We start from the raw sequence: 71,122 nt of genomic DNA, 5'->3' as shown, positions 1-71,122 counted from the left end.
ATAGAAGAGGAACAGTATAGCCCACAGCAGGACCGCAGTCCTGAAGATACCACCCTGCCCGGCACCAGTGTCCAGCCTAGCGCCCCAGCCCCTGCTACCCGTCTCAGCTCCCTCGGTGGGGGTGTGCAGGATGGCAGCCCCCCATTCCCAGATGAGGTGCAGTCAGAGCACGAGCTGTCCTTGGACTACCTCAATGTGGACATCGTGCGCAGCAAGAGTGACTCGGTGCTGCACATGCCTGATGCCACTCTGGACATGGAGCCTGAACTGCTCTTCCTGCATGACATAGAGCCCTCCATCTTCCATGATGCTTCCTATCCCAGCACCCCCCGGAGCACCAGCCAGGAGCTCCTGAGGGCCAAGCTGCCCCGCCTGTCTACGTTCCTCAGGGAGTCCACCAAGGAGGACGACACCTTGCTTGATAATCACTTGAATGAAGCTAAAGTCCCAAATGGGAGAGGTTCCCCACCAATGGATTCACTCAGTAACCGCTCTAAAGTGGACTTGAAGCCTTCAGCCACGTCTGGTTCCATGAGGCGGCGTAGGCACACGTTCCACAGACAGGCTTCTAGCACCTTCTCCTACTATGGTAAGATTGGGTCCCACTGCTACCGCTACCGCCGGGCCAATGCAGTGGTCCTGATCAAGCCATCTCGAAGCATGAGTGACCTATATGACCTGCAGCAGCGGCAGCGATCCAGGCACCGCAACCAGAGCGGGGCCACTGCCTCCAGTGGGGACACAGAGAGCGAGGAGGGCGAGGCAGAGACTACTGTGCGCCTGCTGTGGCTGTCCATGCTGAAGATGCCCAAGGAACTGATGCGGCTCTGCCTCTGCCACCTACTCACTTGGTTCTCCGTCATCACAGAGGCTGTCTTCTATACTGACTTCATGGGTCGGGTTATCTTCGAAGGGGACCCCCAGGTGAGCACTCTATGGCTAGCAGCTCTACTATACAGGAGAACTAGGCAGTCTCCATGTCTGGGGCTACTTGTGAGCCTACATGCACTACTACCCTTGAACCCACATGCCCATGTGGGCCAGGGGTAATGCCCAGCAGGCAGCTGGCCAGAACATACCTCAATATATGGTCAATTGTGTAAGCTTAGACAAAGTTGTGATGGTGGGGTCTGTGGTGACCATTTGTGAATACCAGGTGCTTCCACACACAAATCGTGAATGGAGTGTTGATTCAGCAATCAAAGTAACAGCCTATTTTTATTCTTGCCAGACCCTGCTAGTGGTTCTGGGCTTACCTCGTGGTGTGTAGGTGGTCACAGGGATCTGTTACATACACCTTTTTCTGCCAGTCCAGACCAGCCCTGTTTCAGGACCATGGGCAGGATTTCACTTCTCATTGTGGGAAACGGAGTCCTGTGGGGACTGGAGGGACTAGAGTAGTTTACCAGATACTGACCTGAACTTGGGTTGATTCTTCTCCTCCTCACTATAGTATCTGTCATCTCTCAATCTGCCTGCATGGGAGTGCAGAGTAATCTCCTCTGCTCTGGGGGTGGCAAATGCACTCAACCTCCTCTCTCTGCAACAGGCCTCCTCCAACTCTACCAAATGGCACGACTACAATGCCGGCGTGAAGATGGGCTGCAGGGGCCTGGTCATCTACGCTGCTACTGGTGCTATCTGCTCAGGTGAGTATTGGGACCCTGATTTCTGCCTCAGTAGAGGAAAAGCCATTAAAGTCAGTTGCTGTGGCCTGGGATCAGGTGTTTCTGAGGCTTGGAGGACATCCTGTGTACTGTTTCATGACACTGTCCAGCATAGGTGGTACCTGTATATTAGCATGTTGTTGCTGCCATGCCAACCCCACCTGGGGCCCAGAAGTCTGAGGGGCAGTGGAACAGGTCCAGGACAGGAGCCCTGATGAGGGGGGTGATGTGTTCTTATCCTAAGGCAGAATGCCTCACTCACTCCCTAAACTTGAAAGAGTTAGAATTGGAGTCTCCTCCCTTAGTTGCCTACACTCAGTCTGAACCCGGAATGGAAGTTGGCTTTGCCTGATCTGTAGATGAAGAGGATAGGGTGAGGCATGTCAGCCAAGTGTCAGGGTGACAGAGATTGCTGCTGGAGGAGATGGGTCCTGGGAGGACCCAATCAGAAAGCAGGATCCTGGGGCCAACCAGAATGAAAAGGGAACCCAAAATCACAAGGAAAGGGCCAGACAAGGGCAATCAGCAGCCCAGGGAGGCCACAGAGAGCTGGCTTCTTTCAGAAGAGCTGGAGCCTCCAGGAATCCAGGTGGGCATGGGGCTGCATGGTTCAGGGGGGCAGGTCTTTATATGCCTGAAGGCCTAGGTTCAACCAGAGGGGGGAGTGATGGGGGTATGGGGTGTGTGGGGGGGCAACAGCTAAGTCATGATCCTTGTGGTCCTCTCTGCAGCCTTGCTACAGAAGTACCTGGACAACTACGACCTGAGCATCAGGATCATCTATGTGTTGGGGACACTGGGCTTCTCCGTGGGCACCGCTGTGATGGCCATGTTTCCCAACGTCTATGTGGCCATGGTCACCATCAGCACCATGGGCATCATCTCCATGAGCATCTCCTACTGCCCCTATGCCCTCCTAGGGCACTACCATGACATCAAGGAGGTACAGCCAGTCTGTGCTGAGTGGAGGTGGTGATGGGGTCACCACAGAGCCCTACTTGGCCTTAAGTCTGGTTTAGTTGTCAGGCCATGGGACCCACAGCCTATGCTCAGTGCCCTGCCATTTTCTCTATCTTCCCTTCTGATGAAGGCAACAGCTTCCACTCTCCTAGTAATTCCTTGGCCACCGAATCTTCTCTGGCCATCCACGTCCTAGAACCTATCACAACTAGGAACAAGAGACTGCCCTGCCCACATGCCCTTCACCATCATGTCCTCCACGAGTGGACAATTCCCTTCCCAGCTCACTGGTTGGGCCCAGCTCTAGCAGCTAGCCTCAGCGTCCTTCTCTCTTGCAGCATTTGAAGAGTTACTCCATTAGCCACTGCCTCTGAGTTATCACTGCTGGTGCCTCTGTGTAGAGGGATTGGAACTAGATGTAATGGAACACAGCCACATATCCAGCACTAGGGAGGGGAAGGCCAGAGGATCAGGACTTCAGGATCCTCTCCCCAGCAAGTTCAAGGCTAGCCTGGGCTACTTAAGACCCTGATTTAAAAGTAAAAACAAACAAAAAACTAGAAGCTGGGTATAGTGGTACATACCTTTAATCCCATTAATCATTAAAGCAAAATCAGTTTGCTCTGTAGGTACACACCACACCCACTCCTAATAAAACCTAATAGTAATGGTGTTTTGTAGATAAACTCTGCAGGCTTCATAGCTGATGAGGCTGAGCTACTTTGCTGGCATTTTAGAAGTGTGTCATACAGAATCGCCCAGACCAGGAAAGATGGTGACCAGAGTCTAGAAGCTCCTTCTCCTTCTGCTGCCCTGTTCTCACTTGCACCTGCATCTGACCTTCCTATAACCAGACTGGCATTTTCTGTTCCACCCATTCTGTGTGACTTGGGTAGCATGGCAGGGCTTACCACTGGTCCCAGGTATCTGTGCCACCTTCTGCTGTCGGCCCAGCAGGTTCTAGTGTGACTTGAGGTAGTGGATTAGACTCTGACATTCTCCCCCAACGTGGGTGTTCTTGGGACCCAGGGCCTCCCATCCCATCTTCATTGTTGCCGAATGGCGACATGTGTGCATGTGCTGTGCTTCTGGCCAGTTCCTCTCTGTCCTTGGACAGATGTTATGCGTTCTTTAAAGCAGGTCGGTAGTTAGTCTTGATGTCAAGCAGCATGAGCTCCTCTGCTGTTACTCAAGGTCACTCCAGCTGTCCCATTGTAGCCTAGGCTGGTCCAGAATTTACTATGGAGCCCAACCTGACCCCCAACTCACAGAAATCCTATTGTCTCCCCTAGTGAGTGATAGGATTACAGACACGAGTTGCCACATACATCTGCAGAAACAAGTTACTACTTGTTTTTGAGACAGGGTCTTAATGGTATCCCTGACTGGCCTGGAATTCAAAACGATCCACCAGCCTCCAAACCCTGCATGCTGGGATCAAAGATGTGTGCAGCCACACCTAGCTAATGCCCCCAACCCCCAAAAGATCTTTATAAGGTCTCAGGGAGATAACTTAGTGGATAAAGTTGGTGTCCCAAGTATGAATCTGAATCTGAATTCAGATTCCTAGGATATGATGGTCATGGTGGATTGGTTTCTAATAATTAAAGTCAGAGAACATACATGTGCATGATCTTAGTCCTTATATTAATTGATCACTCAGGCTGTGGCCCAGCATGTCCTATATCTGGTGAAATTTTTTGTTCTGCCCTTGTGGCCTCACTGTGTCCATTGGGTAAGGTGGAGTATGTTCGTTGTCTTTCTGGTTCCTGGAAGGCGTGTTTACAATCTCCCTCTGACTGTGGTGTACTCAATCCTAAAATCCGAGTGTGCTTTCCATCTTCTGGGTAGATTGGCCTCCATATCTCAAGAACTACATCTCCTTTGGAGAATTGGAGTGAGCATAGCCATGCAGTGCACAGACATGCTTTTATATCATGTTCAAGAAACATGAACAAACAAAACTGCTCAGTGTTCCTGTTCTGTCACGTGAGCCACATGCTCACATGGGAGTGACTAGAGCTCCTTGCTCTCCAAGGAGTTCATCAGCATGAGGTAGACATTCCTATGTCTGTCTGCCCTGCTTCTCTTCCTTGGGGCTGGAGGAAGTGTTCTGGGGAATCAAATTCTGATTAGGATACAAAACTACTTCTCTGTACCCCCCCTGTGAGCCAGAATTTTCTCTCTCTCCTGCCTGCCCATGCCAGGTAGTACCCGGGGCTCTGGAGAACCCAGCTGGGTGGCTACCTAGAAGCTCAGGGAGGTGGGTCTCATCTCTTGATTGCAGGCAGTGTCCACAGCCCTGGTGTATAGGCGAAGCCTGCCTTCTCTGCACCCCTCATATCTGTGTCCCTTCTCTTGCAGTACGTCCACCACAGTCCAGGGAACTCCAAGCGTGGATTTGGCATTGACTGCGCCATCCTCTCCTGCCAGGTCTACATCTCCCAGATCCTGGTTGCATCTGCCCTTGGGGGCGTGGTCGACGCTGTAGGGACTGTCCATGTCATCCCTGTGGTGGCCTCAGTGGGCTCTTTCCTGGGCTTCCTGACAGCCACATTCCTGGTGATCTACCCTGAGGTGTCAGAGGAGGCCAAGGAGGAGCAGAAAGGCCTGTCTGCAGGGCCCGCTGGTGAAGGAGAGGGTGGAACAGGCAGTGAGAAGCCCACTGTGCTGAAGCTTTCTCGGAAGGGGGGCCCTCGGGGGCCGGTGGAGACAGAGTCCATGGTGTGAGCCCCAGCTGGCACATTCCACACCGGAGGGCAGGGTGGACTGGGGACTGTGCTTGCCGACACTGTGCGAGCTGGAGTTCCTTCCCAGGGCGCAGTTCAAGTTCAGTAGGTGTTAGGTGTAGGGTAGGTTTGAGCTATTAGGCAAAAATATCACACTAATTACCTTTCCCACAATTGAAAAAAATCATTTGAAATCTTTTTTTTTATTGAAAAAACTTAATTTCAGCTGTCTTTTATTCTGCAGGTATTCCATTCTGCATGTTTTAAATTGTGAAACATTCACAGCATAGTCAATAAGCAATTTAGAAAATGTAAAGGGTCTGCATTCCTAAAATAGTAATTGAAAGTGCAGAAACTCCGACTCCCTTGGCAGGTGTCATCTGAAGGCAGCAGACAGCAGTGTAGTGTTCAGATTGCCCAGCAGGTGTCCTCGAGGGCTCCTCAGCATCATGCTGGCACTGCAGTGCCTTGGAGCATTTTTCTCTGTTTATTTTAGAAACGGTATTTTCTTTTTCACAACTGTGGTATTTTCTTTTTCACAACTGTGGTTTTCTTAGAACAGCATCTCTAGTGAATTGGGTCCACAGTCCTGTGCACAGCTGTCAGTGCCTGAGACCACACACCAAAGCTGGGGAAGGGTCCCGGAGCAGTTTGAGCAGAAGGCAGCCATGCCCCAGGGTAGCCTCCAGACATCCCGCCCAGGGACAGCACAGATCAGGAGTGCTGAATATGAACTCACAGCATGCCTCCTGTGTGCTTGTGTGTGAGTTTGTCTGTGTCCGGTCCTCCCCACAAGGTCCTCCCCAGAGGCGACCACAGGGCAGCTGTTGGCTCTTTGTGACACTTCACTTTGTCTCTGCACCTTTGATCGGGAATCCAGGCACAGAGCTCCAGGTGAGCACTAGCTCCTGAGTCCTGCTGCAAGGCTACCTCGAGAGTGTGGGGAACAGGGCACATGAGGGTGCCGAGGCCTACCTCCCTGCCATATTGGTGACACTGGTCCTCGCTGGAACCTAACTGAAAATCTTGTGACCTCATCACCTGCTCCTGCTGATGGCCACGGGAATGGGAACGAAGGCAAAGAGAAGCAAGTGTCTGTCTGGGCAGGAGGGCTGGTGACCCAAGAGCCCGGCACAGTTTCCAATTTCTGCACATGAGCAAAACTCGGGCCTCAGGGAAGCAGGCTCCTCAGATGCTGCAGCTGTGGGAAAATACTTTTCAAACCACCATCTCTGTTAAAAACTCCACAGTCGTGTCTCTTCGCTTATGAAACAGTCAGTCTGCGCTCAGGAGAGGGGAGGGCCTCCCTGGATGGTAACCAGATGAAGTCAAACCCGTGCCCTTGCTGCCTGATTGGTGTTTTTACACAAAGTACTTTACAGTGCATGAGAATCATGCTGCAATATGAGCATTCTAACGAAAATATATATCCATATATATTTCAAGATGAAAGTAAGCCGTTTTTAAATAAATTACTTGAATTTTCTGTGTATTCAAAGAAATACTGTGTTTAACATTCTTGGCAGGCCTCTGTCTTGCCACATTCCCACACTGGTGGCACTTTGTAATTTGTAGTGTGTTTTGTGTCTGGGGAGCAAAGGTGTGTGCTCAGGGTACATTTCACCTGCCTGGGTCCTCCCTCAAGCCTAGGCCTGCAGAGGATGGGCTCCACCTTCCAGTGCTTTCTGTGTTGCCAGTTGAGAATAGAATTGCAAATCTCCTTTTTGTATGGGAGCAGTTGGACTACCAAGCACAGTCCCCACACTGAGCCCTCCAGCCAGCCAAGCCCCATCAGTTGGGTGCTCTGTCCCTCTGGGAACACAAGCACCGCTGGACTCCTCTCTTCAGTGTCCTTGGCAAGTCGCTTCTGTGCAACTGTTTCCACTGGTTGTTTTAAGAGGGTATCTCTCCCTCCTGAAAGTCCTGGTCCATAATAAGAACCATAGCCTCTGTTTTCATGTATCCACCTGTCCACCTTGCCATAGGAGAACAGAGGGAGGCAGGAGTGCTGAGTACACTAAGTGGGCAAAACCTGGAATCCTCATACCGAGTGTGGTTCTTAGGAGACTGTGTGCTGCCCAGAGCACCCACCCACCCAGAGGCTCAGGCCACACTTACTGACACTGGATGTGGGAGCAGAGACCAGACCCACAGGAGGGAGAGACAGAGGACCGCCCCATGCAGTCTGCTAGCCTCCACTCACCATGATCTGAAGATAACACAAGGACACCTTGTGGTCATGATACAGGCCTTGGCAGAGCCACTGGTAAAATATTGACACCCTGGAAGAATAGTCAGCTAGAAGTGGGACTGTTGCTGTCAGATCAGGCTACATATTGGTTGTTTTAAAGACCTGAAGCTATTAGATGCTTGCATCAAAAGCCTGCTGTCTGTGAGTCTGGCCAGGGTGCAGGGCCTTAGGCTGAGACCCAAGGGTAGCAGCAGGGTTGTTGTCTGGGCTTCCTTGCAGATAAAGTGAGCTATGGGCCTCAAGGTGGATGTGTCTAATCAGGGGTAGAACAATAGCCAGACCCTTTTGCCTAGTCCTTCCCTCTCTGGGAGGTTATTCTAGATGACACCAATGGGTAACTGTCAGGGACACTGCATGTGTGTTAAAGAAGCCAAGGGAGGAGGGCTGACATTACAGTGTGACACCAAAGTCTGTATTGCTCAGACAAACCCAGGCATTTCTGTTTTCAGACCTGGCTGTCAACCCAGCACCCAGAGGTAGTGAGATCCCAGAGAGTGCCTGAGTAGCTCTTCTGTGAGAGGAAAGGTGCTTTGATCATCTGAACCTAGGGGACTGGCAAGGTCAAGCTGATGTCCACTTGTGGCCAATGCTGAGGATGCAACATGGAGTTAGCTTTGTAGCGCCTTGGGGCCTGGGCTACATGCAAATGCCATATAGTAATTCACTGGTCCAAGGCTATAGAATGCATACAGGTTACTAATAGAAGGGAGTGATGATGGTCTGAATCCTGCTTTGTTGCCTGCGAAAGTCAACTACAACAGTTATTTTAGGAGATGCCTCTTAAGATGTATGGTCCAAGTTTGCCCGTGCAAGAGTATGAGCTGGTAGGAAGGGGTCCACAGCCTACTTTTGGCTGGGAGCAGAATAGCATGGTGGCACTCCCCAGTATCTGAAAAGCTGTCTATGGGACATTGTTCCTAGCCTAAGGTCTTAGCTGGATATCCAGTCCCACTGACTGGTCTGCAGCCCTCAGACTGCCATATTCTTGAGATCCTCGGGGCCCTGTGAGGGCAGGTTTGGGAAAAGTTAGGAGGGAGAGCACAAGACCTTGTTGGTAGCCTCCTGAAATGGTTAGGATTTCATAGAAAGTGCTGTGACTCCTCCAGCAGTAGCAGCAGCAGCCAGGGTGCCCATTGTCTTATCTCCCTGGTGCCACTGGCTTGTGCAACCCTGGAGTGGATGGCTCCCTTTGTTTGTGGTTGGTGGTCGGTTGCAGCAGCCATGGCCACATTTGCCACAGGTCAGTGTTGTGAAACACCATGTACTGAGACTGGACATTCATCAACTTCACATGCACCAGATGCCATGACTCCCCAGCTGTCTGCCTTCTACCTGAGCCTCTCTTCAGCAACCAAACAACACCCGGAGTGCGCAGGTGAAGCCACAGGTGGGTGGTCCTCCAACGGCTATCACCAGAAATGGGCTTACCCCTGTGCATGTAAGCTAGAAGGCAGTGCTTCCGAGAGTGCCTGGGGACTGCCCAGCATAGCAGCCTTGCCATCAGTTTTATTCCAGATTGAACTGACTCTTAAATGTGGCAAGCAGGAGATAATGCACTCAGCAGCTCTTGTCACCACCTTGTGAAAAGCCAACATCACCCTCATGGCTAAAGCCTGAGGTGGCAACCCTTGAGCCGCCAGGAGAGCTAAGCATCCTCTGGGAGCCCCACCTGTGCCCCCTACCCAAAGGTCCTTTGCTGTTATATGTAGCAGGAAGCACAGTTGTTGGAAAGGCCTCGGCACAGGGGCACTCCCCAGGCACCTCGGAACAAAACTATTTAGTTCCTTTGTGAACTGGAAACAGGACAACTGTTATCAACTTATTAAGTTGGAGCACTGTAATAGCTCTTGCTGATTTTAGCAATGGTGAAATGTGTGTTAAACACATGATGTTATATTTTATGAGGAAACATAAGAGTTCTATCACACATGGTTTTGTTTTTCATTAGGGTGGATGTTTAGTCTGCTGTCCAGAGTCCAGGGGCTTTGTCTGTTCTTTGTCACATGCTGGGCCAGTGGTCCCTGTACACAGTTCAGTGTATATGGCCTGACTTCTTCCTGCCAGGCTAGTGCCTCGCCTGCCTCTATTGCTCTGTTATGCTGTGGTTGACTCAATAAACATTATCATTGCAGGTGATAGTGTGGACCTGTCATTTTCAAATGGCTGCTCTCTTGGAGCCTTTTATGTCCATGGGGAGGCAGAATGCTCCTCCTGGCTGTGGCCAATGCCTGCAAGCATGCCCTAGTGCCTCAGAGCTCCCCCAGGGCTCACAAAATGGGCTCCTGCAGCTTAGGTGTCCCACAGCCCAGAGTCACTCCTGCCTAGAGGTGAAGAGGATGGGCCTGTTCCTGGTGGTGGGATAGGAACCTCCCTGCTGCAGAGAAAGTGGTAGGTCTCCTAATGAGCAGCAGGAGGTGAGAGCTGGCCCACCTAGGCAGGGAATAGCTTTTGACCCTTGTGTGTGTACACAGCCTTGGGTGCTGGAGGTGGGTGTCTCTTAGGCCTTCCTGGAACAGAACATGTTACCTGAGTGTCCTGGCAACCTGCTAAGTTCTGTGACAGTCACAACCTATTGATAGGGTTCTCAACCTGAGTCATTCCTTGAGCACATACCCATGAACAGCTGTCAGCTGTGGAGCCCTAAAGGACCCTGGAGGCAGTTACATACTACAGCTGGGATGGAGAACAGTGTTTTCAGACACATGGGAAGTGTTAGTAGTGCCTACTTCCATACACATTCTAGATGGACTCCCTCCCCTCCCCCAGAGCCGTGTGTGGCACCCCTACTATACACTAACCCTGTATGCCTGATAATCTTGGGGTGTCTCAAGGGTGGCAACCGGGAAAGAATTTCTGCAAAGGGACACCCTATTGCCTGCTGCAGGAGCCAAAATCCAGACCCCTTCAGTAGCTGTGGCCCAATGAAAGGCATGTGGCTCACACTACATAAGTAACCTGGGCTGGAACCAACTTCTCTCCCACCCAGCAGTTTTCGAATAACCACCCAGAAGCTTAATATTAATTACAAACTGTTTGGCCTATTAGCTCAGGCTTATTATTAACTAGATCTTACAACTAAATTAACCCATTTCTATTAGTTTATATTTTACCATGAAGCTCGCAGTTTAACACTTTACATCTTGCTTCCCCAGTTGTTACTGAATGTTTTCTTGTCCCGCCAGGTCCCACCACTTCAGCCCCAAGTGACCACACAGACACTATATTAATTATTAAGATGTTGGCTGATGACTAGGGCTTCTCACTGGCTATCTGCCTTAATTATTAACCCATTTCTATTAATCTATGTATTTCCATGTGGTCTTGGCCTACCAGAGAATGTCTGGGCCTTCTACTCCTTTGTTGACTACATGGTGTGTTTGGTGGGCTCTCTGCCTACCTTTCCCAGAATTCTCCTCATCCTAGTCCCATCTATCTTCCTGCCTCATTGGCCAGACAGTGTTTTATTCATCAACCAATAAGAGACATATATATATACAGAAGGACATCCCCCATCACCCAGGAGTCTCCTCCTGACTTTTTTCTCCCTGCCTCTGCTTGGATTTCCTGCCTGGCTCTACACTACCTGGTTACTGGCCAAATCAACTTTACTTATCAACCAATAATAGCAACACATATTCTCAGTGTATAGAAGGACATGCCACATCAGGAACCCTCTCCTTGCTCCCTAAAGAACAATCTCTAAAGTCATATGTGTGCAGTGACTCATGAGGGGTAAGAGCCCCAAGTCTATCACTTCTATAGGCCTCACATCTGTGTTTCAGCACACTGGAGTGGCAGGTGTACACAAGTGCTCCTGGCTGAGGAACAAGTTGGCTTTTTTTTTTTTCCCCTGTGTGAATGATGGGACTCAGGACCCATGCTAAGCCACATACTCAGCCATCACATGACATTTCAGTGTGGTTTAAGTTGTATTTTGCTGAAGGCTAACCATGTTAAGCATCTTTCTATTTACGAATGTTTTGCCTGCATGTTTATACATTTACCATGTGTGTGCAGGTGCCTGCAAAGGCCAGAAGAGGGTATTAGATCCCCTGGAGCTGGAGTTGTAGACCAAGAGCCACCATATGGATGTTGGGAACCAAACCCAGGACCTTTGCAACAGGAGCAGGTACTCTTAAGCCCAGAGCCACCTCTCCAGCCCTATTAAACATCTTTTTAAAGTAGTCATCTAAGTAGCTTCATTGGTAAGGTACCTTTCACTTGGTTTTCAGTTGAGCTCTTTGTCTTGTTAATTTGTAGATGTCCTTTACATATCGGAGATTTAAAATTATTTAAAAATATTGTCAGATCTAGTGTTTTCCCCAGTTATGGTTTCAATTTTTTTATTAATTTATATTATAGATTTTGAAACAGGGCCTTACTCTGTGGCTCAGGCTATATCCAGACTCACCATGATCCTCCTGCCTCAGTTTCAGAAAAGCTGGGATCACAGACATGAGCCACTGTGCCTGGCTTTTTTTGGTTTTTTGTTTGTTTGTTTGTTTTCATTTTTATACTGTAGCTTCATGGAGTCTAATCAATCCATTTTCTTTCTTGTGTAGCATTTCTCATGTTCTTGAAAGCAGTCTTGCAGCAAGGCTGCCCAGTCCTTTCCTGTCCTTGTCTTTAGAGCTTCCAGCTCCACATTAGGTCAGGGGAGTGCCCTGACACCCACCCTGTGCAGTCAGCAAGGGCTGCCTGCCTCCCACACCTCTATGTTTCCGTCTATGCACTCTCCCCATCCAGTGGCTTTCCTGTTTCTGTACAGTCACCCAGAATCCTTCTGGCTGGCTCACCTGTCAACAACAGGTGGCATCATTGTTTTCTCAATCATTGCCATTCGTGGGAATGCTTAAAAATCACATCCTTCGAACTTGTATCTCTGATCTTTTTTTCTCTTTTTTAAAAAATTTAAATTAGAAACAAGATTGTTTTACATGTCAATCCCAGTTCCTTCTCCCTCCCCTCCTCCCCTGCCCCCCACCAACCCCCTATCATCCCCTTTCTGCTCCCCAGGGAGGGTGAGGCCTTCCATGGGCATCTTCAAAGTCTGTCATATCATTTGGAGCAGGGCCTAGGTTCTCTCCCATGTGTCTAGGCTGAGAGAGTATCCCTCTATGGGGATGTCCATTCGTTCACTATGGATAAATACTGATCCACTGCCAGACGCCCCATAGATTGCCCAGGCCTCCTAACTGAAACCCACATTCAGGGCGTCTGGGTCGGTCCTATGGTTGGTCCTATGCTGGTTTCCAGCTATTAGGCTGGGGTCCATATCTCTGATCTTTTTCTTTTTCTTTTTCTTTCTTTCTTTCTTTTTTTTTTTTTTTTTTTTTTTTTGGTTTTTTAAGACAGGGTTTCTCTGTGTTGTTTTGAAGACTGTCCTGGAACTAACTGACTCTATAGACCAGGCTGGCCTCAAACTCACAGAGATCCACCTGCCTCTGCCTCCGGAGTGCTGGGATTAAAGGCGTGCGCTATATCTCTGATCTTTAAAAATGTTTTTCTTAGCATTTCTTCATGTGGTATAATCCCCAGCTGGATGGGAATTTATGAGTCACAGTCACTTAGGAGAGAACATCTTTCCAATGTTAAACTTTGCAGTTCATGGACGCAGTGTGTCTTTTGAGACTTTTAAATGTTCTGCCCAAGGTGTCTTGAGTTCTCAGGTACTGGTCTTCTGGCCTCCCGTCTCTTCTATTGGTTGTCCGTCCACCCCATACTGCTCCACACTGTGGCAGTACAACCTAAATGCTCCCAGTTTTCTGCTGCAGTGTTGGGTCCTGAGCTCACATCCATTTCCTGTTTCATAATCCTCAGGTTTACATAGACAGTGATGTCTGCAATGTCCAATGACAGACAGACAGCCCACGCTCCTTACAAGACTAACCTTTGTTAGACGTTGTTTTATCATCTTTATTATTTTATGTGGATGGGTGTTTGCCTGCTTGAATCTCTGTGTACCACATGCATGCATGGTGCCCAAAGAGCCCAGAAGAGGGCACCAAATCCCTGGAACTGGAGTTAGAGCCAGTTGTGAGCTACCATGTGGATGTTGGGAACTAAAACTGGATCCTCTAGAAGAGCAGCCAGTGCCTTCCCTCCCTCCCTCCCTCCCTCCCTCCCTCCCTCCCTCCCTCCCTCCCTCCCTGTCTGTCTGTCTGGCTGGCTGGCTTGCTTGCTTTCTTTCATTTTTGAGGCAGGAGCAGAATCTCACATTACAGCTTCCGGTTGGTCTCAAGCACCTGGCAGTCCTCCTGCCTCAGCCTCCCTAGGATTATAAGCATGAACCACCACACCTAATCAGTCCAGTCTTTGCATGCTTTCTGTTCTTGCCCAGTGCAATAGCTGAGCCTTCATGCGGTGTTGCCTAGGAGAGAGCAGATTAGCTGCCTGTTGCCCATCTTGAGGAAAGCAGTGAATCTTCATATCATTTGTCATGTGTACATCCAGTAGTTGTAATTGTGCAAACACTTTAAAACACCATGCCTAGGGCTGAGGATGTAGCTCAGTTGCTTATAGGGCTTTACTGCTATGAACAAAGCTCTGGGCTCCAAATCAGCACCACATAAACCAAGTGTAGTAGCTGCTAATTTAATTCTGTGGTCAGAGTGTGTCCTATAGATTCAAGCCTTTCTTAACTCTGTGTGGTCAGAGGCCATGTTCTCCGGTATTCGGACATCTGTGTGGTCAGCCGGATGTTCTATGGGTTTCGGACCTTTCCTAACTGTATTGCCTAACATCTGCTTTAGCTCCTTGAGCTTTCCCTCTACACTGCTGCTGTTGGATCTTGTACACCCTCAGGGGTTCCACCAATCATTGAAAGAAAGATGTCATATAGTCTCAATCTGCAGTCTGGGGTTGTCCCTTTGCTACTCATTTTCCATGTCTCTATTAACATATATAATCTTACTAAATACAAGACTTATGTCCTTTTTTTTTTTCCCCAAGGCTGTGGATAAACTTGAGCTCCTGACCCCTGATTGAGTCCTGGGGTCAGATTCTCTTTCTGAGTTGGCAGTTGGCCACTGTTTCCTGAAGTTGGTCATGTCTGATAAGCATTGCCACATGTGTGTGTTATTTTATGCCATTCTCTGCCCTTTTATCTCAGCCATGTTTTTACAAACCACATCCCTGGTAGACAATGTATGATGACATTCAGGAGGTAGGAGTCATCATCTCCTTCCTCCATGTGGGTCCCAGAAGTGAACTAAGGTTACTAGGCTTGGTGGGAAGTACCTTTACCCACTGAACCATCTCACCAGCCCAGATGGATCATTTTTATGCAGTCAGGAAGTCTCTCTTTTCTAACATCCCTCAAACTCACAGAGATACTCCTGCCTCTGCCTCCTGAGTGCTGGGATTAGAGGTATGCACCACCACCACCCAGCCAGAACACATCTTCTTACCTTCAAGAAAAGATCTAGAGCTAGGGAGACATGCTTGTCACCGTCAGGGTGAGTTCACTTCTCCCAGCTTGTAGCCCAGGAGATAGCTGCTGAGCAGTTCCTGGGTGCCCAGCCATGTGCTGCATCTTCAACATGACCACACATGTCTCCATGCCAGCCCTACACAAAGGAGCCAGTACTACTGCACAAGCTTCTGGTCTCTTGGCCTGGTCCATCAGCCTTCCCCTGGTCCAGGCTGCCCTCTTTTTTGTTTTGTTTGTTCATCAAGATAGTTTCTCTGTAGCTTTGGAGCCTGTTTTGGAACTCACTTTGTAGACCAGGCTGGCCTCAAACCCAGAGATCTGCTGTCTCTACCTCCCAAGGGCTGGGATTATGGGCGTGTGCCACCACTGCCGGGCCAGGCTGCCCCTCTTAGTAACATGCAAACCCAGGGCTTCCTCAGCCTGATGCATGCCTGGGTCACAACACAACATGGAGGAGCCACATGACCAGATGAACCAGATGTGTCCCAGGTACAGAAGAAACCACAGGCATCAAAGTGCACTTTTTCATCTCAGTCCCTCACAAGGCACTCAGACAAAATACAGAGCCATGTGCTCCAGTACCCACCACTGTTCACTGCTTCTCCTCTTGATATAAATGACTGTCCCCTAAGCCTCTAGCTCTTTGTACCAGTGGGTCATTTCATAAGACTTTAGAAATTATTATCGCAAATGGGAGAGATGAAGTCTGAGTTGGAACAACTTGATTGCTGCTTAGAATGAACAGAGAAACGAAAAACTGTCTCCCAAGTCTGCCAGGTATGGTTGGCACACCTGGCACCCCAGCACTTGGGTGACAGACTGGAGCTGGAGGTTGGGACCATCCTGGGCTACAGAGTTAGACTTTGTCTCAAAAGTGAAAATGATCACCTTCAAGACATCTCCCAATCTGAGAGGGTGTGGCTCAGTGCTAGAATCCTTGTTTAGCAGGAAGAGATCCTGATTCCATCTCAAGCCTTGCACAGAAAAAAGAAAGAAAACAGTCTTCCAGTTTCAAGACTTCTCTACCAGCTCACAAGCAGCCAAATAAAGCAAGCAGCATTTATTAACAAAAAGGATTTATTACATTAATCCACATGCTGTAAACACCTGGTTTAAATAACTTAGACTCCTTTTATGATTGATTTTTTACACCAGGCTTCCTGTATTGACAGAGACAGGTTGAGCCTGTGCCCTTGACGGCTGGTGACATTATCTTTCTAAACATCTGGAGCACCCCTTAGAGCACACTCTAGGGAGGGGTGTAGCTCTGAGGGGTCCTCTTCATTATGTTCAAGGGAGCCACACCCCAAGGGAACCAGCACACACCCTCCAAGTCTGGATCCACATCTTCACTGCATCAACTCAAGTACCCCTGGACCCTGGCCTGTCAGAGGCAGACAGACCACTGGCAATCCCTACCCCTACCTCTACCATGGTGCACATGGAATCCTGAAAACCCAAGGCAGGGGATCCAGAGGGCTCCATGCAGCACTTGAAGTACGATACACAAGGGGACAGGCCATATCCTGTCTGCCCAGCATCCACACTGAAACCCACCACACAGAACACTTGCAGAATGAAATTGGAGCAGTGTAGTAAGCACATGCAGAGGTCTCTGTGCAGACAGCTATCCAGGGTTCAGTAGAGATGCTATGTGCAGGAGACACACAAAGTGCAGGTATGTCGTGAGCCAGTGAGGCAGTTACGCATGCATGTGCCTGCGATCATTTGGTTTCTTCTTCATTAAAATGTTAATGCAAACAGCACCACTTAGCTGCCCAGTTTCTGCACAGACAAATCTGAACAGTACTGTCCTCTCCCTAGGACAGGGCTCGGTCACCTGCTCTGGAGGATGATAGTCTGGCCAGTGCAAGCTGGTTCTGTCAGTGTTTACCCTCAAATACTCAGAAGACTTTCTGGAAGCAGGAAGTCAAGGGAACCCTGCAAGGCTCTTTGGCTGACTGCCACATACCGCTGAAGCCCAAGTGTTTGCACAATAAACAAATGGAGAGTGCATGAAGAGGAGAGGCCAGATGTGAGGACTACAAGTCACATGTGACACAGCTAAGTTGGCAGCCTTGGTGCTACCTCCCAGCTGTGGATTCTGGAAGTTTCTAGGTAATACGAGGTAACTTCACAGTGGAGGTTATCAGCAATAAGATGTAGCTGTTTACCCAAGGAAGCAGTTGGAGGTGAAGGCTCTTTGGAGCAGATGACAGGCTCTAGCCGATGACACAGCTGTGTGGTGAGAGGCGTCCTCTCACTGGTGGTTGGTTATGTAGCTTTCACTCGACTTTCCAGATGGCAATTTTGCCCTCCTCGTGGCCCGCTCCACTCAGCACATATCGGTCCTCAGCAGAGCACAGTGTCTTCACAGTGTCGGAGTGTGCTACCAGTTCCTTTTCCACTGTCATCTTCTCCACGTCCATCACAAAGATTTTCCCTCTGGGTTTTCCCTGCGACAGCCCCCGGCCACCCACCCAGATCTGTAGGAAAAAACATGGATACTCCTTGAAGCTGAGTGCTCTGTGACAAATGCACCCCCAAATGCATGTCCTTTGTGCTGGCCCAGGGACCAGGCTACCTGTGGGCTTAGGACAGACCTCCCGGCCATGGAGGTCTTATCTCGGGTCTGAAAGCCCAGGGGACAGTGCGGTCATAGCTAACACTGTCTCCCAGACTTGAGATCTGCTAAAGTCAACCTCAATTGTAATTGTGAGGGGTGAGCATGTGAGGTCACACCGAGGTCACACACTGGAGAACGGTGACTCACCAGTTAAGCTTCCATAAAACGGGGCCACACCCCTGTGTAATTTCCTTGTCATATGTTAGGCAGGGCTGGGACCTGTCACCTCTTTTTTTCATTCCAATTTCTCCCTTTGTGGGCAGGACTGTCTTCTCTTGGTCTGTTCCACTACTGTATTTTACAGAGGCGGGGGCCGGAGGATGGCCACATTCACAGCCTTAATGCTACAATTGGGAATGAGTGTTCTCCAGTTTCCCAGCTTGGTTCTCCTGGAGCATGTTAAACCCTGCAGGAAGTGGGGCTTTGTTGGAGGTTTGAGATCAGTGAAGGTGCCCTTAGGGGACTTTTAGGATTCCCGACCCTTCTTGCTGTTTGCTTCCTGGCCAGGACCTGAGCAGCCTTCTCCCACACCCAATGTCCCTCACCATAAGCCCCCAAACCGTGTGTCTGCTGGCCATGATCTAGAAACTCCAAGACAGCCGCAGAAACCTTCTCAAGCTCTTTGCTTCAAGCCTTTGCTGCAGTGGTGGAAGACTGACTAGGACCTGAGTCCATCAGCTCTACTCAGGTGAGGACAGAGTGAGCTGGAACTCTGGGGGTTGGGGATGGTGTGGCTGTACTTTTTATGTAAGACTACCGAGTGGAGTAGTGTCTCCCAGAAACTCACAGCCTTTCAGAATTGGAAGTGGTTTGGAAATCGAGACCTAGGTGAGATGTGGCCAAGCTTCAGTGGACCAGGCCCTTAGGAGACACACAGGTGCCATGTGAAGACTAAGCTAGATGGGAGAGGCATAGCCACAAGCCAGGATGACCAAGCTCCAGAGGCTGGGTAGAAGGCAGGTGTCCACACACTGAGAAGCAGCACCTGGGCTTGGCATGACTCAGCCTCTAGCTCTGGCAGGAAGTAAGGCTGTCAGTCCCCAGACTGAGCACTGTGAAGCCTGAGGCACATGGCAGTCTGCATCATAGCCTGCCTCATATTCCACTTGTTGCCACTAAGGAGGGGAGGAACCTTGGAAGAGGAGGCAGAGCTATAGGGACAAGGCCAGAGGAACCTGAGGAGATGTTCTCAGGTGGCTAGACACCTTCACCTCACCTGTCTCTTCACACGGATCATGCAGCTAACCTCAGTGCAGTCCTGCAAGTGGGTCTTCCGAGGAGGCTGGCCCAGGTCCTTCAGGCTCCAGATATACAGATCACTGCACCCCGCACAGGCCACCCACAGCTGCTCCTTCTGGGATAGAAATCACCGTGGGACAATGGCCCTGTGACCAGACAGGGCCCAACCCTGGACTTCAGCACACAAGCCTGGAGTACCTCAGGCAGAAGCTGGAAGGCCAACAAGGAGGTGGACGCCTTGTAGGGGCTGTTGATCTTCAGCTCATGACGATGAAAACCCTGCATTGTCACCACCACGAGGCTGTGGCCTGTACCTGTGGGAGGAAGAAGCAGGAGGACAGATGGGCAAAGACAAGGAAGAAAAAGGAACACACAAGACATGCAGGGGTACTTCCACCTAGGACTCCCAGCCAGGGTCACTCCCTGTGAAGCTCCATTCACAGTTCCCATGAGATGCTCAAACATAGACAGGGGACTCCCCATTCCCTCACTGTCACTTCATGGTGATCAGGAACCCAAGCCCAGTCCTGGGAGATGCTCTCAAGCACAGCAAGCAGGGAGAAACCTGGGTGGCAGGACTCACCAGGAATGATACGAATCGTGGCAAAATAAGTTTTCTTTCTTAATTTTGAAGGACTGCTGACTGCCCAGTGATGTGAGGCCACACAGTCCCACCCTTAAGAGCACCCACGCAAAAGGGAAGTGGAAAGGGAAGCTGAAAAGAGAGCAGAGAAGATGGAGCTGAATTAAAATACTCAGTAAGGACAGCAGCAGGCAGGTAAGAGAGCAGGCCAACAGTCTGGGTGTGATCCCAGCACTGAAGGTGGAGGCAGGGAGATCACAAGTTTAAGATGAGAAACAGTTATGCTACCCAGTGTGGCCTACATGGGACCCTGGGGAAACAGACAGAGACAGGAACGGAGGAGGAAGAGAGGGCGAGGAAGAGCACGCAGAAATGTGCACTTAGGCCCAAGCGCATTGCTGACAGCATCCAAGAGCCCTCATACCCGCTTTCGGGGAAGCCTCACACTACACACAACTCCTGTACCCAGGATGTTCTGAAACATCTTAGAACACAAGCCACCAGCCAGAATCTGCCCCTCCCATTACCCCTTGGCAAACCGACTCAGCTCTAGACACTGGGGTCCCAGAGATGGGCTAGGAATGATACAGATGGCAGTAGTACAGCCTGGCCAGACTTGCCCTCAGAGGCAGGTGTGGCATACACTCAGAACACTCAAAAGAGGTTGCAGAGGGCAACCCAGGGTCACTGGGCCAGGCTTACCCCCCACCCCCACCCCCACCCCAAGAGCAAGTTACCAAAATGAAGCTGGGGAGTGGCAGGCATATAACCAGCCTGTCAGGGAACCAAGAGGAAGCCTGGAGAGTGGCAAGCCAAGCTACTGGGGCAGCATGGTTGCCAGGACAAAGCTGGAAATACACACAGTGAAGGGAAAGGATCAGGGCACCATGCTCACTGGCTGACGACTTGAACACTTACAACACCACAGGCAGTCATTGTGCAGGCTGATGGACATGAGATCACCATATGGCAGCTGGAACCGGCTGGTCACTCGCAGTGTGCTGACGTTCCATGCCAAGACCGTCCCATCCAGGCTACAAGAGTAGACCTCACTGAGGGATACAGATAATGGTAAGTAAAAGTGACACACCAGGAACAGAACAGGGTCTTAGATGCCCGGCTGCCCATTCCAGCCACTGAGCTCCATGGGGTATCAGAGAGCAGAGCCCCGATGTCACCATTCACTGGACCAAGTCCTAAGCAGAACTGTCCAGCTCAGAGAGACCAGGGAGGACAGGCTCGACAGCAACCAGGAGCGGTCTTCCACAGTAGCAAGTCAGGGTGGGCAATGGCCAGTTCTACCCATGAGTCCTGCACTTTCCCAGCTCCTGACATTCTCAGGTAAGCACTAATGTCCAGCTTGACCTGGGCCTGGGAGAAGAGAAGCACCTCTACCACTGTTTTAGGGAACGGGCATGGAAGACAGGATAGGCAGACATTGCCAGAACTGGGGCTCCCCCACAGAACAAGAAGACCCTGCCTTGCTCTTGAGCCTTCCCTGGGGATTGCTCTGTCAGGCCTGACCTCACTGCAGGGCATGGTGGATAAAACAGCTCACTTGGAAGTTGGCATTCTTAAAGTAAATAAAGACAGTGTGACATAAGGTGCTATCATGGGTTGCACTGTGTCCCTGAGAAATGACACAGTGGCATCCTTGCACCCAGCACCTCAGAATATGGCCTGACTTAGAAATAGGGTCTCTGCAGATGGAGCCAAGCTGACACATCGTCATTATAGCAGCCCCTGGCCTAGTAGCATTGATGTCTTTACAAATGGGAAGCGTGAGCCCAGAGATGGCCACACACTGTGGAAGGCTGTGATAAGATGAGGTTTGAATAATGTATCTACAAGCCAGGAGACACCAAGGCAACCATCATATCTGGGGAGGCCAGAGAGAGCTTCCTACCCTACTGCTGTGGCTTTCCATCAACGTGGCTTTGGGAGACCCATATACAGGGAGGCTGTCCATCAGGATGTGACATGGACAAGTAAGCCAGGAAGTTGGTGGCCTTGAAGTGGGTGACCTCATGACCTCCCCGAACTTGCCTTTTGATGCTGGCTCCACTGCAGAGTGAGCATTTGAGGGAGGTAAGCCTCAGCCTGAAGGCCACACCCCAGTTCCCTCCCATCTGTGTCCCGGGTAGCACCCTCTACCCTCCCTGTACACTCACACTGGCCAGGATCATTTGAGTTTTATGGGTAAAATCTCTCCCATGATGGCTTGGCCATAGAACTGGGGCATCATAGAGGCAGGAACACATGGGTGAAATGAGGTGCACATTGGCAGGATGACTCTTGCCTATCCACCCTCCAGTGGAGCCAGCATCCAGAGCTGCCTGCCACGCACGCCTCTGGCAGGCAGGGAGAAGCACCCTGAAGCAAGCTGGATGGATTTGAAAATGGAGGCAACCAGGGCTCCAGATCCACTGCAGGACACTCACAGCACTAGCTTACAGACTCAGCAGGAAAAAGTATCACCATCAGCCTGCGGACAGATGGCTTGCTAGTGACTCTTGGGGGCTTGAGGAAGGGATGCCCCACAATGGCATTTTAGAGCTAGTCAACACCAAGAACTTAGGTGCTTTCTCATACAAAGCCGAATTTCTGATGTCTAGAAAAATGAGAAAACGAGCTATAAGCAGCACTTCTGGAGGGTGAGCCCCTTCCAGTTTCTGCCAAAAGCATGGGCTGGTCTAAGTAATCTTGGCTGTAAGGCTGAAAGCCAGTGATCACCATGAGGCTTTTGTGGTCTCCTTCTCTTTACCCATGTGTCTTCTGCCTACTCTCCTTCCAGATACTTCTTGCCTGGCCAGGCCCAGGAGGCCCAGGAGCCAAGCTTTTCCCTTTCCTACCCCACTGGGACCTGGTACCTGGGCTTCTTTCCATTCTGCACCACCAAGCCAGTGACCGCAGCACGGTGATCCGTGAGCTGTTTGTTGCAGGACATGCTGTGGACATTGATGATGTAGATGACAGAGTCCTCGGAGCCCACCCATACCTGGCTGTGCTCTGCCATCACCATACAGTTCTAAAGGAAGCCAAGATGGAAGGGTGAGCCATGCAGACCAGGTCCACAATCTGTTCAACTACTAACAGCCCCAAATCAGCAAGTATGAAGCACTGACCCTGCAGGGTCTTGCAAGGCCCAGTCAGAACCATGTTTAAGTCATGTGGGTCCCCATTTAAAGACGCCTTATTGGGAGCACAGAGGTATAAACCATGGCAGGAAATACAGTAGGGAAGGATGGTGGTCCACGGTGTCAGCTGTGAGAAGTAGCATTGACTGCCTGTCCCAGCAGGGACACACACCCTGGCACTGACATTCCCACTGGGTCTGGATCACCATGGAGGCACCGTGAGCATTGATTTGGGGATAAAGACAAGTTTTAGCCGATGGCTAGATTTGCAGTAATGAAGATGGATGGTAGGAATGGCCAATCAAGCCATCAGGGCCTCTGCAGGTGGCATGTTCTTAGGGACTCTGGCTTCTCAAAGTCAATACTCAGTGATTCTAGGGGACAGGCTGTCTGTTGAATCACTTTGAAGATCACACTGGGTTAAAGGCGCTGCACTTACCACTTTAGAGGCACCCACTTTGAAGCAGTGCTGGTGGATGGTCCAGGAAGAAGCATCAAACACGACCACTTTGCCTTCATTCAGGGCGCACCACAACTTGGGGTGTGCATCCTCAACTTTCTCTGCAGGGTCAAGGCGCCCTGAAGAGCAAAGGGGCCCCAAAGCTTTAAGTCTGTCAGATCAATGATAGTGGTGGGGGCTGCCTCCTACCAATTAGCTGTCTTCCCGATACCCACAGACACACCAGTGCAGTGCAAAGTGCAGGGGTGTGAAGATGACAGACTGCATCCTCCCTGGGGAGTCTAGGGAGAGACAGAACTTAGAAGGGAGAGACAGAACTGTGTGGAGTTGCGATGTACCATTGCACCAGGTGCCACCGGTAAGCAGGCAGTATGAGGATGGCTGGTGAGCAGCAGGCATGAGAAGAGGAGGGTCAACAGGAGAAACCAAGATATGGTGTGCCCACCAGTTTCCACACCTACCCAAAGCTTATGGAGCAGAGCCACTTTGCTTCAGGTTGTCACTTATATTCAGTGGTTGGTATCAATTTATTTATTTAGGGTATTTTAAGATGGGGTCTCATGTAGCTCACATTGGCTTTGGACTTGTGATCATCCTCCTGCCTCAGCCTCCTGAATGCACCAGCACATCCAGCCTGGCATAAATTTTAACTAGTTTGAGCTCTCTGAAGGGTATTTTTCTTTGTTTGTAGAGATGAGGTCTTGGTGTGTTCCCCAGGCTAGTGTCATCCTGTCTCAGCTTCTTGAGCAGCTAGGACCACAGGCCAATGTTACCATGTCCAGCCTGACTCCAGTTTTGAGTGTGGCTCTACTGGAATTGCCCTAACTGATCATGAGGCCGATGGTGTCAGCTCTGCAGTGGCCTCTTTCATGAGATATGTATCTCTTGGCAGTGCTGGAATGTCTGGCTCTCTCTCAGGGAGTTGTGCTCCTAAGGCTGGATGGGAGCCCCTCGTGATGTCATCATGCTAGGAGCATACTTGCCAGCCCACTCCCTGAATTCCTCCTCTGATTGTAACTTCTTGAAAAAAAAAAAACTATTATTTTTTTTAACATTTATTTTTGTGTGTGTGGGTGGTGGTGGTGTGGGTGTGTGTGCACTTGCAGAAGTGGGTATCAGAGGACAACTTTGGGGAGTCAGTCTCTCCTTCCACTATGTGGGTTCCTGGGTTCAAACTCAGATTGTCAGGGTTGTTGGCAAGCAAGGACCTTTACCCACTGAGCCACCTCAGCAGCCCAGAAACCCTTAATGCAGTCAAATCCAGGAATCCTTCAGTACTTAGGAATCTGGGGTGGCCTGGTCATGCCAGTGCTGTTGGCTGTGCTGGTCTGGGAGTCACTCATTCCACTCACCTGTAAGTACTTTTATCATCTAGACTTCAGTGCCCTTGGAACTGGTGTGGTGAGCGGCTGAAGTGGGAGGGGTTCCAGCTAGGCTGTCCCACTACCTCCTGGTTATACAACCATTTGCCAATAGCAACCTCCTCAACCAAAGACAAGAGCTGACACACAACACCTGAAATGTCACATACTGCAAAGGGCAGGGAATGAGTATTCTGGGTCCCCAACAAAGTTGTTGCTCAAGTATAGGATGCCACGAGATCAAGTGATCAGAGTGGCCATGTCACCTTTGCCCTTGTGGCTCAGGATTCTGTCCTATAGACAGAAAAATACCCTCCCTGTTTCTATGGGAGGAGGGCTTTTCCTTCACTGCTACCAGGTTGACCTCCAACCCAAATCTAAGTTCACCACAACCAAAAGCAGTGAGAGGTTGCCTTACCTGGTGTATACAGCAAGACATCAACAGCTTGGGGAGCAGTCTCTCCTGCTGAAGGGTTAATCTTGTGTTTTAGAGTCTCTGAGGTTGTCTTTGGGACTGCCATGGGCACTGAAACATGAGCACATGAGTTAGGTTACCAGACTCAAGGACGACAGTAGGACAGCAGTGGCATCCAACTCATAGAGCTCTCCTATCAGGAATTTATGGTTAAAACACAAACACACACCAGCTGAGCGGTGGTGGCACATGCCTTTAATCCCAGCACTCAGAAGGCAGAGGCAGGCAGATCTCTGTGAGTTCGAGGCCAGCCTGGTCTACAGAGTGAGTTCCAGGACAGGCTCCAAAGCAATACAGAGAAACCCTGTCTCAAAAAAACAAACAAACAGCAAAAGAAAAATAAACACACCCACACACCCACATGTGGCACAAAAGGGTTGCTTTTAGAAACCTGCATTAGGTATGGTACTGTCCAAGGTGCCCTCTGGCCTCATCTCTGATGGGGAGCAGGGCCAAGAAGACAGCCGCTACATCTGTTTTCCTGGTTGAACAGTATATCATTGTGTACATGTCACATTCTTTTATTTTTTAAATTTTTTTATTGTTTTGGTTTTTTTTTCGAGACAGGGTTTCTCTGTGTAGCTTTGCAGCCTATCCTGGCACTTGCTCTGCAGACCAGGCTGGCCTCGAACTCACAGAGATCCGCCTGCCTCTGCCTCCCGAGTGCTGGGATTAAAGGCATGTGCCACCAATGCTTGGCTCATTCTTTTAATATTTTTAAACACTTTATGTGTGGTGCATGTACCATAGAACACATGTGGTGATCAGAGTCACTTCTCTCCATGTGGATCCCAGGTGACTTAGGTCACCAGGCTTGGCCACACATCCCTTTACATAGTGAGCCATCTTTCCAGCCTTAGGCCACATTTTCTGTACCATTCATCTGTCTAGTTCCACGACTAAGACCCTGCAAATGGTGTCAGGGTCAACATGGGTGACCCTTGCATCTCTTTCTGCACAGCCCAACTCGTGTTTCTACGCAATGCAAAAACAGCCTTCCCTGGGGGTTTCTGGGACCAGGTTGAGGGACTCTCCCACTAACCCCCTGAGTTACCCCCATGGGTCACCTGCACTGCAGCAGAGACTGTGCCTTGGGGACTTCCTAGTGGGCTTCTCCCACCTCCCTTTTTCATCAAACCTCACATCTGATGAGACTGCTATTGTCCTCATTTTTCAAAAGAAACAAATAACAAGAGTTCTGAGCTCCAACAGCTCAGGGAGTGACGATGGGACCCCCTGCCACTGCCTCTCCACTTGCTGCCTGGGTGTCTCCTTTTAGTTTGTGTATTTTGAGACCTTCCATCACAAGTAGACTCAGTGCTTCTGAGTCAAGCTTGGGGTCTCATGTCTTGAGTCTTGACTTTATTAAGCCACACACTAGAAGTTATTTCTGGATTTCTTAAACCAGGGTTAGGAGCTCAGCATGCTGTGACCTGAGCTCAGATGGAGCCTCCTGTGCCATAGGGAACAAAGTGATGATGATAGAGCATACGCTGGGTGTTACCATGGCAACTCTGTAAACTGTTTACAGAGGAGCTAGAACGTTGTTCCATAAACTGCTGGCAACGAGAAGGCCTGCGTTTAGAGTCATGTAAATAGCTGAAGTGCAGTGTTTATTTGATTTTGTTCCCAGCTGAGGAAAAGAGCAGTTCTGTTGAGACCCAGGACTGTCAGATAGAGCTCCTAGAGGTCTCAATGGGTCTCCAGGCAACTGTCCCTGGAGCTCAGGCAGGAGTGGGTTCTATGACCAGAAAGTGTCAGGGCCACACAGGGCCACACAGAGCCACACAGTCAGTGACAGATGTTACAAAGGGCAAGATGAAGATATGGTAAGATGAGTAAGCACACTTGGACAGCTGTTTTAAAACCTGACTACACACCCAGGAGAGAGGACAGGAGCCTGCACAACATTCACAGCAGCCTTCGTCAGACAAAGGGAGATCTGACTTCAATGTCCACTATAGAAGAAGGGGTATAGAAAATGTAGTTCTGCCAACACAGTGTTCTAGCCATTAAAGAATTGAAGGACAGGGAGATAGCTCAGTGGCTTATGTGCTTGCTATACAAGAATGAGAATCCATGGAAAGCTGGGTGCAAGGGTGTACCTTTGCAATCCCAGTATCCCTATGGCCAGACAGAGGGCAAAGACAGGAGACCACCCCCCTCCCCAGAAGCTTGTTGGACAGCTAGCCCAACGTACACAGCCACAAACAACAAAAATGGATCATCCCATCTGAAGCAAGGTGGAAGGTAAGATTGATACCTGAGGTTGTCCTCCAACCTGCATACACACACCATGGCATGCACACGCACACACTCACAAATAGACATGTGCACCGCACACATCATACAAAGTAAAACTCTCTTAAAGGAGTAAAGTGCCAGCACAAGCCAGATCATAAAGGAACTGAGGAAACACCATACGGAGAGAGAGGATAGAGCCCTAGAGCCCGAGTGCGTGAAACACCCAGGACAGACGAGATCACGGAGATAGTGAACAAGGGGCCACCAAGAACACAGGGGTGACACTAAGCAGGTGTGGGAATTCCTCTTGCAGAGTGAGTGTCTCAAAGCCATCACAGGGAGGATGGCACAGCTCTGCAAATAAGTCACATCTTAAAGGGGTCTAGCATGAGAGGGACATCTCAATATCAATGGGGCCTGCATGGCGTTTGCAGAGTCCTACTGTTTTAACTCTACACATTCTCTGTGGCCTCAATAGGTTTCCTATTTCTAGTGTGCAGGTCTCAAAGCAGGAAGTGCAGGAAGACATTTAAAATGGCAACAAAACAGAAGCTGAGCAGGCATGAAATATCTCCTTACCCCACTGGTCCTAGACTTGAAATACTAACCTCTGTATGGCTTCAGAATGTGAGAGCCAAGCAGAAATGGGCAGGAAAGATGCTAGAAATTTACGTCCCAGGAAACTGGCCAAATTAAAGATAAAGAGATGCAAGGCACCGAGGCACGCTCCTGCTATGCTGACACTTGGGAGGTGGAGGCAGAAGGATCAGAGTTTAAAGTCATCTTCAAGTAGAGACAGTTCAAGACTATCCTGAGCTATACAAGACAGTCTGAAAGGAAGGGAGGAAGGAAAAGGAAGAAAAAGAAATATGTGATTTGGGGCTGCTTTTGCCTTATGTGATGCCTAGTCCATCAGTCAACAGGCCAGCCAGGTGCAGACAGGCCATGGATATCCAGTAGGTGTGGTTCTGACACATCCTCAACATTGACCAGAACAACCGTTAGTTACTCAGACAGAAAATTGTGTAGTTAGTCAGGACATGCAGTTTACACTGTAAAATGGACACCACCTAGAACAGTAAAGAGGAGCCAGTGTGTTGTGACAATGAGGAGCCACAAGGTCCAAGGATCAGTGAAGATGAAAGCCATCATGTAATATTTAAAAAAAAATGCTAAAAAAAATCCTAAAAGCACTTATAATTCTAACACTCACTGTGGCCGGAGAGATTGTGAGTTTAAGGCCAGCCTGGACTATATGCTGAGTTCCAGGGTAGCATATCCTAAAACACTCCCTGTCTCAAACAAACAGGAAAAAAAGCAAACAAGAGAATAACAGTGATACTCAAAACAAATTAGGGCCAGTGAGATTGCTCAGTGTTTAGGCATTTTGCCCCCAAACTTGATAATCTAAATTCAATCCCAGAGACCAACATTGTATAAGGAGAGAACTGACCCCAGGAAGTTGTCCTCTGATCTCCACACAGACATGGCATATATGCCTCCCTCCCTCCCTCCCTCCCTCCCTCCCTCCCTCCCTCCCTCCCTCCCTCCCTTCTTTTTCCCTCCCTCTCTTACACCACACACACACACACACACACACACACACACACAAGAACACCAAATCAAACAACAAATTATAGCTGGGTGTGACTGAAGCAAGAGGCCTATGAATTTGAGTTGAGTTCAGGTGGGCTACACAGCAAGACCCTCCCCCAACAAAAACCATAAACATAGGAGAGCAAGAAAGTTGGGGGGGTTCTAACTGGTGAAGGCCAGCCAGAAGAAAAGCTCGAGAAAGATGCTTATGAGAGATAGACGTGGCCTCACACAGAACTCACTTTCACTCCTCATCTTGTCAAAGTAGGCCAGCTTGGAGGCAGCATAGATGGCACTAGGTGACTGCAGCGTGCCAACCACGGCATCCATAAGCAGAACATTGGTCAGTGCTTGCTGGACGTACTGTGGGTCCTAGGGCAGAAGCAGGTGTATGTCAACCCAGTCCAAACCCCGAGTCTCTTGACTTTGCCTCACTGAAGAAGACAGACTTCTCAAAGAAGACTGAATGCCTGAGGAGTGTGTGTCACGTAAACTTTTGCTGAATTAAGATGAACTCTGATGGTTGACTTTCTTCTCTACATGATGCAGGCAGGAACTCCTGACTCCTCACCCCTGCTCAACCACAGCAATGCTGAGACTGTACCCATGACAGGCTTGGGAACAGTCCCACCATGGGCTTCCGCCATTGCATAGCTAATCTACACGTCGCAGTGAGTGTAGAGCTGAGTGGCTAAGGCCAGAGATCGTGGAATACAGAACCTTGGAGAAGACAGAGTCCACTCCCAATGTGCAACAGGGAATAACCCTTCACAAGTGGTGGTTCCCACCCCCCTGCCACCAGCCAGCCTGTCCCTTCTAAAATCTCTCTCTGGTGACTGACTGGTGAGGCTCCAAGTCTCCATATACCCTATGACCAGTGCCTTTGTGTGAGTCCTCTGATCATGGCCTTGGTTCACTGTTCTGGTTTGGTTATGTGATTGAGAGACATGGGCATGCACTATAGTCCAGGCTGGCCTCAAACTCCAGACCTCTGTAGCTTGGCCTTCTGAGTAATGGGATAACAGGCATATGCTATCATACCTGGCTTGCTTGACACATAGTTTCCTTGTCATTTAGATGGTAAGAACACCTCCCCCAACCCTACCCACCATTCATTGGGAAGACACCTGACTAGAGGGTGCACAAAGGGAAACTGAGTAAGTGTGGGCTACAGCCTTCACGAGCTCCTCCACACACTAACCCCATGGCCTCAGGCGGGGTCACAGGGCCACAGCAGCTTCTCTAGCCCTGCAGACAGTGTAATTCCCCTGCCCAGTGGTGCCAGGCCTGAGCTGCAAGCTCTGGGTGTCCCCTTCAGGACCTGGTGCCACCCATGTCCATAGGACCACCCCCACCTCAGACCTTGTGGTCATCTGCCAGCTTCTTCCCGGCCCACATCTCCTTCACCATCAGGTGCCAGAGGTCACATTCAGACTTCAGGTTGGCCTCAAAGACTTCCTTCTTGGCCACCGTCTTGATCTTTAAGGTGGGTATCTTCAGGAGGAGAAACGCCACTGTGGTGTTTTTGACTTCCTGCAGGAGGAAGAAAAACATGAAGCAGAAGAGAAGAAGCCTGGGTGGGTGGCAGGAGGGAAGGAGCGGCTGCAGTCAACATGGAGGAGGGAAAGTCTGACCATAATGTTGGGCACGTGTGCCCCTTACAACCTTTCACTCTTTCCTGAGGCCCCCTGAAGTGAGCCAGCAAAGCATACAGGGACTACAGCTGCAGGACATCTTCCTGCTATGACCTCTCAGTAGTTGATAACACATGACACCCCCAACTGACCTTTCCTAGGCCTTAAGTTTGGGATAGTAATTCTAAATATAAGGCACAAAATAAAACCATCAGTGTCCCAATTTAAACCTGCTTTTTTTTTTTTTTTTAAGGATTTTGTTTATTTTTTATGTATACAGTATTCTCCCTGCATATATGCTTGCAGGCCAGAAGAGGGCAGCAGATCTCATTATAGATGGTTGTGAGCCATCATGTAGTTGCTGGGAATTGAACTCAGGACCTCTGGAAGAACAGCCAGTGCTCTTAACCACTGAGCCATCTCTCCAGCACCCTAGACCTGCTTTTTTGTTTGTTCGTTTTTGTTGTTGGTTTGGTTTGGTTTTTTGAAGCAGGGTTTCTCAGTGGGGCCCTGGCTGTCCTGGAACTTGCTCTGTAGACCAGGCTGCTTTGAACTCAGAGATCTACCTGTCTCTGCCTCCAGAGTGCTGAGATTAAAGGCATGCACCACCACTGCCCAGTTCTCTTTCTTTTTTTAAGGCAGGGTTTTTCACTATGTGCCCACTCTGGCCTGGAACTTGCAGAAATCCTGCCTCTGACTCCTGAGTGCTGGGATTAATGACACACACCAATATACCTGATTCAGACTTCCTCACTTTGGCTGGGCATGGCAGCATCAGCATATGCCTTTAATTCCAACACTCCAAGGCAGAATAGGGGGCTCTCTGAAAGCACTGCATAGTTCCAGGACATCCAAGATTACAAAGAAAGACCTTGTCTCAAAAAAACAAGCAACCAGGCTGGAGAGATGGCTCAGAGGTTAAAAACACTGGCTATTCTTCCAGAGGTCTTCAATTCAACTCCCACCAACCACATGGTGGCTCATAACCATTTGTAATGTGCCCTCTTCTGGTGTGCAGGCAAACATGCAGGCAGAACACTATATGTAATAAATAAACCTTAAAAACAAATAAAATAAAATGTGGCAAGGTGCATGGTAGTACATGCTTATAATCCCAACATTCCGGAGGCTGAGGCAGGAAGATTTCAAGTCCAAAGCCAGCCTGGGCTACCTAGCAAGACCCTGTCTCAAAAAGCAAACAAAATATAATATGAAGACAAATAATAAATAGCATGTGCCCAGAAACATACAAGTAGACACTGTGGAACACAGTTGCTCAGTGGTCAGCATTTAGCTATCTCTGAGGTGAATTCATTCCTAGCCTCCCATTTCTGGTGAGAAGTCACAGCCAGCCTTACCTGGTACCTCCATACATTGTCACTACAGTGGAATCAGGTGAGGGATGCTGTCCACACCACTCACATACTGATGCCCCCCAGGGTGCCACATCATCCTCACCTGAAAGCTGACCAAGCTGGGTACAGAAAGGCACATACGCTGAAGGTGCGTGAGGGCAAACAGATTGGGGAACGGTTGCATTCTGCACCTGGCACCAGGGAACCCTCACCTCTATGTTCCTGAAGGTGGCGATCTCCACATAGCCTGGCCGCCCCTCAGGGAGCAGGAACAGACGTTTCTGGGTCATAGCAATCTTGCCAACTCCACGATTGGTCTTTACGGAGCTTGACAGCTTGTACACGCATTCATTCTTATCCAGATGGTCCGTCAGCAGCGCAGGCAGGCTCACCTCTTGCGCCTCTGCTTCTGTCTCCTTCCAGCACGTGTAGAAATCTCGGAATGTTTCAGGGTCGATCTGTTTCTCGTGTCCTGAGTTTAACAAGAGAAATTTCATCAGGCCTCATGTACAACGGGTTTAAGGAAACATGCACTACCCAAGTTAGGCAGCAGGTGGCACCAGTACCCAGGACTCTCTGGATGGACAGTTTAGCTGAGAGCCTTTGCCTGCCCAGCTTGTAGGCAGAAGATTTAGGTAGAGGCCATCTGTCCCTTCTAGCCCACAAAGGGATGGCCATCTGACCTACAGGTAGTCACAGTAACTGCCACAGGACACTTTATTTTTTCTTTTTTTGGAGACAAAGTTGTACTGTTTTGAGGCTGGCCTGGAATTCCTGCTGACTTAGTCCCCTGCACACTGAGATTCACAGTATGTTCCACTACACCTGGCATTTAAGGAGCTTTCTTTGGGATGCAGCCCTCGTCCTCACTCATCTTCTAAGACCTGCCAGCTCTAGCTCCTCCCTCTCCACATGCCCTGAGCCAATCTGCTGCTCTGTGTCCTCTAATGTGCCTTGGACCCTCCTTCCTGCACAAGCCACACTCCTCAATGCTGCAGTCACCACCCCACTGCTGGGCTGCTTGCACAAGCAGATCTGCCTGCTTCTCACACAAACCTTTCTGGACTGTTGAACCATACCAGACCTCAAGTTCCCCCAGACTACACCCTCTTCCCTTTCATAGTCCACACTCCTGCCATACCAAGCACTGCCCCCAAACAGGCCATGTGGTTATGTGCCTGCGTACAGACGATTCCCAACTGCCACACCAGAAAACCCCGCCTCATCACTCAACACCCAGGTGAACTACCCCATTCAGCCTTCCCCAACACAGGGAACAGTCCATATAGCCTTCCCTAACACAGGGAACAGTCCATACAGCCTTTCCCTAACACAGGGAACAGTCCATACAGCCTTCCCTAACACAGGGAACAGCCTTCCCTAACAATGCAGGTCATGCTGGCTGCACACACACCAACTGCATACATACCTCCAGCAGGGCACCAAGGAACTGGACCATCAGCACAGACCAACACTGACCCTCCATGGTACACACAGGACACCAGCTCACCTTCATAGCCACAGTCTGTGGCAGCCACACTCACCAGGCTTGTGTACAAACTAGGAAACTGCAGTAGGAGTTACAAACCCTGCTAGCTGGCAGCTGGTCCCTGCTTGCACATAACTGTGTTTCCCTGTGCCTGGCCTTCAGAGGCCCAGGTCTGAGGTGGACAGAGTCCCATTGGGTCCACATCACCATTCCCAGGTGGTAACAGTGTCATGGTGACAGTTGTCTGCTACATCTGTTTGGCTACCACAGTGTGGTGGGTGAGCACACAGCCACGTGTAAGGGGACAGCCATGTGCAGGCTGCAGAGGATGGCAAAGGTTCCAGGGGAAATTTCCAAATAACAAGGGAAGCTGAGGCCACAGGAAGGAGGCACAACAGAAAGGTATGTCATCAAGCTGTAAGGTAGTGCGCACATTGGCATGGTGACCTCCACCAGGGGGCTCCATTTTAAATTTTTCTTTCTGCTTTGTCTTTCAAGGTAGTTGAATGGTATGTATTTTAAATTCTTTTTTTTTTTTCTCTTCTTTTGCAGAGCTTGGGGTTGAACCCAGGGAGGGCCTTGTCCATGCCAGGAAAATCTTCCACTGAGCTACACCCCACGCCCCACGTAAGCTTTGACATCACTGAATCCAATGGGGAAATAATTTCACATGGGTGGAGGTACAGTACCTATCTGTATAATGTGTAACACAAAGTGACTGAAGAAAACAAATAACAAAGAATGGGGTGACCCCATGCATGGGACAAGCCTCTGCAGTCTCCTACAATGGACAGGGAGTTCAGTGAGGTAACTGACAGCTTGATAATCATCCTCTACCCCATAAAACCGTGACTCGGAGTCCTCCACCTTACAAACACTGGGTCCTGCAGCCTGCTGGAGCCCCAGGGTTCAGACTACCTGAGCTGGGATCATAGGCATGCCATGAGAGACAGGCTTTCAGTAACATAGGGTGCAAGGAAGAGCCAAGAAAACAGAACAGGGGGCAAAGAGTAGCAGGTCAGATCATTTCTTGGGAGAGTGAAAGAGCCAGGGATCCTTCATATACATCCTTCAGGACAGACCCTCTGGGCACACACACACAGTAAGGCCTATGCAGCCAGCACCCAAAATGTCCTCATATAGACAGGTGGCCCATCCTTGGAGGCGAGGGGCTCATGTGCTCTGGACATGCTAGTGGGAACAGCAAGACTAAGGATACCCCATTAGAAGGGAAGCAGACTTCCGCCTGCAGCCCGCACCCCAGCTAGCTATGGATTCCATACTGCCAGGACTACAGCAGGACCCAACTACAAGCTATGGTGCCTCCCTACCCCTGTGCACACACCCACAGCCACTGTGTACACACATCGATACCCACACACTCAGTGTTCTCACAACCCCCAATAATCTTCAGGTGCATGGCAGTCACACCCACAGACAGAATGCCCATTACCTGTCTCCAGCTTCTCACAAGTGTGCCACTGTGAACCTCCATTCTGTCACTCACCTAAAGCCCAGCCCCTCATCTCAGAATCATGCAGGCACATCCCCACCTGAGCGGGTTACAGACACTACGCTGAAGAGCTACACTGAAGGTGGCTCTCCTGTGAGTTGCAGTGTGGATGAGCACCCTGTCACTGGCTGACCTCAAACTAACAAACATGAAAATGTGAATGTTGTTTTAAATAAAATCTCAACTGTACTCTTTTGGGGGGTGAGCCATTGGGTATTGAACCCAGGGTCTTGCTCACACCAGGCAAGCTCTACCGAGCTATGCCCCAGCCCTCAAGTGTACACTTACTTACATCTCACAAGTTCACTCTAAGACAGGAACATTCATTCAGCTTTGCAAAAAATTTGTTTTTCAGCACAGCCACTTGACTGAAATACACGTACAGTCACAGCAGTGACAACAGGGTCCTTGCTCCCTCCTGGGTCACTTCCCTACCTAAGGAGCCATATAAGTGAATGCCACTGACAGCTCCTCACTGGCTAGGTCCACAACTATAGAACAGGTATCCAGCTGCTACTCACTTCCCTGACAGCTAGGTGGCGATGACAAGACACTACCACTTGCAGAGGAGGAAGAAGAAAAGGCCTTGAGGCAGGCTCTCTTCCTTCACCAGGGTCCACTGGCCATTGAGTAACTAGGTAATCAGCCCATACCAGGGCCATGAAGAGACAGAGGCTCCACCAGGCATGCTCGGTGTGCTGCCAGACCTATAGGTCTGAATCACTCCATTTCAGGCCACTGCCTATTGGACCCCTAGTGTACAGGGGGCCCTAGGGGCATTACGTTCTCATGAGGTCACACAGTGGGAAGAAAAGTGCACCCACAGGACCATCAGAGTCTCTCAGTGAACACCTTGTCTCCCTTTGCACAATAGAACACCCATAGTTGCCTGCAACCCCTGACTTCCAAGCAGCACAAGCTACCCCACAGAAGCCTGTCACACCTGGCTAGTGACTAGTGGCCCGTCATTCCTCGGACCTGTGTGGATCAAGTCTCTTTTATAAGTGACATGGTGTTAACACAAACCTGTACACCCTTCTGTGTGCTCTAAGACCTTTCAGGGTTGTGTGCCCAGCACCTCACAAGTTCCAAGTTTACTGCTTGAGAAATGGTAACAAGAAAAATATCTGTCTGCCGGGCAGTGGTGGTGCCTTTAATCTCAGCACTCGGGAGGGAGGCAGAGGCAGGGCTACACAGTGAAACCCTGAGAGTCTACACATGCACATGCCCAGTAGAAAGCACACACTCCAAATATTTTCTACCTGTGGTTGGTGGAATCTGTGGATGGGCTGACAGGACTTTACTGGCCAACAGAGTCCAGTGAATGCAAACTTGAGGAGCTTCAGCAGGTAGGACATGCACGTAGCTCCAAGTCTTCCTGAAGCAGTCCATGGCCAGCCCACTCATGCTCTGCAGTGCTCACAGCAACCCCAGGGGACACCTGGTGTGCCCATCCTGGCAAGGAGAAGATGTCCAGAGAACAGGGAGCCCACTCACAAATCAGCAGCAGCAGAAAGAGAGAGAGAGAGAAAGAGAGAGAGAGAGAGAGAGAGAGAGAGAGAGAGAGAGAGAGAGAGAGCTGACCCAACATTAAACTCAGGCAAAGGCAAGAAGCCAGCATAGGGACAGATGGTTGGGGATACCAGCTGGTCAGCGCTACCTCACATTAGACTGGAAGATCACTGTGACAATGAGGCACATATAGCCAGGCAGTGGGCAGCAGAGCTCACAGGTGGGGCAGCACATAGTTAGGGTGCTGACACTTGACCCAGTCAAGCTTCTGGCTCTAAGCAGAGGAACCAACCCACACAGTCTCTAGGGACAGGTGTCAGGACCCTCCCTTCCAGTGTCTGGAAAGGCACAGTCATAGGATACCTCTCCATTACAAGATGACAGTTGAGCTATGCTTCCTTCCACATGGCCAGCAGACAGAGGGAACAGATGCACATGTCAGTGCAGGTAACATGGATCAGTGAGAAATAAAATAGGATTTCAAATGTCCACAGACGGCAGGACACAGTCCATGAGTGTAAAACATTGTCTGTGTGCTGTCGGGAGACATACTGTCATCAGGGATTTTGAGCAGAACAGAAAGCAGAGCTTGGGTTGGGGACACTGCTTCCCTGGAGACACAGAACACAGCCAAACCCAAGAAACAAGAGCCTTGTGGGAAAGGGTAACAAGCCTTCTTACTCAGATGGGATGCCCTGGTACCTGGCACACTGCCTCTGTGTCTGTGTGTGTGTGTGTGTGTGTCTGTCTGTCTGTCTGTCTGTCTGTCTCTGTGCCTGTGTGTGAATTCTTCAGCTGAGTAGCCATGCTGTATCATGCAACTTCACCTGCCGCTCTGGGTCTGAACATGTGTACACCTCATATTGTGTATGCTACCATGTCACACACTACCAACAAAAGCTGCCCAAAACACTGTGACTGTGACTGACTTGGACTTAAAGCTACTGGATAGTAGGAGCGATAATGTTTTTTTTTTTTTTTTTTTTTTTTTTTGGTTTTTCAAGACAGGGTTTCTCTGTGTAGCTTTGGAGCCTATCTTGGCACTCGCTCTGGAGACCAGGCTGGCCTCGAACTCACAGAGATCCGCCTGCCTCTGCCTCCTGAGTGCTGGGGTTAAAGGCGTGGCCACCAACGCCCAGCGATAATGTCTTTAACACACGAGGTTTTCTGCTCTTACAGACACACTGGTTTAATTACAGAAAATGGAGACTTCTAATATCTTCTCACTGCCATTACTCGGCATGTAAATAGAAAATTAGCATATCTTTGCATTGCATTATCTTAGAATATTTTACTTTAAAAATTGCTTTTTAAAGCTTGAGTTGCTGATTTGAGTTTCATTTAGAGAAAATCATTAAGTAAATTTTGGCTTGGGATTAGAATAGAATTTCAAATAATTTCTGAAATTAACCTTAAAATGCATCCACCATTTTTTTTTGCTAAATATTTATGCAAAGTGGGATTCTAAGCATTGATGATTAAAAACCAAGTATCAATTTTAAAAAACACCAAAGATGGTTTGTGCCTTGAAGAATCAAATATTCAGCTAAGATTTTACAACATTTAATTTTTTTTTCTTTTAAGACAGGGTCTCACTCTGTAGCCCCAGCTGACCTAGAACTCACTATGATATCTAGGCTGGCCTTGAACTCATAGTTCCTCCTACCTCAGTTTTCCAAGTACCAAGATTGCAGGCATGAGCCACAGTGCTCATCTTTAAGATTTAATTTTAGCCAGGCATGGTGGTACATGCCTTTAATCCTTGCACTTAGGAGACAGAGGCAGGCAGATCTCTGTGAGTTTGAGGACAGCCTGGTCTGCATAGTGAGTTCCAGGACAGCCAGAGCTATATAGCAAAACCTTGTCTCAAAACAAACAAACAAACAAACAAACAAGCCCAAAAGCCAAGAAAAAACAAACAACAACAACAACAACACACACACCAAAAAAAAAAAAAAACCTACCTTTCTATATAAAAATTAACAAGTTCTTTCATCTCATTACTTTTGGAAATTTTTTTTTAAATAAAGATTTTGAGATATTTTCATATACCCCAGGCTGTTCTCAAACTCATTATATAACTCAAGGGTAACTTGGAATCTGTGATTGTCCCATCACCCCTCTCTAGTGCTGGGATTACAGGAATGAGCCACCATGCCTGGTTTATTCTAGGCACTGGGTTGGACCAGGGCTTCAAGCATGCTAGGCAGGCAGACAGCCAACTGAGCCACATCCTAGCCCTGCTTTTGTCTTTAATCTATGTTAATATTATATTGTATACAACATAATTATATTAAAATGCATTTCTTTATGGTTATTATCAGGGTTTGTTTTGCACACTGGGTTTTATGGAAGATTCCTGGGTTTAAGTCATGAGTGCAAGTTCAAGAAGCCCTGGCTTTTGGGAACAGTGACAAGGGGGGAAAAAGCTTGTCTGGGTTCGGTGCAGACACAGTTTTTTTATACTTTCAATCTTTACTTGGTCAAATTGTAGCTATATGCCTGCAGACCCAGACAACATCAGTACCCGGGGCCACTGTGGGGTGGGTCCTCTTACCCACAGTGAGAGCATCAAACAGGCGGTGGATGATGACGGCATCCTTCACAATCCCCGACTCCTGGACCCTCTTCACGAAGTCATTCAGTTGCATATGCTTCTTGGGCAGTTCAAAGTTCTTGACAGCATCATCTGCTTTGGGGGTCTCACCCGGCTTATCTAAGACCTCTGTGATGAGCCGCCTAAGCTCAGGTGTCCGCTCAGCCTGGGCCCATTCGGAGGCCGACATGGATTCCACCATGCTCTTAACTAGATCGGCTGGGAAGATCCCTATGTCAGTCTTGTAGAGGTTCTGGAAATCCAAGAGGGCACTCAGCAGCTGCCCCTGCATCACTTGGATAAGGCCACGCAGGTAGAAGTACCTGGCTAGGAGCAGAGAGTCACCAGGGCCCAGCAGGCTCATGGCCTTGCTCAGAAGAGTGATGAGATCTGTGTAGTATGCCTGAACACACTGGTTCATTAGTGGGAAGTGGATCTCAGGGATCTTGAATGTATATGTTGACTTAGGGGTCACTTTGAAGACTGAAAAAAAAATCAAGGGAAAAACGCATGCAATTAGCATGGTCCTGGAAAAGGCAGAGAGGCACCCATCATGTCAGTGATTCCCATGTGCCTCTCCCAAGACATTCCCATACCCCAGAGGTGAAGAAGAGCCCATTTTGTTTCCAGAGTAACAACTATTCTCTATGGGACAATTGTGTTTTTTAAACTATGAATACTAAGTGAAAATGCTGGGATTAGACTCTGAAGACAGGCAGGATTTAAGCTTAGGATGCTTCCCTCCTAAGCATGAGCGGAAGCCTCCTGCGGACTAAACGCTGATCAGGAGTTGAAGTTCCTCCTCTTCTGAGAGCTCCCTTGGGATAGGGGACCAGAGGCAGCAGCAGGCCACGCACACCAATGCTGGAGGTGGTACCTCCGCTACAAAGGCTGGAGCATGAGATGGTCAGGTGAGCTCCAGATGACACAGAAAAGGTAGGCGATGTCCCAGGTTAAGTGTGCACACACCTGCCAAGCCCAGGGAAGGAGCTACAGGTCCAGGAAGGGTTGTGTGCTTGGAGTCACACAACCAGGAAGTAGCTGCAGAAGGGCTTGAACCTCCAAAGGCTCTGAGTTCTGAGACATTTTCATTTGCATGCAGTCCCTGGTAGACAGAAACTCTTTGGGGACTCACAGCTTCCGGGAGATACCTACAGCCTGAGCTAGGGGCAGCAGCCATCAAGGGCCTGGCCCCCAACAGTTTCTCCTACCCGTTAAGGACTCATTGGGGCTCAGAGTACAAGTAAATAACATAACACAGAACCGGGGGTTCCTTGGGGAAGTTTATACAGAAATGCAACATGGCTTGTAAATATGTAGCTGCACCCTTTAGGAGAGCATCCCATCACACCTCCACAAAAGTAGACTTGTACTATATGCATAACACACACACACACACACACACACACACACACGCACACGGTGGGGGCGGAGGGGTGTACATAGACACAAAAATCTTTTAAAAATATTTCAGTCTTTTTTTTCTAATTTTACAGAGGCAGGATTTCAGTCTCACAATGACCACACTCACACAGGGTAGCCCGAAACCCAAGAGCCTGGCCCCAAACTCACAAGCACCAATCCAGCCCCCGCCTCCCAAGTTGCTAGGATTACAGGTGTTCACACCACACCTGGCCAAGTAGTTTAAAATTTTAAGGACATCCCCTCCCTGTGAAGCAGGCTCTGATCTGTCGGCTGCAGTGCTGGGAGAGTACACATGGGAAGGTAACATGGGAAGCCTTGCCTGAACTGCTGCTTTTACAGCTTGAGGTGTCCATTATCCGAAGTGACGAGTTCCTGGGCGGCAGCTCGGGCAAGGAGATATCCTGCAGGTTGGGCATGCTGACCACCATGCGCCTGTGGGTGACGTGCAGGGGTGAAGACTTCCTGGAGGTCATCTTCTCCACAGTAGGTCTCCTCGGACTTATAAGCATCCTGTCTATCCTAGGGAAAAGCAAAAGTTCACTTCATGGTCACAAAGTGTGAGCCTCCACAACCCACCGCACCTAGAGTAACAAGCAAGGTGACAGGGCCACACACAGGGTGAGAAACTGTCACTGAGTCCAGCCTCAAGCAGCTCTAGGAAAAAGGACAGAGGGTCTTGGAGAACCCACAACCCCAGAGACAAACAGAACTGATACAAGCACAAAATCAGGACAAGCACCAGGAAAGGGCAGGAAGAAAAATAGGCGTCTTGAATGGGGAACATGGGAAGAAAGTGAAGCTAGCTAGAGTTCAGGGTGTGGTGCAGGATGCCAGGCCAGACACACAAAAGCCACCCCCACAAAACAGGGGCACGCAGAGGAGGGCTGCGTGTTTGAATGCTCTCAGTGAATTGCTCGATATCCTGCCAATTGATCATTTGTATGTCCAAATACAACTGTGACACATGAGCCCTCAGTCCCCAGAAAGCCATATGCATGGGGCACCTGTCCTCCTCAGACTGGGTGTCGAGGTCCATCCGAGCAAAGGCATCCATCCTGCCATTGAGCCGAGCCTTCAGAAAGGAGTGGAACATGTAGGTATCCAATACCTGCACATGAGAAAAGCTGTCACACTGTGCTCATGGTCCTTGGCCTCCATCCACAGCCTACAGCAGCCCCACTGAGGAAGGATCTCTCCTGCTCAGGCTCTGTACAGGAGCTTCACAATGGCTGCTTTTTAAACTTTACTTTTATTATTTCTAATCATGTGTCTGTGGGTATGTGTGCATGAGTACAGATGCCTGCAGAGGCCAGAGGGGGTCACATCCCCTGGATCTGAAGTTATGGTGTGAGTCACATGAGGGGGGTGCTAAGAACTGCACCCACTAGAAATTGGTATGCACCCACTGAGCCATCTCTCCAGGCCTGCCATTGGTTCTTAAGTACTTGGGGGTTCCTCACCTGCACACGGAAAAACACAAAAGTTAAGAAGCCCAGGCCACCCGGCCACTAGGACAGCTGTGCCCATAGTTCATGTGCCCCTGGCCCCAGGGACATCCCACAGCACTCAGACTTGCTCTGCCTGCTTTCACCGGCTGCCTCAGTCAGGTCAAGAACTACACAGACCCAAGGTCCTGACTCCACCAGGGACTCCACAGCACTGCGGTTGTTTCTACCAGGACATGTGAGTATGCCATCTGGCAAGGAAGCTCTCAGACTACAGGTGACACCCAACATAGGCAGAAAAGGGAGGTAAAAGGTGCCCAGATCCACCTGGGAGGATGGGATCCTGGAAGATCAATGCCAGGAACCCAAAGGTAAAACAGTGTAGGAAAGGAATAGGCAATGTAAAAATTGAAGGTAGCACTCTGCAAATAGCTAGAGGATCCAGAGCTAGTATAGACAGACAGCTTTGTCTTAGATGGGCAGGACCACAAACTGACCTGGATCACTGTAAGAGAGCAGGGGATGCTGGGCAGTGGTGACACACACCTTTAATCCCAGTATTCAGGAGGCAGAGGCTGGCAGATCTCCATGAGTTCAGGCCAGCCTGGTCTACAGAGTGAGTTCCAGGACAGCCTCCAAAGCTACACAGGGAAACCCTGTCTTGAAACACACACACGAGAGAGAGAGAGAGAGAGAGAGAGAGAGAGAGAGAGAGCAGAGGACACCAGGAGGGAGCAAAGAGCCATGTGGGAGTAGAGGGTTAAAACCTGTACCCTGGAGACAGGTGGTTCTTCCCACCTCAAAGGTATCAAAGCAAACCCACAGGGGCTCTGCAGGGCTGCCAGATTAAAACCCTGTGTGCTTTGTATGATGGACAAACCAGTCATTAAGGGTTGGGGGGTTGGGCAGAAACAGTGGGCTCCATCCCAGCCCTAGAATAATGTCAAGGAAGCTGCTAAGATCAGACCAGCATGGCAATGGCAAGAAGGGCCAAGCTCTCGTCCTAGACAGAGCAGAGGCTGTCTAGGCTGGGAGACGGTGACAGGGAAAGGAGACTGATGCTTTGATTGAGGGCATGGTCACCCAAGTATGTACATGTGCCACAGTTCACCAAACCTACATACTTATAACTGTGTCTCTTGTTTATAATACACTATACTCCAAAGCTAATTTAAAAATGAGGCAGCCAAGGCATGGAAACCAGACAAAAACAAACTTTCTGAAAAAGCAAACACAACTGATAAGACATGACTAGATCCTGAAAATTCCTTCTTTCAGAAATGTTTCAACACAGAGGAGTAAGTGGGTGGAGCTGCCCAAGCCCCACCCTCTCACCTGCTTATAAAACTGCTGGTCCCCTGCTGCTCGAGTCTTGAGAAACTCCTCACTGTTGAACACTCGGTGCTCATAATTCAAGTGATTCTTCACTTCCCTAGCAACGAGAAGGTGGGCCGTGTGCTGAACCACCACAAGTGTGCAAAAACACACTGTTTAGTAGCAGAACAGTGCCAAGAAATACACTCCTCATGATTTACTGTATCCCCAGAATAACAGCATCAGGATGGGCTATGTGGTCACCATCACTTCTCCAACTAGGAAGAAGTTGGGAGACAATGCTGCCATCTCCTCCTTGAGCTTTTATACCAATTAAGACTCAATAATCAGCTATCATGCTAGTCAATTTGAAGGCAGAGGGCATGCAAGTATCATCAACATTTCAGCCACCAGCCTGTCCCAGACAAGCCTCTCCTCTACTCCATAACCTGTCTCAAGTGATAAGTTCACAGGACTTCAGTTTACAATCTCTGCAAGCTACAGTGACATGCTACAGTCAATGGCCTACAGGGTGTGCCCAAGACAATGTGCCTAGTGTCTTCCCTCCCATTGTGAGTGAAAATGCATTTTCTTGTTGCTTTGTTTTTGGGGGGAGGAGGGAATAGTCTCATGTAGCTCAAACTGGTCTTACACTCAGAGAATAGTCTTGCACTATCAATCTTCCTACCTCTGCCTCCCTCCCAAAATCTGGGGTTATAGGCATGCACCACCATACTTGGCTAGAAAGTATTTTATTATTGTTTAAAATAAAAAATAAAGATACCTGACCACCTCAATCATAAAAGATTTGTCTCCAAAGAATGAAAGAAACATATACCCAGGACTACACTTTGAGCCCATCTCAGACACACAACCTCATTAGTTTTCCTGATAAATTTACTTCATGTAAGTGAAGACATTAAAAAGACAAGGCTGTTTAAGTTTCAGTTTAAATATAATCAGCACCAAGAAGGCCTTGGCTCTGTGCGTTCCTGAGCGGATGCACATATGCTAGCCCCTCCTGCGCAGAGAGAGATGCCCCCGTGCTAGCCCCTCATAAGTGGATGCCCCTTCAGAACAGACCACAGCCTGCATCAGAGTCTCCTTCGCTATGGGTGCAGGGAGCAAGCAGCAAGAGGGAGAAAGGATGCCACAAGAGAAGGAGAACAGTTGGAACAAAGAAAATGTCCCAAGCTGTAATTTAATTTTTAAAGTGACCACTTGGTTCCTGTACTGTGTCACATTCAACACACAAACTCTACTTGACTAAATAGCCAATACCAGTGCGAGACTTAAGTCTCACTGGCACACACCAGGCAGTGGGCAATGGTAAAGAGCGTCCTAGCTACAAAGCCCACACGCTCATTGTCCTGAGCACCGTGAACTCTGCAGCACTGGTTTCCGAGTCCTGTGGAAATGACCAACTATCACTTCGGAGCTTCTGGAATGGACCCTCCCTTAACTGACCCTGTGCCCTCAGCCAGAACACACAGACACCTACTGGGTCTCCAGGCACCATCTTCCAGGAAACAGCCATCCGAGTGGCAAATGATGAGAGAGACAGATGGTCAAGGCCAGGCAGGGTGAAGGTGGCTGGCATGGGCATGAGGAAAGGCTGGGGAATGAGCCTAGTGGCCAATCCCAGATGCTGTGATGGTCTTAGATACCTGAAGATGCCTACGAGCAGCTGCAGGCTGATATGCTGGATCTTGCAGTTGAGAGTCTGCTGCCAGGCTCGTCGACGGGCGAGGCCCTCGTTCAAGTCTGTGCTGGAGCTCAGGTGGGCAAGGTGCAAGTCTGGGTGCATCTGGAGGCTCTGGACTCTGGAAAAAGGCAGACCAAGCTGAGTGTGACATGAGCAGAAAATAAGCAGACAGGCGGTTTGATTAAGACACTCTCACGTCTGTCAACAGTGTGGAAGGGTGTTACAAACTCAGGACTGGGAAGGTTTATTCACCTCCAAATATCACCACACGGGAAACCCTGTCCCTCGTGTTGGCACCTTGCTGCAGACCCAGGCCTACCTAAAAGCAGCAGGCCTCCTTCCAGGACACAAGGCATTTCCTGTGTCAGGGCTGCCAGGAGGGTCAAGCGCTGCTCCCAGCAACTACATGGCAGCATTTCCCTGCCCAGGTAGGATCAGAAGCCACTCTGTGCCCTGCTTTATATGTCCTGAGAGCTACCAATCCTGGCCTAGCAGGAAGTTGGCAACTGGTTCATCTGCAGGTCCCCAAACACAAAGAGGGACTCATCCAGAGCCACCACCAAGCCTGGAGGCTGGTCTTCTCATCATCACACAGCCCAAATTTTGAGAAGGGCTTAGGGACATAGCCCCAGGCACAAACCTCAGCACTCCAAGGATATAAACTTTGCCCAAGAGGAGGCTCTGGGTATCAGCAAACAAGTCTGCTATTTTAAACAGACAGAAGCAACACACATGTGTACCACAAATGTTCCTCATGTACCCACTGTAGGCCAGGCATGGTCCCAAGTGTGAACCAGGTAGAGGCTCTACTGCATGGAGCTTATGCCCGAGTAGGGGAACACAGAACACAGAGAGGTCAGCTACAGAACTGGAGGTGATAGAGGGACAGCAGAGACCCCATGTGGTGACGCTATGGATGTGAGAAGGCCAGACTATGGGAGGAGGGTGAGGTGAGGAAGAGGCTCTTGGGTCCCCAGAACCCTCCGTGAGCATAGTAAGTTTGAAGGGCCCAACAGGAATCCTAAGGAGCCGGTGCAGGTTAGGGTGGTGCTGTGGATTCATTCCAAACACACTGAGTGGGTAGCCTGGGTGTGTGTCCCAGCCCGGGCTGACCTGACTGGTGTGAATTCACTGGACCTTCCCTGCCTAACAGAGTCATGACAACTGCATGTTAACATCAAACACAGAGCAGGGCATAGCAGGGACAGGATATCAGCGACTCCCCCACATGGACCATACAATGGTGCTGCTTGCAGTGCGGTGTCTTTCCAGCCTTCCATTAGGGGGACAGTTGGGTGAAAGAAGCTGCCCACTCCCTGTAGAACCTCATCCTTTACACACACACACACACACACACACACACACACACACACACACACACTGCACACCCAAGAAAGGGGCCTTTGTCCCTGACCTACGGTGAAGAACACTTCCCATCAGAAGAGCAGTATGACCCAGCACCTCTAGGGAAATTTGGGAGAAGAGACCACTACCCTGTGTCCCTCTGGCTAAACATCTGTGAATAGATCTTTCTTTTTAACATTATTTTTAATGTATTTATTCGTATTTTGTGTGCATTGATGTTTTGCCTGCATATATGCCTATGTGAGGGTGTTAGATCCCCTTGAACTGGAGTTACAGACAGTTGTGAGCTGCCATGTGGGTGCTGGGAATTGAACTGGACCCTCCGGAAGGAACAGCAGCCAGTGCTCTTAACTACTGAGCTATCTCTCCAGCCTGACACTGGAGTCTTTCAAACTTCTGATGAAGGGGCTGGAGAGATGGCTGAGTAGGTAAGAGGGCTTGCTGCTCTTACAGAGGACCCAGGTTCAATCCCCAGTGCCCACACAGTGGCTTACAATAGTCTGTAACTGCAGAGGGTTAGGGGATCCTCCAGTGCCCTCTTCTGTCACTCTTAGGCACCAGACACATACATGGTGCACAGACATACATACATGCTGACAAAATAACCATATACATAAAATAAACTTTAAAAAAAGTATAAAAACTATGGAAAAAATGGGTGTGGGACTGACTTCTATATGCAGGTTGAATGTCCCTTATCCATAATGCTTTATTTAGCAAAGTGTGGCTTAGTGCTAGAGTGCTGGCCTAGCATGTGCTGAGCATGTTCCAGCCCCACCATGCCCCAAATTAAACAGAAAGAACCCAACTTTGAGAGCAGAGGAGTTTCAAGTGTGAGATTCCAAATGCCTGCACGTAGCTAATGAGACATCTCAGGGCTAGGCCAAACTGAAACACCAAGTTTATATGTGTCTGTCACACAGATGAAGGCACTTTCACAGACAATATTAGTAAACCTGGATTTTTAATGCGATCTGTCATATGTGATCAGGTGAAGCATTTTCCCCTCTGGCACTGAGTCAGCACTCAAAATGCTACAGATTCTCAGGTACTTAAATCTGGGTTTTTCAATGAGGGATACTTCACCAATAATCAGCAGACACCATCCAGGCTAAAGGACTGTCCACAAGGCCAGAGTGAAAGGTCAGGAGAACCCAGCACGCATGCTCAAGCTCAATGCCCTGGCCTCCCAGCCCAGAGTTCCAGTCCCCCAACAGAAGAACCAAAGTGACCCAGAGAGCAGTGGTGCATGTCAGTACCTCAGCACTCAGAGTTGGAGCTAGGAAGACTGGAATTTTGAGGTCAGCCTTGGCTACTGTGATGGTTTGAATGCTTGGCTCATAGGCAGTGGTACTATTAGAAGATGGGCCTTGTTGCAGGAAGTGTGTCACTATGGAGGTCTTTGAGGTCTTACATGCTCAAGCCACATCCAGTGTGACACACTGTTGTTTCTGCTGCCTGCGGGTCAAAATATAGAACTGTCAGCACCTTCTCCAGCACCATGTCTGCCTGCGCACTGCCATGCTTCCCACCATGACATAAGGGACTAAACCTCTGAACTGTAAACCAGCCTCTTTCCTTTATAAGAGTTGTCATGGTGTCACTTTGTAGCAATAGAAACCCTACCTAAAACAGCTACATAGTGAGACCCTGCCTGAAAAACAAAGAAGGGATGGAGCATTGTTCGACAGTAGAACATTTATTTGCCTCACACACACAGGCTCCTGGTGTGACCCCCTAGGACTGAGAAAGGAATGAAGGCCAGTCTGGGCTATAAAATCAGTTCCAGACTAGCCAGGGCTACATAGCAAGACCTAGAGTTAGCCGCAGACGTACAGAGCTGCATCCCTGACCTAAGTAGACACAGTCCAGCCTGGCTCTTTGCCACAAAGTCCAAGGCCACCTGCCACATTTGTTCACTGCCCCCCATCCTCAGCATCCCAAAGACCCACATACCAGGTGAAGTGGCAGTTGAACTCTGCAGCCATGAGAACTAAATACCAGGATCTCTCTTGCCACCATTTCCTAAAATTCCCAAGGGAAACAGTTCTGGAGGGGAGCAGGGAACAGCACAACTCAGGGAGCAGGTACTATTGTGTGTGGCACCTTCCCAGCCTGGGACCAGGGCCAGGGAAGGTAGATGCCACAATGCAGCCACCACCTCCCAACTTACCAGCACAGGCTCCCCCACCCACCCAAGGATGAGAGCCTCTGCACTGTGGAGAAGATCTCAGGGCTCTCAAAGCATTGAATATTAGCCCTTTGGGGAGCTCCAAAGAACCAGCACACAGTCAAGAAATGGAGCAGGGAGATAAAACACCAGTAGTGCTGGCAGAGGAGGTCACCCTCAGGACAACCACCCTGAGTGTCACAGCACAGGGAGCATTACTGTTTTGTCATTGCTGCAGATCTAGCTGAATCAGAGCACTGAACAATGTCCTATGCATATCTAATGAGTGAGTGAGTGAGTGAGTGAGTGAGTGAGTGAGTGAGTGAGTGAATGAATGAATGAGCGAGCTTAGGAGACCACAGCACAGGGCCCAGGGACAATGGACACAGCATTGGGAACCTTCCTGGGACCTTTCTGGGTTCCAGTATCCCCTGACTCCGTCTGAATAAAGACAAATCACTGTTGTTTAAAAATAATCACAGTAGGTGGAGTGGCGCACACCTTTGATTCCAGCACTCAAAAGACAGAGGCAGGTGGATCTCTGTAGCCAGCCAGAGCTACTAAAATAAATAAAAATCAGAATTAAAATGAAAAAATAATGCCCAAATCTTAAGTATGAAGAATATCTGTCACAATAACAAATTAGAGCTTGGCAAACACAGAATTGGAATGTACATGTGCTTAAACACAAACCATTTGACATTACCTCTGAATGAAGGTCTGTGCCAGCAAGAGGGGGACATCAGGGATATCTATGTCATTGTCAGAGGACTTGGAGCAGGTGACACTCCCATGGTCAATGTCTATCAGGATCAAGCCATCTGCTTCCTGGAAGACAGAGGTCAAAGTGAGCATCTGAGTCTGCACACACCTTTAAAAACCTACAAATGTATATGCATCCACTGAGGTGGTACCAGTGCAATCACCCAGCCCAGTGCAAACACCTCCACACAAGTGCAGGACTCCAGTTCTGGTGGTGGGTAAACTGGATTAACTGTGGCTGTGTGCACTTTACTAAGTGTCAGTTCTATACTCTTCAGCCTTCACTATTACCTGTCCAAACCTGCACCTGTCCCCAAACAGAAACTCTGTCCCCATTGAATGCTAACTTTCTGCTTCTTCCTCCCTTTGGCCCACAGCATTCTGCTTTGGGTCTCTTATGAATTTTATCACTCTAGGGACCCCATGGGAGTGGGCTCACTCAGTGTGCCTTGTCACTTGGCAGTGTCTTTGGAGGATTGTCCGGATTGCAACAGGGGGTCAGAATCCCTTTCCTTGTGAAAACTAAGCAGTCCAAGTGTAGATGGGCCACAGGCCTTCCCTGAGTCAAGATGCCAAAGCAGGTTGTCAACTTTCCATCACCTTGGGACAAATACTACATGTAGTACTTCACGGCGCCTTGAAGGAACATTCCAGAACTCCACAAGTACAAGACCCACACTCAATGCCAACTGTATCATTTAGCTGTCCAGTCAGCTCTGCCACCTAGAACCCAGAATGCAAGGCTTAGTGACCTCAATATAGGGGTGGAATTTCTGAAAAAAAAATTCATGTCAGGGGACTCTTATCTCTGAGAGTACTACTAAGTAGCACTAAACCCCAAGACTCTCGAGTCTAAAGAAAGTGACAGGGACACTTAGAGGACGCCACTCCTGTTTGGCCCTGACCCCCTCTTGGGTGGCATGTGGAACATGTGCAAACATAGCGTGTCCTGAGCCAAAGTCTGACTGAGTAGGCATGGGTCCCCGGACTAGACACACAATGCTATGCTCCCTGCCAAGGCCAGGAATGTATAGGATGTGGCCTGATTATGACACTATAGGCCTAAGCCCCTCCTAACTCTTTTCTGCTGAGCCTATCCCAGGAGAAGCATAACACCAAACAAACCCAAAATGATGCTCTTGGAATCTTCCAGAACAAATAAACCATCCAGCAAGTATCCTGCAAGATTCCTGACCAGAATTACTACGTAAATATGTATGAAAAAAAAATCTTCCTGCCTGAGGAGCACAAACAAGCTGGCTTTTCACAAGTGACATAAAAAGAAGCACAGTTTTAAACTTCACAGTACTGTTCACTTCTTCGGGTCCCTAATCCTCCTGGGGAGGTCTGATCAGCCTTTTCCTAAGCTATTTTTCCACACTGAGTCACTGGTTTTGGCAAGAACACACAAGCCTAGGCACCCATCCGCCCCCACAGGAGAAATGGACAGCCTGCTGGGTGGGGGAGGGTTTCCTTTAAACTTCTAGGAAATGGTATGAAGAACAGGAATCTGAAACAGGCAGACAGCAGACTGCCAGGGAGGATGAGAAGCACTCGGTATATTCCTTTCACTGCTTTTGTCCATACATAAAGTGCTCAGAACAAAAAGTTAAATGCAGGACATGGTGGTGCGTACAATCCCTTAACTCCAGAGGATGAGTTAAGAGATCACAAGTTCAAGGCCAACCTGGGCTTCAACAGTGAGTCTTGAACCAGCCTAGGCTATAAAGCAAGCCTGTGTCTCAAACCAACACTTTCTTTCTCCCCCTCCCCCAACACCATTTTAAAATTAAAAGACAGATGTGGTAATGCACTTGGGGTGGGGCGTTGAGAAAGGGTTCTTCTGTGTAGTCCTGGCTGTCCTGGAGCTTTCTGGGTAGACCAGGCTGGCCTCAAACTCAGAGATCCACCTACCTCTGCCTCCCTAATGCTGGGATTAAAGGTGTGTACCACCACCACCCAGCTGGTAGTGTATATCTTTAATCTCAGCACTCTACAGTGAGATGGATGGTAGAGACAGGAGGATTACAATGAGATGGGTGGTGGACACAGGATTACAGTGAGATTGTAGAGTCAGAAGGATTACATTGAGATGATGGACACAGGAGGATTACAGTAAGATGGTGATGGACACAGGAAGATTACATTGAGATGATGGACACAGGAGGATTGCAGTGATATGGTTGGTGGAGACAGGAGGATTACAGTGATATGGTTGGTGGAGACAGGAGGATCACACAGAAGCTCACTGGAGTTCACAGCATAAAAGCAAAAACAATACCCTGCCTCAGATAAAGTGGAAAGTGAGAATTGATGTCCAAATGTCATCCTCTGACCTCTACAACATGCCATAATATATATGCCATTGTACCCTTGTACACACACACACACACAAACACTTTTTTAAAAAGTGAAACAAAACAAACCCAATTCAATGCTATTCTTTCTGCCCTGTGGAACTGCCAATGCACACATGAAAAGACATGGTTGCCATTAGTAGCTGGAAATAAATGAACACTGGATGGCACTGAGCTGCCTGGCTGTCATCCACTGAAGCAACAGGATCAGAGACAGTAACAGGAGTCACCAAGGGCATGAGAGGGGACTGCCTGTTGTATTCTCAAGTTCTGCAGCTGCCTTGGAGATGCTGGCAGTATCTCAGATGGTTAGCCATAATGGATCCCCAAGAAAAAGGGAGACCTTCGCTCACACAAGAACTTTCTGAACAACCATGTCCTCAGCAGCACTGCCATCACAGTCAAAGGGGACACAACCTCAGTATCTGTCAACAGTTTTTAAGCTGACAGTTATCCATCTACCCAAGACCCATGACAGGTCACAATTTAAACACACACACAGCCAAACACTATGATCCTAGCACTTGGGAGGCTGAGGCAGGAAGAATGCAGAGAGGACTTTTTTGTTGTTGTTGTTGGGGTTTTTTGAGACAGGGTTTCTCTGTGGATTTGGAGGCTGTCCTGGAACTAGCTCTGTAGACCAGGCTGGTCTCAAACTCACAGAGATCTGCCTGCCTCAGCACGCCAAGTATTAACAAAGCACAGGGGATGCATTTAGAACAACAAACTAGAAAGCGTGCTGCAGTGACAGTGGAGTGGCCATCTATATGCCAGCCATGTGACAGGCTTGAAACTGGGCCCATAAGGACATGCCCCTGCCTCTTCTCACACATGAGGCAAGAGGCTGAGGAAGGGACTGATTCACCCAGGTTACACAGCTAATTAGCAGCGGAGGTTAGAGGTAACACTACTCCAGTGCCAAATGTCAGTCCTCACTGTGAGTCTACTGCAAGCCACGGTACTGCTCCTAACCTAGGTGAGCTGGGAGGCTAACACAAGACTCTGGTCCTTGAATTGCATCTTGATTTCAAACACAACCTGAGACCCAGGAAAAGAACAAATAAGACTGCAGTGTGGGCACGTGGTCCAGGGGCAGAAGAGACAGTGCACTGGTTGTTGTCTGAGCATGTAAACACATGTGCCTTGTGGTGTCCAGAGCCCAGGAGCCTACAGGCAGAATGACGATGCACTCCAGCACAGTGAGCACTTCCTGTCTTTGCCTTTCACTGCACAGGTTACATGTGGGAGACACACAGCTCTTTCAAATGCAGCTTCCCACCAGCCGTACAATGGAATCATGTGGGTTTATTCCCCCCAATCTAAGTTCGATCCCTAACCTTTCTGACTTCTTCAAAGTGGTCAAGATGACAGCCCATGAGGAAAGATGTAGGAGCCATGACAAAGTCCAGCATCTGACCCGACAGGATGGGCACAAAGGTGTGCTGCCACTGCAGGGGGTGGAGGTAGACCACGAAGCACTCAGCGATGAGTGTCAGCAGGGCCCAGTCTGAGGAGAAGAACACGATGCGCTGTTCTGTCAAGATGCAGGTCAGGATCTAGGGGGGCAAGAACACTGCTTGTTTCCAGTTGCTTCTGGCTGCTTTGGGTTGGACACGGGAAGCCCCTCACCCAGGACCAGAGGCTGCCCTTAGCCTCATCCCCCCACTCTGTTTTCCAAAACCAAAACCAAGACTGCTTACAGACACGGGTGCTGTCCCAAGTGTTGACTCTAAGCACAGGGCATAGATACTCTGAGTACATGGGTTCCTGGTTTTGTATTTTGGGGCAGTCCCGGGGTACACACCCAGAGGTTGAGGTCAGTTCCCCATTCCTAAGCAGCACTGAACCTAGCAAGCAATGCTCCTGGCACCCACACACCTGTAACACCTTCTCAGGCCGGAAGCATAGTAGGGGGAGGTGAAGGTCCAGGTCGATGATGGGGCTCTCGGGGTCCGCTCGAGAGGGAAAGACAACTTGCAGTGGCTTCATGTTAAATATCTATTAGGACCAGGAACCACTGTTAATTCAGAGAACTGTCTACAACAGAGGTCAAAATGTCCCACACTAGCCATTTGGGCACATTAGAAACTGTTGTGAGAGCCAGATGGTGGTGGTGCCTGCCTTTAATCCCAGCATTTGGATATCTGCGAGTCCGAGGCCAGCCAGCCTGGAACAGAGCTAGTTCCAGGACAGCCAAGGCCAGATAAAGAAACCCTGTCTCGGAAAACAAAACAAGAGAAGAAATGAGGGCTGAGATCTTGGGAACAGCCTAGATGCCCCTCAACTGAAAAATGGATAAAGAAAATATGGTACATTTACATAATGGAGTACTACTCAGTGGTAAGAAACAATGGCATACTAAAATTTGCAGGCAAATGGACAGAACTAGAAAAAAAAAATAATGAGTGAGGTAACCCAGACCAATACAAATACCAGTATGTGCTCACTCATAAATGGATACCATACCTAAAGCAAAAGATATCCAGTCTACAATCCACAACCCAGAGAAGCTAGAACCCTCTTCTAGAAAGAGATGGAAGCAGAAGCAGAAATCCACAACTAACCAATGGGCCAAGCTCCTGGAGTACAATCGAAGTGAGGGAGGAGTGATAATATTGTTGAACAAAGGAGTCAAGACTATCATGGCGAAACCCACAGAATCAGCTGACCCAAGTTAGTGAGAGATCACTGACTCAGGTCTGACAAATGGGGAATCTGCATAAGACCAAACTAGACTCCCTTAATATAGCTGACAATAGTGCTGCTGGGACAATATATGAGGTCATGGCAGCGGATCCAAGATCTAACTCTGATGCACAAACTGACTTAGTGGAGCCTATTTTATATGGAGAGATACCATGCCCAGCCTAGACACAGGGCTGTGGCGGGTGGAGAGGTGTCTTGGCCCTGCCTCAATGAGATGGTGGGACAGACTTAGTAGACTTCCTAGAGGAGGCCTTACCCTCTCTGAGGAGTAGATGGGAGGTGGGGGGGGGAGTGGAGAAAGTGGGAGGAGAGGAGGGAGGGGGAACCGGGATTGGAATGTAAAAAATAAATTAATTAAAAAAAAAGAAGAAATGAGGGCTGGCTGACTGAAGTACTGAATTATGGGCAGGCCTCTGGCCATCAAAGCCCAAGGCCTGGTTCCAGTCTAGCCCCTGCCTCCTGACCTACCAAGATGAAAAAAGCCACAGCCACACACTCTTATTGCCAGGAACAACACAGTGCCTTCCCAGCTCCCAGGGGGACGGGACAGTCCCTGGAGCCCTCCTTCTCTTACACAGCTGCTTCTGCCAGCATTTTATCCCAGCCATGAGAAGGTTAACTAATACAGCTTAACTAATACAGCTTCACTGGGGGCCCCTGGAGGCCTGAAGAAGCTAGTAAAATTTCTTGGGCTGGGACTCAGCTGGGGAAATATCTATCCACTGTTGAAACAGCACAGTGGTGCTTCTAAGAATGGAGGCTAGGAGGCCGGCTACTGCTGTCTGCTGGATGTACAGAAGAAAAGACAAAAAAGTAAACCCCACACCTAACACCCAAGGCAAATGAAAAGAAAGCTTGGAACATAAGTGGATGAAAAGGACTTCTAGACTGAAAGTTGGGCATGCTTCTAAAGATCAACAAACAATCTCCTGAGTTAATTAATACTTAACAGACACATCACACATGGCCAGCTCTGCCGGCCACGAGCCTCCAGCCAAACCCCAGGTCCAAATATCTAACTTCTTCCTGTAGAGGTGAATATGTAAACCATTCACTGAGAACTCCAGGAGGGCAATATCTGGAGAGAATGTTAAACATGGATGAAACTGGCAACAGTTTAAAACACTTTGACTCCAGACAGGCAGTGGTGGAGCACGCCTTTAACCCCAGCACTCAGGAGGCAGAGACAGGTGGATCTCTGTGAGTTCAAGGCCAACCTGCTCTACAGAGGGAGTTCTAAAAAACAAAAACAAACAAACAAAACAAAACAAAACAAAAAACATTTTGAGTCAATGGTCTTCAACACATGACAGAAAAACTCAGCACAGTTCCAGGTCTCATTTACCAAGTGGAGCGGCCCAGGTGGTGGACAGGGTATCAACGATAGTCTTGCAGCAAAATCTTTTATGTGATTGTCAACTTCAAAATCTTTACAGAGCTTCAGATGAGTCAATAAACTGAAATGAAAAAGAAAACAAGAGTCACAAAGTAAAACAACAGTCCAGTTGTCACTATCCAGTTGTTACCCTCAGCTATTTTGTTTTTGGATGCTAATCACTCTGGGGTTGTGAAAAATCAGTGACTAGAAAGTGTGTGTGTAACTGCATGCATGCTATGCTTCCGTGGGGAAGACTAGAGACATGAGACTTTGAACTGCTTGAGGAAGGTTCCAAAGTGTATTTTTTGTTGATGTTGTTTTTGTTTTTTGAGACAGGGTTTCTCTGTGTAACAAAGCCCTGGCTGTCCTGGAACTAGCTCTGGAGACCAGGCTGGCCTTGATCTCACATAAGATCCACCTGTCTCTGCCTCCAAGTGCTGGGATTAAAGGCGCATGCCACCACACCTGCCCGGCGCATTCAGATTTTTAAAATAAAACTTTAAAATGTAAGGGGTGACCAGGTATAGTGCCCATGACTATGATCCCAGCACTCAGGCTGAGGCAGGAAGAACTAGCCTAGGATACATTGAGAGATCCTGTCCCAAAAAACAAAAACAACCAAAAAAAAAACAAACAAATAAACAACAATAACAAAACCCACTGAGTCAATCAAGAAATAACAAATAAAATAGGCAAGTGGTAGCCTGGGGGCAAAGACCTGTCCATGGGAACTGATTGAAGGGCAGCAGATTTTTCTTGGAAGTAGTCACATGGGATACAAGTGGGAAACCTACAGAGAGATGGCAGGACTCTCCCAATATACCACTGCACCTCAGAAAGTTATCTTCATAATTGTGTATGAAAGTGTAGCTGACATCCAAGAGGACTGGGTCAGTGACAATTTGACCGATAGGACTAAGATGTGGTGTCCATAGGGCTGAGTACCCAGGGGGCCCCTCCTTGTTAGGCAGCCCCTCCTCAGGAAAGACAGCCCACCTATTACAACCACAGTTCAGAGCACTTCTGCTTGTACATAAATACCAAATATAACTATTGGCAGGTCTTATGTCAGGGTGTAGAAAAAGTCAATATTCCATATTTGAATTTAGTATAAAAATATAATGCCCTTAATCCCAGCACTCGGGAGGCAGAGACAGGTGGATCTTATGGGAGATCAAGGCCAGCCTGGTCTCCAGAGCTAGTTCCAGGACAGCCAGGGCTGTGTTACACAGAGAAACCCTGTCTCAAAAAACAAAAACAATATCAACAAAAATTTTTTTTTATTTAAAGTTAAACTGCCTATAATCTACTGTCCCCAACACAAATGTATTCTTTCTGCTGTATATCCAAAGCCTGTTTAGACATTCCTTTCTGGTTGGTTAGCCAAGGCAGGGCCATCTGTAGCCCGCACGGGCCTCAAAGGTGCCTGTTAGTTAAGGATGTCTTGAACTCCTGACCCTCCCTCCATAGGGCTGGGATGGCAGGTGTGGGCCACCACATCCCATACATGGTACATTCTATTCTGCATTTCAGGCATTTGCTGCTCTCTAGCTGTTCTCCCCCCTTGTGACAGTGCAGCAGTGACCACAGAAGGGGAGTACTCAGAAAGCAGGACAGTGAACCTTTTGATGTCACATGTTTGCACCGGCATCCAGCAGGAGGGATTGCCACCACGTGATCAGTCAGCTGCTGAATTGGCACTGCCAGCCCAGGAAGAATGAGAAAGCATGCCTTCCCCCTGCCTTCCAAGGCAGCACCTGCCTTCAGCCATGAGGTTCTAACAGCCAAGGGTTTAAAAACTACCATGTGCTCCGAGAACAGGGGATGGGAGGTAGCAGAGCTGTCTATTTTCAAGGAACAAAGAGTATCAGTGAGGAGGGAACAGTTGTAAGGCCCCTCCCTCATCACTCCCTGGGCTGGTAGACCTTTCTATAAACATACACTTTCTCATCTCACTCCCTAAGACCAACCAAGTCATCTGATCTATAGACACTGTTTGTCTATGGCAGATGCCAGACTGAACTATGCCCAAGAGGCAACTGTGTTTGAAAAGTGAGTCGTGATAACGTTGGAATTTAAATATGAATGCTGAGAATTCACACTGAGATTCCTGTAGAGTCTAAAACAAGTGTCCCTTAAAAGATACCAAGTGCCATTTAGCTACTCAGTGACTCTGAAGATTGCTCTTCTGTCTCGGGAAAGGGACCTCATGCAACCTGCCACCTGTCTGTAGTCAAACTAGTAGCACCAGTCCTAGGACCATGACCTAGGCCAGTCTCAAACTCCCTAAGTAGCTAAGGATTACATTTGATTTTCCTGCCTCTGCCTCTCTAGTGGTGAAACTGCAGGCACATGCTACCAGGCTGGGTTTATGCAGACATAACCCAGAGCTTTGTGCACGCTGGAAAAAACAATCTACCAACTGAGCTACATCCCTAACCCTTGAACCATGGTTTCTGAAACTCCAACACACAGGCCTCTAAACCTGGCTCATGCCCAGGGCAGGACCCATCCCATCTCACTATTGCAGCCTGATTACAGGCATTTGAGTCCCACCAAATGCCTTCCTTGTCTTCCAGAAATACCTTATATCCTCAGAACTCTCAATCAATAGCAGAAAGGCTATGGATGCTGCCAGGATTTGATGTATTTGTAAATGTCCCTAAATCACCCAGCAAATGATAGCTTGCTGATTCTCTCAGGTCATGAGGCCTAGACTTTCTCTTCATATATAACTTTTTATTTTTATTTTATTTATTTTTGTTGCTTTTGAGACAGGGTCCTGCTCTGTAGCCCAGGCTGGCTAGAATTCACTATGTAGAGCAGATTGGTCTCAAACTCAAGGCAATCCTTCTGCCTCAGCCTCCCAGGTGCTGTAATTAAAGTGAGGCATGCATTTCAATACCCAGCCATGGTCTTTGAAAAAATAAATAAATAAATAAAACTGAAGCCCTTAGTGCTGCCTTCCTCCTGCCATCCTGATTCCACATGGTTCCACAGGCTTCCAACAATGCTCCTGGGCCCACCTGACCATGGCCCACCAGACCTAGCTCTTAATAACAACACTGGCCCCAACTCACCAGGAAAGGCAGTCCTTGAGGGAGTTGTAATATGGGAATCGGGACACCACACACACGGCAAAGGGCACAAAGCGTCTAGCTGAGCTCACGCTGGGCTCCCAGTGGGTCTTGCCATTGTAGAAACAATATTCATCCTGGACAAAAGGCAGCAAGGACATGTCACCCCCGGGGCTGACAGTTAGCATCTCATACAGAAATGCCATATAAGGAAGGGTCTTAACCAGCTCTGGCCTCACAGCCCATATAGACAGGTGCTGCAAAGGATCAATCACCCCATGCAGCACTGGGTTTTCAGGAGCAAGGACTAGGTAGCCACCTCCAGCCTTGAGATGAACAGAGACGTAACACTAGAACACAAAGGTACACACAACAAAGCTCTCAGTGATAGGAGTCCATTGCAAAAGGACTAACACCAGGCAGTTCCACACCCTGGAGTGTGCAGAAGACAAATCCAGAGACAGGGAGCAGCAGAGTGTCTGCTGGGGCTAGGGGAGAGCTGAGTGGCCACGAGCTGGGAGGTGAAAAGTTCTGGAGGCTGCATGCACTGGGAACACAATGTTGCAGAGTCACAGAAGGGCTGGAAAAGTAACAGATGATTTATTTATTTATTACACCACAATAAACAACAACAAAAGGCCCATCCCAAACTCAGAGGACAGCAACAGATCCACCTACATGCAGGGGTCGGTAGTACTGGGCAACCACACCATAGGTTCTGTTCCCACAGACATCCGTGAGTACCAGAAAATGGATGTAATCCTCTTTTGGTTCCGGAGCCACACACACGCCCCCTACAGGCAGATCAGAAAGAAGGGGAAAACCAGTTAGGTGGCTGCCGTATGCATAAAAGGCATAAAGGTAGTGGAGAGCACTTCCCCTAGCAAGCACCAGAAGCTTTGAGGCTCAAGCAGCATTCTGCTCAGGCCTGCTCTAGACAGCTCCCTGTTTCCAAACTTCCCCAGCCTGCAGCTTCTTCAGAGTCCCTCCACCCCACACCGGTGGCATAGCAGCAGGAACACCTTGCTTCTGGGCAGAGCAGATTAACCTGTATCTGTTTCTCGGTTATGACTCCTGCAGCCAGGAAAGGGCAGCAGGCTTGACGGGGGACGGGAGACAGAATCTGACCCAGCTCTTGAGCTGAGCGTGCCACACCAGCCATTTAATGATTCTTTTTTTGTTTGTTTGTTCTTGGTTTTTTGAGACAGGGATTCTCTGTATAGCCCTGTCTGTCTTAGAACTCAAACTACAGAGATCCACCAGCCTCTGCCTCCCAGGTGCTGGGAACAAAGGGGTGTGCCACCACTGTCCCACCGGCCCATTTAATGTTTCTTAAGGCTGGCAGAGACATGAAGCCCAGACACACAAGCACTCTCATCGACTGGCACTGCTGAGCTCAGAGGTGAAAGGCAACTTGTTCCTCTTGTTTTGATAAACAGGAAGCAGGGTACAGAGAGGCAGGCAGGCACCACCACCACCAGCCCCCCCAGCTGCTCAGGCTTTAACTTCCCCAGACCAAAAAGACTGACTTCCAAGTGCCAGGTACATCTGTGATACCAGAATTGGGAGGCTGAGGCAGGAGGGTTGGGAGTTTTAGCCATTTTGGAATACAGAGCAAGATCCTGCCTCAAAAAACAATGATGAAAGAAAGAAAGAAAGAAAGAAAGGAAGGAAGGAAGGAAGGAAGGAAGGAAGGAAGGAAGGGGAGGAGGAGGAAGAGGAGGAAGAGGAGGGAGGGAGGGAGGGAGGGAGGGAGGGAGAGAAAAAGAACTGAATCCATTATCCAACCCACTGTTGTCCCCAGTGTGGAGATTTCTGGAGCAGAACACTCAGTGAGGACACAGCATAAGGACACCACAGGTTGCTACCACACTGTACCTGGGAAGCACAACTGGGGCAGGGCAAGGAGGTCCACGCCCCCTGGTATGGTAACATCCTCAGAATCAGGCCCCTTTGAGTCTCCTGGGTGGCTCTTCCAGTACTCAATCCTGGGCTTTTCTCTCTTCTTCCGGAAGGACCGCCTCCTAGTTTTGCTGAGCATACAGCTGTTCTCAGACACCTGGCCATCGTCTTGTGTGGTGAAAGGAGGCACGAAAACAGACAGAACTTCAGGGGCAAGTGAAGAGACGCTCTTTAACCCTCGTTTCTGGCCTATCTAGGAAAGGGAAAATAAGAGTCAGTGTGTGTGTGTGGGGGGGGGGAGATGGCACAAATATGAGAACTAGAGTTGTAGATCCCAGCACCCACCCATAATCCCAGAGCTCTAGAGGCAGAGATGGGATTCCTAGGGCAAACTAGCTAGCCAGATTAGGTAAATTGGTGATCTACTGGCTCAGTGGGAAACCCTGCCTCAATAACTAACGTAGAAAAAAGTGATCAAGGAAGATATCTAACATCAACCTGTGACCTCCACAGGCATGAGTGTGTGCATGGTGCGCGCACACACACACACACACACACACACACACACACACACACACACACACACACAGCCACCCCCTTGTTGGCACGGCTAAATGAAAAAAGGAAAAGAAAAGTTACTGCCTGTGTCCTCATTTGGGACTCCCTTTGTAGGTAGACATCTTGTTTGCATCTCTGCTTCTCCTCCATGTACACAGGTTCCAGCAGAGGAACCCTGTCCTTTAACCCTGTCCAGAGTCAGCAGATGATTCTTTCCAGAACTTTCCAGGCCCTACATGTGCCCCACAGGCTGGGAATTCAGAAGCAACCACAGTTCAGAGCCAGGTTCTGTGATACACAGACACAAGTTCAAATGCTGGCTCTGCCCTGAGCTGCTGGAAGCAAGCCACTCCATCTGCATTTTCTTCTCCCAAGTGCTCAGTCAGGGGGAAGCCCCCAGGGGCACCCATGTGTGTCCTACACAGAGTGGTGAGAGGGCAGACACCGAGAAGTTCTCAACTTTGTCATATCGCACAAACACCTGCATCAGTGTTATACTTTTCAGACTGCCTGGGTCATTGTTCACATTATATCCAGGCCCTGACAATCTGGTCAGATAAACAGAGAAGTGGGCAAGGCATTGACAGAGTGCAAAGACACTTCTCTCTCCATTGGGGCACATGGTTCCCCAGAATCAGTAAAAGCTGAACATACAGCCCAAATTATTTTAAGCCCAAATTGGAAGGTTGTGGTGTAGCTCAGTGGTAGAACACTTGCTTAAAATGCAACAGCCCTTCTGTCCCATCCAGCACTGCAAAGCAAAGTAAAGCAGATATAGGATGCTCAGGCATGGGTGGGGAACGGGCAATCATTGATGCCTTAGGAAGGGCACTGTCCCAAAAGCAATGGGATCATGACCAGCAAAAAAGGGAACAACCACAAGTCAATATTTAGTAAAAGCCAGAGGATCACCTGGGCATGGTGGCACAGATCTGTGACCCCAACACCCTGGGAGGTGAAGTAAGAAAGAGCAGAGTTCAAGGATTATTCTTAGCAACATAGTGAGTTTAGGTTAGCTGAGCTAAGGTCTCATAAACAATGGGATGGGTGGGCAAGATGGCTCAGCAGGTAAAGGTATCATCTCTTTGTCAATCATAGTCACAGAAACAACTAAGTTTGCTCCAGGTAATGTGGCAGACTGTCCTGGGACTCCCTTGATTCCAGCCTTCCTCTGCTCAGTCCTCCTGCCTGAGCAGCCATCTTCCCAGATTGGAGTCCTTAGGCCGACACCCCACTCCTGGATCTCCCTCCATATGAAGATATATCTGCAGCAAAGGCAGAGAGCTCCCAGGCTCCTGCTCCAGCTCAGACACTGCCTCCCTGAGCACCCACTGAGGATCACGGGTCCTGTCAGATTCAAAGTTACACTGCTGGTTTCTAAAAACCCCTGTCTTCCACCTACAATTTTTCTTTTATTTTCTCTCAACTGTTAAAGAATGACTTCTACTAGGAGTGAGAAATAACACAGGGAGAAAAACAGAGGGAAAATGAAGGAAAGATGAAAGGAAGATAAAGGGAAGATGAGGGAAGATGAAGAGAGATGAGGGAAGATGAAGGGAGATGAGGGAAGATGAAGGGAGATGAGGGAAGATGAAGGGAGATGAGGGAAGATGAAGGGAGATGAGGGGAGATGAGGGAAGATGAAGGGAGATGAGGGAAGATGAGGGAAGATGAAGGGAGATGAGGGAAGATGAAGGGAGATGAGGGAAGATGAGGGAAAATGAAGGGAGATGAGGGAAGATGAAGGGAGATGAGGGAAGATGAAGGGAGATGAGGGAAGATGAAGGGAGATGAGGGAAGATGAAGGGAGATGAGGGGAGATGAAGGGAGATGAGGGGAGATGAGGGAAGATGAAGGGAGATGTGGGAAGATGAAGGGAGATGAGGGAAGATGAAGGGAGATGAGGGAAGATGAAGGGAGATGAGGGAAGATGAAGGGAGATGTGGGAAGATGAAGGGAGATGAGGGAAGATGAAGGGAGATGTGGGAAGATGAAGGGAGATGTGGAAAGATGAAGGGAGATGAGGGAAGATGAAGGGAGATGAGGGAAGATGAAGGGAGATGAGGGAAGATGAGGGAAGATGAAGGGAGATGAGGGAAGATGAGGGAAGATGAAGGGAGATGAGGGAAGATGAAGGGAGATGAGAGAAGATGAAGGGAGATGAGGGAAGATGAGGGAAGATGAAGGGAGATGTGGGAAGATGAAGGGAGATGAGGGAAGATGAAGGGAGATGAGGGAAGATGAAGGGAGATGAGGGAAGATGAAGGGAGATGTGGGAAGATGAAGGGAGATGAGGGAAGATGAAGGGAGATGAGGGAAGATGAAGGGAGATGTGGGAAGATGAAGGGAGATGAGGGAAGATGAAGGGAGATGAGGGAAGATGAAGGGAGATGAGGGAAGATGAAGGGAGATGTGGGAAGATGAAGGGAGATGAGGGAAGATGAAGGGAGATGAGGGAAGATGAAGGGAGATGAGGGAAGATGAAGCCCTCACCTCTGATTTCTTTAGTGAGGATGAAACAGTATGGGTTTGGGGACATAGGACTCCAACCTGTGGATGTTATATCATCCTCTCACCATGTGCAAGCCCCACCTTGTCACAGGCCTGAGCAAGGCTCACTGCCATCCGTGTGTCACATCTTCAAACCAGCACCAGACAGCCTGTGTCCCAGAGTGACCCAAAAACAAACTTTTCATGGTTTTGTCTGAATAGTGAAGACACCTCGCCCACCTGATACAAGGCTGCCACCAGTGTCAGCATCCAGACTCTTCAGAAGGGAGCCTCCAGATGTAACAAACACACCAAATACCTGGAGGGAGGCAGAGACCCTGCACACACCTATCTGTCCACGCCCTACATTCAAGTGTCTGAATGTCACCATCATTATCCCTTCCCATGTGCATATCACAAGTGTCACAGTATTGTGTACCCTTAAGCAAAATGATAGCCTGTGCCCCAAGCCAAGGTACCCCAATGTCATGCATAACTTAACCTCTCAGAGGCCTTGAAACATACACCTTTGCAACTGACTCTGCTGCTCTTCAATGGTCTGACACTCTCCAACTCCCTGCCTACTCTACCTCCTCACCAGAAAGACCTTCATCCCTCACCCTCATTTACCAGACCAGAGCCAGAGGGTGGGCTGCTGCAGAGCTGTACCACCAGAGTGCCTACAGGGTCTTCTCTTAGGCCTCCCCTCCAGGAACATCACCTCCCACAGGGTCTCCTCTCAGACACCCTCCTTCAGGGTCACCACCTCCCATAGAATCTCCTTGCAGACCTCAATTTCCCAGTGCTTTGGGTTTCTCTGCCCCAGCAGTGCTACTCCTTCATCATCTAGGTTATGAGGGTAGGAAAGTCAGAGAACATGGTACAGTTCTGTCCCCTCATACAGCACAAATGGCTTTCAGGTGATGTTGTCCCTGGGTTTGCATTTCTGGCACCTGGTAAACTCTGAACCCCCAGTCAGTCTGGATCGTCATCACACCAAAGCCAATGCCTTGTTTCATCCTCTCTTTAGTCACTTAAAATGGTGTACTCAAGGGCCTGGAGAGATGGCTCAGCAGTTAAGCATACTGGCTGCTGTTCCAAAAGTCACATGCTCAATTCCCAGCATGGCAGCTAACAAGCATCTGTAAACTCCAGTCCCAGGGGACCTGACACCCTCTTCAAGCCTCCTTGAGCACTGTACACATCTGGTACACAGATATATATGCAGACAAAACACCCAAAAACATTAAAAATAGAGCTGAAAAAATTAATAATGTGCTCAGCCAGGCATGGTTGGTGTTCTTGTTAGGGGTACTATGGCTGTGATTAAACACCAGGACCAAGGGAAGGAAAAAGTTTTATTTGGAATAATAGTTCATTATCAAAGGAAGTCAGGACAGAAAATCAAACAGGGCAGGAACCTGGAGGCAAGAGCTGATTCAGAGTATGTAAGAGATGCTGCTGCTCTCACAGCTCATTCAATCTGCTTTCTTATAGAAGCCAGGACCACCAGCCTAGGATGACACCACCCACAATGGACTGGGCCCTCCCCCATCAATCACCAATCAAGAAAATGTCCTACACCCAGATCTAATGGAGGCATTTTCCAATAGAGGTTCCCATCTCTCCAATGACTCTAGACTGTGTCTAGTTGACATTAAACTAGCCAGCACAGTGACACACCCCTTTAATACCATGATCAAAGAGACAGAGGCAGGTTGGATCTCTGTGAGTTCAAGGCCAGCTTGGTCTACATGGCAAGTTCCAGCTGGTGAGACACTATCTCTCAAAAAAAAAAAAAAAAAAAAAAAAAAGATGTGTTTAAAATCCTACAGTCTCAGGGGCTGGAGAGATGACTCAGAGGTTAAGAGCACTGACTGCTCTTCCAGGGGACCCAGGTTCAATTCCCAGCACCCACATGGCAGATCACAACTTTCTGTAACTCCAAGAACTGACTCCCTCACACAGACATGCATGCAGGCAAAATACCAATGCAAATAAAATAAAAATAAATAAGTTATTTTTAAAAATCTTGCTGCCTCAGCAGTTATTATTCATGGAAAATACTGACTGAATTAACTGACTGAATTAACAAGAATTAACTGAATTAACTGACTGAATTAACAAGACAGTTTTACCATTCAAAACACAGCAAGGAACACCTTAAAGTGCTAGACTAGGAAAGCCTTCTCTGTAATTCCAGGCGTGTCTGCAGAGCCTTGGGTACTTCATTACATTCTTGACATGTACGAAGGCTTGGGACATGTTTTCATAATTCAAACTGTTGCCTTGATGTTTAACTTTGCAGGGGAGCTAGTCAGCTTTCTTCACAGTTATATACTATTAACCAAGTGAACATCCAATAATGTATCCACCCAAACCCTCCGAAGACATCTGGATCATTGTAAATATCTCATCATACTGGGAGTGGGGGAGACAGCAAATGAACAGTCACTAAAACAGCTGCAACATCTGGTTCCTCAGAATAAATTAACATAGCGGGTGGTGGTGGCGCATGCCTTTAATCCCAGTACTCAGGAGGTAGAGGCAGACAGATGTGTTCATTTGAGGCCAGCCTGGTCTACAAAGCAAGTTCGAGACAAGTCTGCACAGTATAAAAAAAAATACATTCCTGCAAATAAAAGGCCCATCCATTAAGAGTATAGTGTATATAGGTTATTTGGTGACACATGTTGTAGCTGCTCTCACTACAAGGCTAAGAAGACAGACAGCCCCACAGACTATGCCAACATTGAGCCTAACCTCTGCCAGCCCAAGCTGAGCCACACAGACAGCTATCTCCTGCATTCATGTTTATTAAATCTCTATCCAATGATCATTTTTTAAAAGCTAATTAAAAAGCAAAACCCAGAGCCGCATAACTCATAGGGTGATAGGTTTACTTCTAAGTCATGTTACACAGCAGTATTACTTCTCCCTGGAGGGCTGGCTATCACTAGAGAAATAAAAGAAATTCACATATGTTTTTAATGCTCTGGAACTGTGTTATCCAACACAGTCACAGCAGGAGTCCACTGAAATCTAAATAAATCAAAACTGGGCTGTAGAAATAGCTCCACCATTAAGAGTACTGGCTGCTCTTCCAGAGGACCCAGCACCCAGGTTCGAATCCCAGGACTTAGATGGCAGCTCACAACCAACTATAAGTCCACTTCCAGAAAATCTGATGTTCTTTCTGGCCTCTGCAGGCACTGAATACACAGGATGCACATACATACATACATACATACATACATACATACATACATACATACAAGCAGAACACCCATACACATAAAATAAAGGGAAAAAATTTAATTCAAATAAGTAAATTAAATGTAAACTCCAGTCCCTCAGTCATACTTCCAGGGTTGAGTGTTCTCTTGTGGCCAATGACTACACTATTACACAGTGCAAATAAAGGAAACTGTCATCATCCAGGAAGTTTCATTGGTACTGCTGCCCACAGAACAGAAAGACTTCCACTGGAATGGTGCAGAAGGCAGTATGAGCACATCACCCACCCTTGGGTGAGTTTACAGTGGATGCTCTCACATCTCAGCAACCAATAAAGGGCTCCATCTTCAGCCAGGGGGTGGGGGAAAGCAAAACTGACCACAGTGATTCACAGGGGGGACTGTTCAACCCTGAAATACTTGGCAAGATGTCCAACAAAATGACTAGTCCTCACCCCCATCCAAGAAGTAAAACAGAGTTAGGTCACCCTCTAAGAAATAAACAGGGCACTATGTCTCTTGACCTTAAACTGGGTATTTCTCAGGCCTCTTGCTTTCTGTTTTCATTTGTCACCAAATAGGAATACCCAGACCACAGATAAATGGTAACTTATTCTTTGAGACAGGTCTCTTGTAGCCCAGGCTAGCTTCTGAACCTACCACACAGCCAAAGAAGCCTGAGCTCCTTCCTGCTTCCACTTTTCAAGTACTAGGACTACAGATTTGTGCCACTAGGCCCTAAAGGGTTTTGTTTTGTTTTGTTTTTGAAGACAGGGTCTCACTTGGTAGCCTATGCTGGCCTACTTAGAACTCACAACAATCCTCTGCCTCAGTCTCCCAAGGGTTGGGATTACAAGAGCAAACCACCACACCCAGTGAACTGCCAATCTTTTGTTTTGTTTTGCTGTTTTGTTTTGTTTTGTTTTGTTTTGTTTGAGACAGGGTTTCTCTGTGTAGTTCTGACTGCCCTGGAACGCTGTAGACCAGGCTATCCTCAAACTCAGAGATCTACCTCCTGAGTTCTGGGATCAAAGGCTTGTGCCCCATCATCCGACTATTAAATGAGAATCTTAAAAAGCAAAATTAAAAATTATTTTAGAGCTTCAAACATTCAAAAGAGAATTGCTACAAAAATTAAAGTAATAAAATCTGTCTGGCTAACTGTAATACTGATGTTGATATGAAGTGGTGAAATTACCCCAACGTTTAGTCCACCTCTCAGCTCTCCTTTTTTCCCCCCTAATCCTGGAATGTCTCTTGTTTTGTTTTGCTCCTCTGTTTGAAATCCTTAGCAGAAGCAAGAGTACACTATGAAGAAAACTAAAATAATGAAACTTCCCCTCACTTAACCTGGGGGTGCCACCACCTGCCTAATTTAGGAAAGTACCACTGTGAATACCCGAGCTGACTCAGCCAGTTCTCAAAGGCAGTCTCACACTGAACAGGCAAGAGGTACACTGTAAGATCCAGGAAGCCAAGACATGGATGCTACGACAACCACAAGTGAAACCAGGTTATTTCCGATACTAAGAAAAAGAAGGCAGTTCCGTTTGGCAAATTAGAGGCAGACAGACAATGAAGCAGTAGAGGACAAACTGGCATTTCAAGGGATGGGGGAGTGAGAACTGTAGGAGGGACACTCTAAATCATTTCCATGTGGATTAATTCCACTTACTGGTCACCTTGGCCTATGGACGAAACTATCTAGGCTTTAACACTTATTTGGTTACTTTTACTAACGTTTAACTTTTCTTGGTAGCATCCATTTTTTGCCTCCACTATTTATTGTCCCTGAATAGTCAACCGTCAATCAATATGCATGCATTTATACTTTTTCCATGTTGTCATATGTAAACACTAAGAGGATTTATTCAGACACTTAAGGGAACGCTGGGGAAACCTCTGCAGAAAATGACAGTTCACAATCATGCTGGGTCAAAGGAAAAAGAGAGAATGGATTGGGAGAAAACAACCTGGGTTTCAGAATTAAGAAAATGGAAAAATACAGCATAAAAATAAGGAGATTGAGGTGTTCAGAAGGCTCTGTCTTTCCAGAGACGGGGAGATAAACCTATTTTTGGTCGCTGGGTGAAAACGGAGGGAAGGGAAGAGGGGCTGCACAGCAAGTGAAGAAAACGGCTCTGTAGCTAGCCCGACTAAAAGCGGAATATTCAAAGCTGGTGGTTAGTTCTAACACCTGAAACCTCACTATTCAGCGCGGAGCACAGAATCCATTGCTTAGGAGGCAGTGAAGCTCTGTGAACCGTTTAGTCGCTACTCGGAGAGGATCTTGTCTAGTTGACCCTGGACTCCTCGGGTCCCCGCTGGGCCAGCATCTCGCCCCAGATGGTGGCATCCTGAGGGCGGAGGAACGCTTCAACGCTTCAATGCACAGAAGCATGTCTGCACCACCACAAGCACTGGGTACAAGTCCAGCTGATCTCCACCCGGAGAGGTGGGTGGGCGCAGAGGAAGGGAAGGATGGCCAGCTGCCCCCACCTCCGCCTCGCCTGAGCCAGCGCTCACCCCCTATAGCTGGGACTCGACCCTGAGGCTCCGGCGCCACAGGGGTACGCAACCACCGAAGCCCGCCCGCGTGCACCCGGCCGGCGCCGCTCCCACCAACACCTCGCCTCAGTTTCCCCTCTCGCCCCTTACCTGCTCCAGGCCGCGGAGGCTGTCCTGAGAGGCGCCCAGCAACGCGCACAGCTCCAGCAGCCCCGAGGGCAGCGACAGGTGTCGCGCCGTGGGCTCCGCCATAACCTCCCCGCCACCCGCCCGGAGCCCTGCACTCCGAGCTTTCGGCTGCCCGGTTCCGTCTCCGACTCTGATGGCGCCCGCGCCCGCAACCCAGACCCCAACCGAGCGCCTCTGCTGTCAGGTTGCGCCAGAGCCCGCCCCAGCCTCCGCGCCTCCCTTAGGCTGGTTGCCAGCTAGCCGCGTCCGCGGAGCGGGGCGGGACGAAGAGGGAACTGGGCGGGGCGATGGGGAAGAGAGGCGTGGTCGTGAGGGCTGGTGTGGGCGGGGCCTAGGGGAGGGACGGGGGCTGTGTAGCACGAGCGAGCCTTGCCTGAGACTTGACAGGAGCGGGACTTGGCTGGGGGCATGTCTGGCCGGACCTGAGTGGGCGGGGCCTCTTCAGGGGCGGGTCCAACTCTGCCTCGGCTTCTGGCGCAGTCATTTCCTTAGCAGACCAGCGGGTTTGGTGCGTGCGCAGCCAGCCCCTCTGTGCGCTCGGTCCCTCCTCCTGTACCCCGGAACACAGGAAGGAATGGGCGGTGTCCCCAGGTGCCCCGCCACGTCATCCAGCCCCCGAGGCTATTCTTCAGCGGTGCAGTTCTACCCTGCAACAAGTAAGGGACAAAGACCTGACCTCCCACCACCTCCAGGAAGCTCTCCTGTGCCAGAACGTGGAGTGGACCCTGTGGACAGCTGGAAGAACCGTCGGAAAGGGAGTGTAAAAGATCCACTTCTCCCATCCAAGTACTAACCAGGCCCGACCCTGCTTAGCTTACTAGATCAGTAGAGATCGGGCGCGTTCAGGGTGGTATGGCCGTAGTCTCAAAAAAAAAAAAAAAAAAAAAATCCACTCCTGGTCAATAATTGCACTCCGCCACCCAAACTTGGGTTAAATTAAGCAGGAAACGGGCAAGGTGGACGCTGCTGGAGGGAGCAGGGTCGGAGGCCTGTTGGGCCCTCTCCCAGCTCTAGGCCAAGTCTGACCCCTATTTACCCTGAGCCTCTTCCAGCTTCAGACTGGATTCAAAGCAAAACGCAGCCTGCCTGCCTGGGCAGCTTGGTGCCTGGTCATTGGCTTTGGAGGGGGCTTTGGTCCTGGCCCTTCCTCTGAGCTGATCTTCCCCTATGGGCTCTGTCATGGGAATCTTTAAACCCAAGGGGAAAGGAGACCAAGGGGTTTTTCCAGGACTTTTATTTTAAAAAAAAAGGAAAAAAAACCACTAAAATGCTACTAGTAATGTCAAATACCTGTTACTAGCCTGGAGTGAAGGATCAGTAACTGTGCAATTCTTGCAAGCAAGACCTGGATAGGTTGGCTGGGGATGGGGGTTGGGAGCAGGGAATTCTAGGTTCCAAGCAAAGCAGGACCTGGTGACCACAGTAGGACATAGAAGTAGTCTAACCAGCCTATAGGCTGCCTGACCTCTTTGGCCCTCATCCTTGTCCAGGAACCTAAACAAGTTGTTAATGTCACTAACATCAGAAGAACAGGTTTTACTCCTACGTATTTTGACTCTGAACCTGGTCCCCATCTCGGATGGCCTCCTTTGCGCACAAGCCCTGAGAGAGGCAGACCTCATAGGGATCCAGCAAGGGTCCTAGACCACTCAGGAAGCAATCAAAATCTTGAGTTT

The 71,122-nt window shown here is 49.0% G+C and overlaps 2 protein-coding genes across 11 annotated transcripts in view; one reads left to right on the top strand and one right to left on the bottom strand.

The window, feature by feature from the left end:
• The window catches only part of Slc45a4 (solute carrier family 45 member 4), a 72,237-nt gene extending 62,494 nt beyond the window's left edge, over window positions 1-9,743 (top strand). For 3 of the 6 annotated variants that reach the window (XM_035440668.1, XM_035440667.1, XM_027403792.2), the window contains 4 exons: window positions 1-924; window positions 1,550-1,649; window positions 2,399-2,610; window positions 4,992-9,743. The exon at window positions 1-924 is cut by the window's left edge and continues 146 nt beyond it. In XM_035440668.1, the coding sequence (XP_035296559.1) occupies window positions 1-924; window positions 1,550-1,649; window positions 2,399-2,610; window positions 4,992-5,357 (1,602 nt within the window). In that variant the 3' untranslated portion in view covers window positions 5,358-9,743. The remainder of the gene's footprint in view (window positions 925-1,549; window positions 1,650-2,398; window positions 2,611-4,991) is intronic. The other 3 variants (XM_035440665.1, XM_027403794.2, XM_035440666.1) reach the window with 1 other exon arrangement.
• Window positions 9,744-16,080: 6,337 nt separating this feature from the next.
• On the bottom strand, window positions 16,081-69,692 carry Dennd3 (DENN domain containing 3). 5 transcript variants are annotated; one of them, XM_027403791.2, is made up of 23 exons: window positions 69,408-69,690; window positions 60,442-60,718; window positions 59,242-59,357; window positions 58,567-58,700; window positions 55,454-55,565; window positions 53,281-53,400; window positions 52,740-52,958; window positions 48,990-49,111; window positions 44,711-44,866; window positions 43,065-43,161; window positions 41,289-41,392; window positions 40,604-40,803; window positions 38,821-39,342; window positions 31,962-32,221; window positions 30,123-30,293; window positions 29,003-29,132; window positions 24,864-24,971; window positions 23,064-23,203; window positions 22,358-22,515; window positions 20,406-20,539; window positions 19,103-19,218; window positions 18,882-19,019; window positions 16,081-17,525 (listed from the first exon to the last, which is right to left on the bottom strand). In XM_027403791.2, exons 1-23 carry the CDS (start codon window positions 69,507-69,509, stop codon window positions 17,325-17,327), a joined length of 3,837 nt encoding a protein of 1,278 aa, XP_027259592.1. In that variant the 5' UTR covers window positions 69,510-69,690; the 3' UTR covers window positions 16,081-17,324. The 5 variants fall into 5 exon arrangements, with proteins under 5 accessions (XP_027259592.1, XP_035296553.1, XP_035296552.1 ...); XM_035440662.1 differs by having other exon boundaries at window positions 60,442-60,714; XM_035440661.1 differs by lacking the exon at window positions 48,990-49,111 and having other exon boundaries at window positions 43,065-43,187; window positions 69,408-69,692.
• Between the last annotated feature and the right edge of the window lie 1,430 nt (window positions 69,693-71,122).

This window comes from Cricetulus griseus, chromosome 2 (assembly GCF_003668045.3).
Source record: "Cricetulus griseus strain 17A/GY chromosome 2, alternate assembly CriGri-PICRH-1.0, whole genome shotgun sequence".
NCBI classification, from domain to species: Eukaryota; Metazoa; Chordata; class Mammalia; order Rodentia; family Cricetidae; genus Cricetulus; species Cricetulus griseus.
The sequence above is the reverse complement of the archived record's forward strand: the minus strand, read 5'-3'. Positions and strand labels throughout refer to the sequence as shown.

Bases quoted from the DNA above. Each gene is read 5' to 3' on its own strand.
- Dennd3 (XM_027403791.2), bottom strand. From the start codon at position 69,509: ATGGCGGAGCCCACGGCGCGACACCTGTCGCTGCCCTCGGGGCTGCTG. The intron at 55,566-58,566 runs GTGAGTTGGGGC...TTTTCATTTCAG, and splicing joins CTCAAGGACTGCCTTTCCTG to TTTATTGACTCATCTGAAGC. The intron at 29,133-30,122 runs GTCTGAGGTGGG...CTTCTGCCCTAG, and splicing joins AGCTGGCAGATGACCACAAG to GACCCACAGTACGTCCAGCA.